The 64,220-nt window shown below is 56.3% G+C and overlaps 2 protein-coding genes across 2 annotated transcripts; one reads left to right on the top strand and one right to left on the bottom strand.

Annotated features, from left to right (window-relative positions):
* Nucleotides 1-16,713: 16,713 nt before the first annotated feature.
* GPA33 (glycoprotein A33) lies at nucleotides 16,714-36,830 on the bottom strand. The gene is made up of 7 exons (XM_079761681.1): nucleotides 36,689-36,830; nucleotides 27,849-28,003; nucleotides 27,087-27,303; nucleotides 24,946-25,098; nucleotides 19,765-19,884; nucleotides 18,811-18,934; nucleotides 16,714-18,589 (listed from the first exon to the last, which is right to left on the bottom strand). The coding sequence occupies exons 1-7, from the start codon at nucleotides 36,726-36,728 to the stop codon at nucleotides 18,478-18,480; spliced, it is 921 nt and encodes a 306-aa protein (XP_079617807.1). The 5' UTR covers nucleotides 36,729-36,830; the 3' UTR covers nucleotides 16,714-18,477.
* Nucleotides 36,831-41,500: 4,670 nt separating this feature from the next.
* STYXL2 (serine/threonine/tyrosine interacting like 2) lies at nucleotides 41,501-63,949 on the top strand (the record flags this gene model as incomplete). The annotated part of the gene is made up of 5 exons (XM_079761372.1): nucleotides 41,501-41,613; nucleotides 52,055-52,149; nucleotides 55,172-55,403; nucleotides 57,611-57,828; nucleotides 61,173-63,949. 5 exons carry the CDS (start codon nucleotides 41,501-41,503, stop codon nucleotides 63,947-63,949), a joined length of 3,435 nt encoding a protein of 1,144 aa, XP_079617498.1.
* Nucleotides 63,950-64,220: the final 271 nt, after the last annotated feature.

Genomic DNA, 64,220 nt, shown 5'->3' with positions numbered 1-64,220 from the left:
CTTAAGGAGAAATAGACAAATTATCATCAAGCTGAAAGATTTAAACTAAGTCTTTTATTGATAAGCATACTAAAAATCGGTAAATATATAGAATGCCTGAAAATTGAAATTAACAAATTTGAACCAATTAGTTCACTACAGTCATTTCAAACACACATGGAATATATATATATTTTTAAATGGTAATGTGCCAAACCATAAAACAAGATTCAATATATTTCAAGGAATTGACAAGCCATGTTCTTTCTCTACTATTCAGTTATTAATGTTATTTTAAAAATAAAATTTTAAACCCTATTTATATGGAAGTCATGATGAAATAAAAAATGAACATAACAAAGTGATAGTAAAAATTTCTGTAGGACAATTGAATAATAAATACTACATAACACTTTAGGAACATGAAGGGAAAACCACAGCTTTAAATAGTAATGTTGGACAAAAAAGAGCATCAAATATACATTTTAGGAAGTTAGAAAAAAATTGGAAACTAATATATTTCATGCCAACTACAAAAACAGTTTTTAACACATTGTGGATGGATCACGAGAATTCTTGCTTCATATCACACAATATTTTATAAAGTATCATACTTTAAAAAGATTAGCTTGTAAGAACATGTAATAACTTCAAAATGCAATGGGTATTTAATGTTAAAGCGTGCCTTTAACATTTATGTAAAACGTTTTTTGTACTCATTCAATAGAAAATTATCTGGCCACTGGGTAAAGCTAGCAATAAAACTACTGGTCTGCAATGTGTTAAGTTAGAAAAAGAACAATAAACCCATGAAAAATGGAAGGAAGGAGAAAATGAGGAGTAAACATCAAATAGAAAAAGAAAAAAAGTGGGGTTCCACAAAGCCTAAACTGTGAAGTAGATAAAAATTCCAATGAGATGAACCAAGCAGAGAGAGAAGGCACAACCATGTCTTGGGCCTGGGTGCATGTGGGAGGCAACCTATCGATGTTTCTCCTCTCCTCCTCACTCGCTTCCAGTCTCTCTAAAAATCAACGGAAAAAATAACCTCTGGTGAGGATTTTTTTAAAACAGCACAGACTAGACCTGTAGAGGTTAAAGAAATGAAATAATTCTATGAACATTCATACCAATAAACATGAAAACTGAACTGGAAACCAATTCCTACGAACATACCATATGGTAGGAGTGCCTCGAGAAGAAATAGAAAGCCTACATCTTCAGTAACAGATAAATTGGGCATTAATTTTAAAATGCGTTTGGCACTTGGTTTAACAGGTGAATTCTCAACTTTCAAGGACTATCTCATTCCAGTATATAAAAATATATAACAGGTTGTGTCCCAACTGGGTTTATTGAGGAGAGCAAGAGTGATTTAGAAAAATGTATAAATGTCATTTGTCACAATAGATTCAAGGAAGAAAAAAATGTGTTAATAGAATGGATGGAGAAAGAAGCCTTTGACAAAATTCTACACTCATTTGTGATAAAAACCAAACTAGAAATAGAATGAGCTTTTTTTTGCCTCATGAAAGGCATCTATAAAAACTCTACACAAATATTCTCCATGGGAAACTTAAAAAGTGTTTCCTTTAAAACCAGGAACAAGACAGAAAACGCCCTCTGTGGCTGCTGGCACTCAGCACTGCTGGAGTTCTAGCAAGGACAACATACGAAAGTAAAAAAGCAAATCAAAGGTTTGGGAAGGAATAAAATTGTCGCTTTTCACAGATATTGTCTGCAAAAGCTCAAAAAAATCTATAGGTAATAAGTAGAAACAAGATTTGGCTGTAAGATCAATTTAAAATCAAACGCATGTCTATATATCATCAATAAATGGTTTAGAAAACAATTTAAAAAACCCCAGCATTTACAGTAGCAAAAACTTGAGGTACCAAGGAATAAATCTGATGAAAAATTTTAAAAGACCTATATGCAGAAAATTATAAAACTTAGTGAACAAAGACCCAAATAGATTCCTATAATATTATAAAGATTTATTAAAAAATAATATTATAAAGATTTATTAAAAAGATTTTAATTCTCCCTGAATTGATCTGTAGATAAACAATTTCAATTAAAATACCAAGTTTTTGTGGTACTTGGCAAGCTAATTAGAGAAAGAATAAAGGCATCGAGAAGCCAGGACAGGCTTATGGAAGGATAATGTGGTCAGGGGGGTGGGACTTGCCCCCCAACAGCATCAGTGTATTCTAAAGCCTATAGTGATAGTGAAGATGGGAAGAATCTGAGGAAGGACAGACAAACTAACAAATGGGACAATCAAAAGACCCGTGCATTCATGGACCTGTGATGCATGGTAGGTGACATTTCAGACCAATGGGACTATTTAGAAAACTGTCCAATAACAATTTATAAATGCATAAAGGGGAAGAACTGAAATTGGAACCCTTCCCCACATTATTCACAAAAAGCCATTCCACTTTGTTTAAGGATTTAAATGTGAAAAGGAAGGTTCTTAAAATTTTTAGAAGAATTTTGGTGTCTTGTTTTCCTTAAAGCAGGGGTGGGGAATGTCCGGCCCATGGGCCATATAAGGCCTGCAACATCATTTGGTCTAGGCCTGTGAAGGCATCAGGGGTGAGTTCATTGTCTGACCAAATATAACAGGCTGCTTTTAAAGATAATTTAAATCCTGAGGTCATTGGGATTTTTTGAACACTTAACTTACTACAGAAAGAATGCACTACCAAAGAAACTTGACATGTGACTACGTTAATTTTAGAACTTGTGTTCATTAAAAAACAAAACAACAACTACAGTGAATAAATGAGCCACAACCAGGAGACTCAACCACAGAATCGGGTTCATTGCCCCTGGGAATCGGCAGTAAGCACAGAATCGATGTGCCAAGTATTATATTTAAAGGAACAGTAGAGAGCAAATGTTAATAGAGGCCTTTTGCTGAGCCGGGCAATAAATAGTGAAAGTTTCTTTAGCTCAAATTATGATATTTTAACTGTTGGGTTTCTACCAGTTGATATGGGAAGGCCAAGGTGAAGAGCTCCCTGCGACTGCTTGTATTTCAGAAAAGAAAGCAGGGTTCTGGGTGCTGTTCAGTGCATTCGATGTCTTCCCAGCTGCTGAGCTGCAATGTACCCGTACTTACCTTTAAGGAAGCGGGGTAGGGGTGGGGGTGGCTTTTTTCGGCCAGGGGCCATTTGGGTGTTTATAACATCCACAGCCGTATGAAATTATAAAGCAGCCTGTTATATTTGGTCAGACAATGAACTCACCCCTGATGCCTCGGCAGGGCCAGACCAATGATTCTGCAGGCCTTATACGGCCCTTGGGCCGGACATCCCCCACCCCTGCTTTAAGGAAAACAAGACCCCAAACTTTCAGCTCAGCCATAGCTGGACCCCCAACCACCTTCTCCCCTGCAACCCTAAGCTCTGGTTCACCTACCACCTCACAGTTTGAAGAATCTACAAAGCCCCTTTCTCCATTTGAGGTGACAGGCGAAGATGGCAATTTATTTTATTTTATCGATCTATATCTATCTATCTATCTATCTATCATCTATCTATCTATCTATCTATCTATCGATCTATATCTATCTATCTATCTATCTATCTATCTATCTATCTATCTATATCATCTATCTATCTATCTATCATCTATCTATCTGTCTATCTATCTATCTATCTATCTATCTATCTATCTATCTATATCATCTATCTATCTTCGAATGTCTGAAGTAGGAAAACAAGGCTGCCCAGCTTGTGACAGCCCCGACAATAATCCTCAAGGGTTGCTCTTGGCCTCCAGCCCTTGCTGAGGAGAAAAGAAACCCCTGCAGCCCCATGGAAAAGAGGCCCTGAGGATGGCAATGAAATGAACTTGGCTTCCCAGGAGCTGAGAGGCAAGTCCACCAGCAGGGCCCAGAGTGCATCTAGCATTGGTATCAGCACTGGCAAAAAAGCGTCACTTTTTAAAGGAAGCACAGCTACTTTACCAGGGGACAGGGCACAAAGGAGGGACAGCGCTTAGGAAGCCACGCCCTGGCACACCAGCCTTGGACCTTCACCAGGCCCGTCAGTGCTCTTCGAACTCTTCAATTTTCAGACACCTGCTTTCCAACCAGAAAAAAGAAAAAAAATAATCTGTTAGAGGCCAAAGTGCTGCTGAGCATGCCCTGAGCTGGAGGCCGGGCCCTCGTTCCAGCTCCTGGTCAGTGTATTGAGATAAAGTAGAAGCACATCCCTGCCCAGACGCCCACCAGCCCGCCTCCATGGACACCCCACTTCCATCTGCTAGTAAAACGGTGTGCGTATTTTTTTTTCTCCCAGACCTGAGGACAGAAAGATGCACTTTTTAATTATCATCACTACTTTTTGGAATAAGTACTATATTTACATGCAAATTCAAAAGATACCGAGGGCACTGGGTAGTCTCCAGCATGACACATACGGCATCCCTGTTCCCTGGGCCTCCATTCTTTTCCACAGAGGGAGCCGGTATTGCCAGTTTGTGGGGTATCCTCCCCCATGCATCCATTCCTTAGCCTCTCTGAGCCAGAGGTGTTAGCACGTGCTCTACCCTGGAGGGCGAGGGACTCCATCACGCCATTGCCCGCAGAGCTTCCTCTCGCTACTCAGCAGGTGCCGCACAGGTGGCCCGTAGGCCTGGTGGTGCACAGGCGTGGTTGTGCACAGGTACATTATGCACGGGCGTGATGGCCCACAGGTGCAGTTATGCACAGGCGTGATGGCCCACAGGTGCAGTTATGCACAGGCGTGGTTGTGCACAGGTGCATTATGCACAGGCGTGATGGCCCACAGGTGCAGTTATGCACAGGCGTGATGGCCCACAGGTGCAGTTATGCACAAGCGTGGTTGTGCACAGGTGCATTATGCACAGGCGTGATGGCCCACAGGTGCAGTTATGCACAGGCGTGATGGCCCACAGGTGCGGTTATGCACAGGCGTGATGGCCCACAGGTGCGGTTATGCACAGGCATGATGGCCCACAGGAGCGGTTATGCACAGGCGTGATGGCTCACAGGTACGTTATGCACAGGTATGATGGCTCACAGGTACGTTATGCACAGGTGTGATGGCCCACAGGTGCAGTTATGCACAGGTGTGATGGCCCACAGGTGCAGTTATGCACAGGTGTGATGGCCCACAGGTGCGGTTATGCACAGGCGTGATGGCCCACAGGTGCGGTTATGCACAGGCGTGATGGCCCACAAGTGCGGTTATGCACAGGCGTGATGGCCCACAGGTACGTTATACACAGGTGTGATGGCCCACAGGTGCAGTTATGCACAGGTGTGATGGCCCACAGGTGCGGTTATGCACAGGCGTGATGGCCCACAGGTGCAGTTATGCACAGGCGTGATGGCCCACAGGTATGTTATGCACAGGTGTGATGGCCCACAGGTGCAGTTATGCACAGGTGTGATGGCCCACAGGTGCAGTTATGCACAGGCGTGATGGCCCACAGGTACGTTATGCACAGGCGTGATGGCCCACAGGTGCGGTTATGCACAGGCGTGATGGCCCACAGGTGCTGTTATGCACAGGCGTGATGGCCCACAGGTGCAGTTATGCACAGGCGTGATGGCCCACAGGTGCGGTTATGCACAGGCGTGATGGCCCACAGGTACGTTATGCACAGGCGTGATGGCCCACAGGTGCAGTTATGCACAGGCGTGATGGCCCACAGGTGCTGTTATGCACAGGCGTGATGGCCCACAGGTGCGGTTATGCACAGTCGTTATGGCCCACAGGTGCGTTATGCACAGGCGTGATGGCCCACAGATGCAGTTATGCACAGGTGTGATGGCCCACAGGTGCGGTTATGCACAGGTGTGATGGCCCACAGATGCAGTTATGCACAGGCGTGATGGCCCACAGATGCAGTTATGCACAGGTGTGATGGCCCACAGGAGCGGTTATGCACAGGCGTGATGGCCCACAGGCTGCACCATGTGGCTTACCATGTGTTCAGACAGGGGAGATGCTGCTTCAGCTGTTGCAGACGCTGCAGTGAATATCCCTGAACGTGTGTAATTTCGCACACGTTTGAGTATGAAGCGCCTATTCCCCAGCCTCACCAGCCTGCACGTCACAGGTTGTGTTTTGTCAGGGAGCGAGGTAAGCGCAGTATTGCCGTCAGGCAGATTCCATTTTCTCTTACGAGCGAGGCCGGGGTTATACATGCTTCAGAGCAATTTACATTTCCTTCCTTGTGAACTCCGTGTCCTGTCCTTGGTCCGTTTTGCAATCAAGTTGTTTATTTTTATCTCGATCCACAGAAACTCTGTATCTTTATTACCTGTAGTTTTTGCCACACTGAGATTCTTGTTTTTAAGTTGGCCAGATTTATTAGTCTTTTATGATTGGGGGCTTTATATTCCATGTAGAAATAAATGCCTTCTCCACATGAGATGAAAAACATTCATGTTCCATGTTCACTCCCAGACTTCTGGGATTTCGTTGTCCGGTATTCTGGTTTTCGATCACCTGCTGTGTCCTGGTGACAGTGTGGGTGTGGACTCGCGCCCCCACACCACGGTTAACAAAGCATTTCCACAGGCTCTGCTGGTGCCCACGCTCCATGTGGTCAGCCCCGTGGGTTTGGGTCTAGTCCGGGCTCTCTTCTCCTCTGTCCTGGGCTCTCTGCGCCCTGCTGTACTTGGTGCGCTTTCCAGCGAGTTTTTATTACTTGCGTGACAGACTATTTCATCTCAATCCTTCCCCAAGGTCAGATGGGTTTATCTTTTTCATCTGCTTATTAATTCAACCCATGCATCATTCATCATTCCAACATTTATCAGACACCTAAATGCCTGGCATCCCGCCAGGTGCGGGAAGGGGAACGATGAACCAGTCCCAGGGAAGTGGGCGCAGAGGTGGCGCCCAGTCAACGTGGGAGAGTGTCGGCTATTGCAGCTCGTGGTCAAGAGCAGGGGCCCCAGGCAGATGCTCTCCGGCCAGATCTGGGCTCCACCACTCACTGCCTACGTGGCCTTGGGAACGTTACTTCACCTCCATGTTTCTCCTCCAAGAGTGGTGACAATAACACACAATAACACCCTGCAGTTGTTGTGAGGCGTGAAAGATGGATGTGCTTAGGCTGTTCTTGGCACCAGGTAAACAAGTTCTAGGTAACAGCCTCCCCCTGAGCCCCAGCCCCCGGGGACCCTGAATGCCCTGATGGGATGCCCTCTCCCTGCCGCCTCATCCCTGCTTTTCGGAGTGTTACTGTGGCCCAGGACCCCACGGCATCCTCACACCAACACACAGCGGCTGCCATGAGACCACGGGACCTGTTTCCATCCTTCCCCCACCCGGACACCAGGCTCATGTCCCCCCCACCTTGGAGTCCCAAACAGCTCTGCACACTTTCCTGGCCCATCTCCAGCCCTCCCACCCCAGGGAGCCCTTCCTCGGGGCCACCTGAGCCCAAGGGCTGTGGGGCACGTGCCCTGGGCCCCACCTCATGCCCTGGGTCCTCACCACTGCGGCTGCTCCTCCCCTCTCATCCTCCAGGGGGTGGGTGTGCCTGGCTCCTCAGTGCCCTTAAACACCATTGGCCTCTCTCCTCCCAAAAGCCTCCGGGTGTGAGTGTCCCGTTGATAGGCCATGTCCCCCCCTACCCGACCAGAGCACGCCACTGCGTCTGTGATGGTCATAGGTCTGGGCTCACTCCCAGTGCCACTTCTGCCATGGTTCTTGGTGACGTCAGTCTCCATGGAGATAAGCTTTTCAAATCCTGGTTCTCTGACTTCCTCCCTCAGTGAGCTGTCCTTCATCCCCTGCGACCTCCACTCTCCCAGTCAGACCCCAGGTCCTGTCATTACACCAACGCCACCCGCACCTTCCATTGCCAGCCCTGTCCTCTACTCCCCACCTCCGGGTTCCAGCTCATACCTCTGACACCCCAAGTTCAATGCTCCTATTGCACTGGGGCCCCTCTGACACCCAAGTTCAATGCTTCTATAGCACTGGGGCCCTCTGACACCCAAGTTCAATGCTTCTATAGCACTGGGGCCCCTCTGGCACCCCAAGTTCAATGCTCCTATTGCACTGGGGCCCCTCTGACACCCCAAGTTCAATGCTCCTATTGCACTGGGGCCCCTCTGACACCCCAAGTTCAATGCTTCTATAGCACTGGGCCCATCTGACACCCCAAGTTCAATGCTTCTATAGCACTGGGCCCATCTGACACCCCAAGTTCAATGCTTCTATAGCACTGGGCCCATCTGACACCCCAAGTTCAATGCTTCTATAGCACTGGGCCCATCTGACACCCCAAGTTCAATGCTTCTATAGCACTGGGCCCATCTGACACCCCAAGTTCAATGCTTCTATAGCACTGTGGCCCCTCTGACACCCCAAGTTCAATGCTCCTATAGCACTGGGGCCCCTCTGACACCCCAAGTTCAATGCTTCTATAGCACTGGGCCCATCTGACACCCCAAGTTCAATGCTTCTATAGCACTGGGCCCATCTGACACCCCAAGTTCAATGCTTCTATAGCACTGTGGCCCCTCTGACACCCCAAGTTCAATGCTCCTATAGCACTGGGGCCCCTCTGACACCCCAAGTTCAATGCTTCTATAGCACTGGGCCCCTCTGACACCCAAGTTCAATGCTCCTATAGCACTGGGGCCCCTCTGACACCCCAAGTTCAATGCTCCTATAGCTCTGGGCCCCTCTGACACCCCAAGTTCAATGCTCCTATAGCACTGGGCCCCTCTGACACCCCAAGTTCAATGCTCCTATAGCACTGGGCCCCTCTGACACCCCAAGTTCAATGCTTCTATAGCACTGGGCCCCTCTGACACTCCAAGTTCAATGCTCCTATTGCACTGGGGCCCCTCTGACACCCCAACCCTCTGCCAACATGACCACTTCTGGTCCCTCTTCTCAGTGGGGCCTCGGGCAGCACTGGCAGCGGCCACTGTTCCCGCCAGCCGCTCCCTGGCCCCGCGAGCTCTCCGGGGTCAGGAGCTGGTTCAGAGGGCCAGCAGGATGTTTGTGGTTCAGGAGGGAGACAATGAGAGCTGTCAGAGACAAGCGGGAGCAGGAAGGGAAAAGGAACAGTAGGAGAGGAGGAAGGCTGCTCTGCGCTGATAACCACGTAGTTTTCCTGAAGAGGAGGCTGAGGCTCGCGGGGCGTGGAGCTGTCCTCACACGGGGTGTGGAGCTGTCCTCACCCGGGGCGTGGAGCTGTACTTACACGGGGTGTGGAGCTGTCCTCACACGGGGTGTGGAGCTGTACTTACACGGGTGTAGAGCTGTACTTACACGGGGCGTGGAGCTGTACTTACACGGGGCGTGGAGCTGTACTTACATGGGGCGTGGAGCTGTCCTCACACGGGGCGTGGAGCTGTACTTACACGGGGCGTGGAGCTGTACTTACATGGGGTGTGGAGCTGTACTTACACGGGGTGTGGAGCTGTCCTCACACGGGGTGTGGAGCTGTACTCACACGGGGTGTGGAGCTGCCCTCACCCGGGGTGTGGAGCTGTACTTACACGGGGTGTGGAGCTGTCCTCACACGGGTGTGGAGCTGTACTTACACGGGGTGTGGAGCTGTACTTACACGGGGTGTGGAGCTGTCCTCACACGGGGTGTGGAGCTGCCCTCACCCGGGGTGTGGAGCTGTACTTACACGGGGTGTAGAGCTGTCCTCACACGGGTGTGGAGCTGTACTTACACGGGGTGTGGAGCTGTACTTACACGGGGTGTGGAGCTGTCCTCACACGGGTGTGGAGCTGTACTTACACGGGGTGTGGAGCTGTACTTACACGGGGTGTGGAGCTGTCCTTACACAGGGTGTGGAACTGTCCTCACACGGGGTGTGGAGCTGTCCTCACACGGGGTGTGGAGCTGTACTTACACGGGGTGTGGAGCTGTCCTCACACGGAGTGTGGAGCTGTCCTCACACGGGGTGTGGAGCTGTACTTACACGGGGTGTGGAGCTGTACTTACACGGGGTGTGGAGCTGTACTTACACGGGGTGTGGAGCTGTCCTCACACGGGGTGTAGAACTGTATTACATGGAATGTGGAACTGTACTTACACGGGGTGTGGAGCTGTACTTAAACGGGGCGTGGAGCTGTACTTACACGGGGTGTGGAGCTGTACTTACACGGGGTGTGGAGCTGTACTTACACGGGGCGTGGAGCTGTACTTACACGGGGTGTGGAGCTGTCCTCACACGGGGTGTGGAGCTGTACTTACACGGGGTGTGGAGCTGTACTTACACGGGGTGTGGAGCTGTACTTACACGGGGTGTGGAGCTGTCCTCACACGGGGTGTGGAGCTGTACTTACACGGGGTGTGGAGCTGTCCTCACACGGGTGTGGAGCTGTACTTACACGGGGTGTGGAGCTGTCCTCACACGGGTGTGGAGCTGTACTTACACGGGGTGTGGAGCTGTCCTCACACGGGGTGTGGAGCTGTCCTCACACGGGTGTGGAGCTGTACTCACACGGGGTGTGGAGCTGTCCTCACACGGGGTGTGGAGCTGTCCTCACACGGGGTGTGGAGCTGTCCTCACACGGGTGTGGAGCTGTACTTACACGGGGTGTGGAGCTGTACTTACACGGGGTGTGGAGCTGTCCTCACACGGGGTGTGGAGCTGTCCTCACACGGGGTGTGGAGCTGTCCTCACACGGGGTGTGGAGCTGTCCTCACACGGAGTGTGGAGCTGTCCTCACACGGGGTGTGGAGCTGTCCTCACACGGGGTGTGGAGCTGTACTTACACGGGGTGTGGAGCTGTACTTACACGGGGTGTGGAGCTGTACTTACACGGGGTGTGGAGCTGTCCTCACACGGGGTGTAGAACTGTATTACATGGAATGTGGAACTGTACTTACACGGGGTGTGGAGCTGTACTTAAACGGGGCGTGGAGCTGTACTTACACGGGGCGTGGAGCCGTACTTACACGGGGCGTGGAGCCGTACTTACATGGGGCGTGGAGCCGTACTTACACGGGGCGTGGAGCCGTACTCACACGGGGCGTGGAGCCGTCCTCACACGGGGCGTGGAGCTGTACTTACACGGGGCGTGGAGCTGTACTTACACGGGGCGTGGAGCTGTACTTACACGGGGTGTGGAGCTGTACTTACACGGGGTGTAGAACTGTATTACATGGAATGTGGAACTGTACTTACACGGGGTGTGGAGCTGTACTTACACGGGGTGTGGAGCTGTACTTACACGGGGTGTGGAGCTGTACTTACACGGGGTGTGGAGCTGTCCTCACACGGGGTGTGGAGCTGTACTTACACGGGGTGTGGAGCTGTACTTACACGGGGTGTAGAACTGTATTACATGGAATGTGGAACTGTACTTACACGGGGCGTGGAGCCGTACTTACACGGGGTGTGGAGCTGTACTTACACGGGGCGTGGAGCCGTACTTACACGGGGCGTGGAGCCGTACTTACACGGGGCGTGGAGCCGTACTTACACGGGGCGTGGAGCCGTCCTCACACGGGGTGTGGAGCTGTCCTCACACGGGGTGTGGAGCTCTCCTCACACGGGGTGTAGAGCTGTCCTCACACGGGGTGTAGAACTGTATTACATGGAATGTGGAACTGTACTTACACGGGGTGTGGAGCTGTCCTCACACGGGGTGTGGAGCTGTACTTACACGGGGCGTGGAGCTGTACTTACACGGGGCGTGGAGCTGTACTTACACGGGGCGTGGAGCTGTACTTACATGGGGCGTGGAGCTGTACTTACACGGGGCGTGGAGCTGTACTTACACGGGGCGTGGAGCCGTCCTCACACGGGGTGTGGAGCTGTACTTAAGCAACAGACACTTATTTGGGGGTCTGGGGCTCTCTCTCTCTGAAAGGAGAAGTTCTAAAATAAAGCCCAGGACTTAAGTAGTTAGACCTGACTTTTGGCTTCAGTTCTGCCACTTACCCAGCTGCCTGACCCTGAGCCTCAGTTTCTTTGTCTGTAAACTGGCTCACGTGACCACCTGGCTGGGAGTGTGGCTCTGAGGGTTACGATGGGCCGCGTCTGGAAATGCTTCCTAAAGCTCAGCACCTCCCCCTGGGCCCCTGGCGACCTCGAGCATGTGGGCACCCAGGAACCCCACTGGCTGTGATTCACGGAGGCTGATTTTTCTAGAAAGTTGCTCAATTCGTGTTTCAGCCGGTTCTTTGAAGCCTCTTCCTGGATGCGGGGGCGACGAGGCGCTGAGTGCACCTCTCAGCGCTCCTGCTCGGAGGCAGCTGCAGCGAATTCTTTCATTTTTGGAGCGAGATGAAATAATTGCCGTTGGCACAGGGAGCCCATCTCTCCCGGCAGCACACAGGGAACTCAAAGGCACCTCTGGTCCTGACTGCCCGGGGGCGGGAGGGCGGAGCCCCAGTGATGAGCCGGTGTCTCTGCAGGAGCCACTTCCGCCCGGTGCTGACGTCACCTTCTGCCGCAGGTGCCCTGAGCTCTGGCTCCGGCTCCCTGGAGGGCCGCAGGTCCCGGGTGCTCCCAGCCGGAGTCGGGCGGCTCCTTCACCTGGCGGGAGGCTAGGCGGACCGGTGCCCGTCGAGGCCCCTGGGAATGTGGGGGTGAACTTCAGGTGGAAACAGACAGGCTTGTCTCTCTTCATTCAGAAAAAGAGAGACGATTGTCACGCTGAGTAAGCCAGGCTCCCTGAAGACTTCCCACGTGGAGGCCGCGTCTGGTTTGAGAGGAAAAGGGGATGCGGGTGGGTTTGTGGGGAGTCCTGTGAAGGGAAGATTTCTGGGGCGTGGCCCTCCCCGCTCGTCCGCACCGGCCGGGCTCTGCTCACCTCTGCCCAGTTCTCCCCCGTCCCGACCGCCCGGGGCCCTCGCGCACCCGCTCCTCCCCCAGGCCCCCTTTCCCCTCCTGGGAGTGCCCGCCCGGCCCATAGCAACGGCTGTTGCTATGATTCTTATTTATTGCTAATCAGCTCATCTTGTTTTCAAAAGGATTGAGGTGGACTCCAAAAATACATAAAAGAGTAAAACTAAGTACAGCAGCCCCCCTCCCGGTCCAGTTCCACTTCCCGGGGACGGTACCCGGGGCCACGGAGGCCCAGAAATGTTAAAGGGAGGGTTCCAGAAATAAGCAATGGACACGTGCGTGGAGCAGCGCGTGAAATCTCCGAGTCCCACTCAGTCCCACGCAGGACCTGGCTCCTCCCTGGGCCACATCCCTGCTCCAGACGCCCCGCCCGCGGGCACTTTGGAGCCTCTGGGCCTCAGCTGGACGGTGCGGCCTCGCAGGCTGTGCTCACGGCACCCCGACATCACGTGACGTCACACCGGCCCCAAAGCGCCGGAGCGAGGCTGTCAGGTCAGCAGCCGCCTGACGTCACCAGCCCACGTCACTCGCCGCCCTTCTGTCGCCACCTGGGTTTAACGTCACTTGGATGCTCACCAGGATTGTTCATGTTTAAAAGTGATCTGGTCACCCAGTTCCATTGGTTTTATACGGTCTTCCTCAAATCCCCATTTTCCCGTAAGTCCCGTTATTTTTAGCTTGTTTGCAGAACGCACGTATAGTGTTACATCTGTTGGGTAATAACAGCCACATACACATTTAAAATAAGCAAACAAAAACTCCCTGACTCTGACTCCACTCCTGCCTTCTCCCCTCTCAGCGCCCTCTGCATCCACGGGCCAGGAGGGAATGTGGCCACAGCTCCAGACAGAGCGGACGCGGGGTCGCACTCTGAGACTGACCCGCTGTTGACTCGGGTGACTTCACTCCCTGAGCCTGCGCGTCCTCATCTGTGACGCAAGGAGGGAGGGAAGGCCTTTCTGGAAGCCGGCCAGAGGACAGGCGACCTCGGGGAGCGCTCAGTCCCAGCAGGGGGTGTCCCGGCGGTGGCCTTTCCCGAGGACAGCGCTTCCTCATGGGGACCAGGCATCACCTGTGCAGGTGCCCAGGGCCAACCAGAACCTCCAGGGCGGGGCCAAAGCCAAAGAACTTTCAGAATGCCCACAGGTGACGCCTGGTTCCATTGCTGAGAGATGAGGCTCCTAGCCAACCTCCCTGGTTCTGACTCACACCCAGTGAGCAGCTGGGGGCCCTGGGGTGAGAACGCCTGGGTCGGGGCCAGAAAGTTGGGCCTATTTGACAGCTGGAAATACCCAATTGAAATTCTGTGCCTATTCAATATGCTCCAGTTCACTGAGCCTCAGCTTCCTCATCTGTGAAATGGGCATAATAACAGCCCGGGTCACAGGCTTACGGCGCAGATTCTGAGATGTCCCACGGAGCATGCTCAGAGCAGCCGCTGGCGCAGAGCAGCTCTTGGAGCGATGCTGTTGGTGTTGTACATCAGGCTCTCTGAGGTTGGTTCCTGTGACTCTGCCTTGGAAAGCCAATGCTGCTCAGTGTGCACAGAAGCAACTGAAGGAAGACCCACAGAGTGGTCACCTGAGGGTTGTCTGAGTGACTGTCGGTGCCTGGCAGTGCCCAGCAGTGTTCCCTCAGCCAGCATAGCCCTAAACACCAGAGGGCTACGAGCCATGGGCGGGAAACCACGCATTGGGAAGGAGTGCCTGGCCACCCGCCAAGGAGTCTATTGCTGGACTAACTTTGATCCTAAGAGAACCTGCAACCATCTCATTCCCATTGAGCTTCTGGGTTAAATAAACGCAGCAGAAGACGGTAGTCTTACCACCTGATGATGTGGTTTGAGACCCAAGCAAGGAACAGACCCACACTGGGGCCAGGGGTGTGGGCACCAGTCCTTTCACTTGTAAAACTCCGCACTTTGCTTCAAGACGGCCCAAATGCCACCTCCTCTTTGTAGCTGTCCCAGCCCCCTCGGGCTGAGCGACTCAGCCAGCTGCCTGCCGGAGGCCACGCCCCATCTCAGAGCCAGGGCCTGCGTGTCACCTCCCTGCGATTGCAGCTCCTCCTGTGGACAGCGGGTGGCGACCTTCATGCACCCGCGGCCACAGCAGTGCTCACGGGGAAGGTGCCCACACGGTCGCCGTGGAGTTGATCAGTGGGTCCCCATTCCCCTTCCCCCCCAAGCCAGAGCTAAGGCACTTGAACGTTCAGGGTCCTTCCAGAGCAGAGATGCACTGGCCGGCCGGGACCAAGCACACGCTGGCAGAGTCTGGCCCCACGCGGGCAGAGGGCACCTCAGAGCATCAGGAGGACTGGGAGAGGGCCTTGGGCATCTGCAGAAGTGGCGCCAAACATTATTCATTCAACAAACATCCATCAAGTGTCAACATGTGCCAGGCCACAAATAAGATCCAACCGTGGTAGTGACGTACCTGTGACAGGTGCTGGGACAGGAGGGCAGAGGGACCACGGGCAGGGGCATGGAGGAGAGGACCTTGAACGTGAGGCAGGAGCTGCCTGGAGCGAGCACCAGGGAAGAGGCTCTCTGCTCTGCTCCTCTCCGACGGCTGTGGCACGAGGCGGCTTCTTCCCGCGCTCTGACTCCCAGGCCTACTTGCTCCCTACCCTGTGGTCCTATTGGCGCACACACAATGGGACCCCCAGAATCTGGCCCTCTGCTCCTCTTGCCTGGCTGTCACCAAGGAAACAGAAGAGGCCTGTGGGAGGTGGGCACAGATGCACAGACGCAAGCTCCACCCTCGTGAGAACCAAACCCACACCAAAATCCACATGGAAATCCACATCAAAATCCACACCGAAATCCACACCAAAATCCACACCAAAATTCACACCAAAATCCACACCGAAATCCACATCAAAATCCACACCGAAATCCACACCAAAATTCACACCAAAATCCACACCAAAATCCACATAAAAATCCACACCGAAATCCACACCAAAATCCACACCAAAATTCACACCAAAATCCACATCAAAATCCACACCGAAATCCACACCAAAATTCACACCAAAATCCACACCAAAATCCACATCAAAATCCACACTGAAATCTATACCATCAAAATCCACACCAAAATCCACATCAAAATCCACATTGAAATCTACACCATCAAAATCCACACCAAAATCCACACCGAAATCTATACCATCAAAATTCACAACAAAATCCACACCGAAACCCACATCAAAATCCACACTGAAATCTACACCATCAAAATCCACATCAAAATCCACACCAAAATCCACATTGAAATCTACACCAAAATCCACACCATCAAAATCCACACCAAAATCCACATCGAAATCCACACCAAAATCCACATCAAAATTCACAACAAAATCCACACCGAAACCCACATCAAAATCCACACTGAAATCTACACCATCAAAATCCACATCAAAATCCACACCAAAATCCACATCGAAATCTACACCAAAATCCACACCATCAAAATCCACATCGAAATCCACACCAAAATCCACATCGAAATCCACACCAAAATCATCAAAATCCACACCGAAATCTACACCATCAAAATCCACATCAAAATTCACAACAAAATCCACACTGAAACCCACATCAAAATCCACACTGAAATCTACACCATCAAAATCCACATCAAAATCCACACCAAAATCCACATTGAAATCTACACCAAAATCCACACCATCAAAATCCACACCAAAATCCACATTGAAATCCACACCAAAATCCACACCAAAATCCACTGACTTGATCATTATTGACAGCATTTTGAATGAAGCAAAGAACTTAACAAAATATATGAAAGGTCTATTTTTTAAATCACAAATGGACAGCGGATTTTCAAAGTTGCTTTTCTGATCAACCAGAAAAGACCATGTTTATTTCAAAGTAAACAGCATTTGGGTGAGACTGGCCACCGCCACGAGGCCGGGCCGCCACACTGCCGGGCTCTCAGGGGAAGGACAGCCACCGGGGGCGAGGCTGAGGGAGGGGTCCAAGCAGCACAGCAGAGCCTCAGGGCCGGGAACCGCTGGGCGGGGCAGGGCTTGGGGCGGGGAAGCGGGGTGGACAGGTCAGTGACTCGAGCCTTCAGAGGAGTCGCCATGACGTGTGAATCCTGCCCACTGCAAACAGGCCCCGCCGTTCACTCACATCAGCTCATCGTAATTCACCCAACGAGAGAGGGCTGGGTGCGAGTCCTCTTTGTGTCCACAGTCCCGTCAGGGAGAGCAGAGAGGGGAAGGGCCGGCTAGCAAGCAGGGCGGAGCCCAGGCCCTGCTGGGCGCACAGACCTCGCAGGGAGAGACCTGTGCGCGGGCCGGGGTGCGGGGGGACACTGGGGCAGGCTATGGAATCAGGGGTGCGAGGCAGCCTGGGCACAGCTGGGATGCTGACAGGCAGAGATGGGCACCACGTGGGCAGCCGTGCGGGTGGGGTAGGGGCTGGAGGTGGCCCTCGCGGGAGGGTCTGAGGTGCAGGGAACCTGCGGATGATGAGGCTGGAAGGGGAGCTCGCGGCCAGGCCAGGACCCTGAGGCCGGGGTGTACACTAAGCTGGATAAATAATGGGGGACCCCGAGGCTGGGGTGTACACGTAAGCTGGATAAATAATGGGGGGCCCTGAGGCCGGGGTGTACACGTAAGCTGGGTAAATAATGGGGGACCCCGAGGCTGGGGTGTACACGTAAGCTGGATAAATAATGGGGGGCCCGGAGCACTGGGTGTACAGGTAAGCTGGATAAATAATGGGGGGCCCTGAGGCCGGAGTGTACACATAAGCTGGATAAATAATGGGGGACCACGAGGCTGGGGTGTACATGTAAGCTGGATAAATAATGGGGGGCCCTGAGGCCGGGGTGTACACGTAAGCTGGGTAAATAATGGGGGACCCCGAGGCTGGGGTGTACACGTAAGCTGGATAAATAATGGGGGGCCCGGAGCACTGGGTGTACAGGTAAGCTGGATAAATAATGGGGGGCCCTGAGGCCGGAGTGTACACGTAAGCTGGATAAATAATGGGGGGCCCCGAGGCCGGGGTGTACACATAAGCTGGATAAATAATGGGGGGCCCCGAGGCCGGGGTGTACAGGTAAGCTGGATAAATAATGGGGGGCCTGGAACACGGGGTGTACATGTAAGCTGGGTAAATAATGGGGGGCCTGGAACACGGGGTGTACACAGAAGCTGGGTAAATAATGGGGGGCCTGGAACATGGGGTGTACACGGAAGCTGGGTAAAGCCTGGAACACGGGGTGTACATGGAAGCTGGGTAAATAATGGGGGGCCTGGAACACGGGGTGTACACGGAAGCTGGGTAAATAATGGGGGGCTTTGTGAGTGCACCTATTCTTTCATTCATTGAACTAACATGTACGCCTGCGAACCTCCGCCCGGCGCTGCCCGGTGCTGGTGCCGTGAGCGGCAGCTGCTGTCCCACCGGCTCGAGGAAGGTGGAGGCTGCGGCCTGGTCCCCGGGAGCGGGCGGTGGGAGGGTCACTTGGCAGGTGGCATCGGCTCATCAGGCTCAGCCAGCGCCTCTGGCTGACGTGGGAGGAGGCACATCAGTGCTGGGGCGGGGGGTGGGGGGTAGGAAAGCGGCTGGAGCAGAGGGGGGGTCGGAAGGAACCGCCGTCCCTGCCCGCCCTGCAGCAGCCCCGGTCACACGTGGGCAGCATGGTCAGGGGATTGGCGCCGGGAGTCGTCCTCCTCTTCCCGCCCTCTGGAAAGTTCCCGCAGCTGCTCTGGAGGCTCCCGGTAGATGGACCGATTCCTGCGCCGTGAGGACAGAGGGGAGGTGTGCCCCAGAGCCCGCAGTGCCCCTCAGGGCCTCCAGCCCCACCCAGCGCACCCTGGCTGAGGGCCGGTCCAGAGCGGACGGGAAGGGGCCCAGACTCGCTCCACCCGAGAGCTGAGGGACCCGCCGGGACAAAGGAGCTGGGACGCACCTTCCCAACCTGCCCAGCCCCGTGCCACCGGCGGCCCCACACTCACGGCCTGGGCTCCTGGTCCTCGCCCTTCTCCCGGCAGCAGCAGCAATAGACCAGGACGCCTATGATGATGAGGGCCGCCACCACGCCGCCCGCGATGCCCGCGTACAGGGCCACGTTCATGGAGGCTGCCAGGGACAGAGCAGCTGACTGCCCGAGCCCGGCTGGAGGGCTGAGCACACCGAGAGGCCCCACAGCCAGGACCCCAGGCCCTCCCCCCTCCCTTCCCCCTCACCCCGTCCTCCAGCCCAGGGAGCAGCCTGGGGCACCGTAAGGCCTGGCCTGGTGGGAGCGCCAGCCAGGACTGGGCATGCTCTTCTGACGGAGACGTGGCCAGGACAAGGACGGCGGCCCTGGCTCTGTGTCCCTGCCTCCCTGTGCTCCCGGGCCCGGAGAGGCCTCAGGGTCAGCCAGGCACGGAGGACTGGTTTACCTGTCCTCCTCCAGCTTTCCCTGAGCTGGGAGCGGCCCACCCCAAAGGATGGGCCCGGAGCACGGCGGCCCTGGCACCGCCCGGCCACTGGCTGGGCTCCAGGCACCAGCGTCCTGGGCGCTGCTTCCAAAGAAGCCAGGGAGCTGGACTGGCCTCCAGGCAGTGGGCTGCGCAGGGCGACTGGCTGGTCCCCCAGCCCCCCGGCCCCCCGGCTCCCCGGCCCCCTGGCCACCTGGGCACCCGGCCCCCCGGCCCCCCGGCCCCCCGGCCCCCCGGCCCCCCGGCCCCCCGGCTCCCCGGCCCCCTGGCCACCTGGGCACCCGGCCCCCCAGCCTCCCGGCCCCCCGGCCCCCCGGCCACCTAGCCACCCGGCCCCCTGGCCACCCGGCCACCCGGCCCCCTGGCCACCCGGCCACCCGGCCCCCCGGCCCCCCGGCCCCCCGGCCACCTGGCCCCCTGGCCACCCGGCCACCCGGCCTGCGGCACCTCTCCTCCCCGCCCCGCCCCACACGTGGCGGCTCTTACGAGGCCTGACGGTCAGGGTGATGTTGCAGGACTCGGTCCCCACCTCGTTGCTGGAGGTGCAGATGTAGTAGCCGGACATGTCTGTGGAGATGTTCTTCAGAGTCAGGGTGTGCCCCGCGCCTGGGAGAGAAGACCGTGGGGTGAGGAGGGCGCCCAGGTGGAGGGGAAAGCGGGCGCGCAGCTGCTGGGCCGGCCTCACCTGGGGTCTGGAGACGCTCCGCACGGCAGGACGGGGCCAGGCTCCCTGCGCAGTCCGGGCTACGGGAAGTGAGCTGCTTACTCACCGTGTGACTTTGGGCAAGTAACAGCGTCACTGCGCCCGGTCTCTTTATTTCTGACCAGAAATCGCGCTGGTGCCTGCCTCCCGGGACACTGGGCATCAGACGAGGCGCTGGTCCCTCAGGCCCACAACAGAAGGCCCGACTGGCGGGTGCTCAGGACACACCCTATGCACACGCCGCACACGAAAATTCTGATTAGGGGTCACTATGACCCCCTCCATGACCTTCAGAAACTGAAACCCGTAGCTGGGACTCATGTGGAGGAAGCTTTAGAAATCAGTGTGTGAGCACATGTGAGTGTGTGTATATGCGTGTATATGTGATTGTGTATATGTGAGTGTGTTTGGTATGTGAGTGTATGCGGTGTGTTAGTGTGTATGTGTATATGTGAGTGGTGTGTGAGTATGTGTGTGTGCAGTGTGTATGTATATGAGTGTGTGTGTATGTATATGTGAGTGTGTGTGGTATGTGAGTATATGCAGTGTGTTACTGTGTATGTGTATATGTGAGTGTGTATATGTGAGTGTGTATATGTGAGTGTGTGTGGTATGTGAGTATATGTGGTGTGTTAGTGTGTATGTGTATATGTGAGTGTGTATATGTGAGAGTGTATATGTGAGTGTGTATATGTGAGTGTGTGTATCTGGGAGGAGGGTGGGGAGGCAGCTGTCTGTCTCGACTCCTCACTGTCCACCACTCCCGTGGCCATTTACCTGTGGGAGCCGCAGCTCCGTGTCAGGGGGCAGTGCTAGCCCGGCCCTCCTGAACTCAGGGGATGGCCCGAATGTCCTCATGAGCGACCTTCCTGTGAGTCCCCGGCCCTGTGGTGTGTGCACCGTGGAAGGAGAGGGGGTGCCCACGTATTTGCATGTCCTGTCCTCTGAGACACTCTGCTGTGACCGCAGTTTTGAGAGGAGGGTTCAGAGGCCTTTGTCCTCTCACCTGTGGCAGAACAAGCCCCTTGTGGCCCTGCGGCCACCAGGAGGCGCACTCCGTCCTGAGGGGACGGCCTACATGCAAATAGCACCGGCCGCCGCCCGCCAGACATTCCAGGGGCGCCGTGGTCTCCAGTGAGGAGTCCAGACTCCTCAGTGTGGTCCCCGGGCCGGGTCTGGTCCTGCCACCCCTGCAGCGCTGCCTCCTGCCCCCGCCCCTGGTGTCAGCCTCCCCGCCCACCCCGCTCTCGCAAGACGGCATCCCCGGTCTGGACGAGCCACTCGATGCGCTTCCTCGGCACGAGGTCCCTGCTGCTTCCCACAACGCGCCCGCCCGAGGTCACAAACTAAGAAAGGGCGAGGCGATAACACATCCTGTTTAGGCCCACGCGAGGCGCGAGGCCCCGGTTCCCAGGAGACAGCCCGGCGCAGCGGGGCGGCGGGCCGGAGCTCCAGAGGGGGCTGTGGAGTTTAGGAAGGGAACGTGATCCCGCCGCCGCAGCGTCCGGAGCTCCGAGAGGAACAGAGAACCCTATGAAAGCCACCCTGCTCCCACCAGCCAGCACAGCAGCTCGTGTTCCTGGTGCTCCTCCCCCCTAAAGCCCTGGGACCCACAGCTCGGGGTGCTCTCTGGAAAGCTGCCCACAAGCGATGCTCATATACCGAAGAGTCCATGACCAGAACGGGTTTAGAAACCAGAGTTAAGGGTTAATGACATTTTTTAACGACAGAACTCTCAGAGCTTCTGATATGCTAATGAGCAGTGGGTGGTGAGGGTGTAATGGTCTCATTTTCTAAACTAATGGGATTTTTAAAAAGAGGCAACTTGAAGGAACCCACTTTGGGAAATGCTCTCGGACCTGGACATACTTCCAGGTGAATCGGGTTCCCTGCCTGAGCCGCCGAAGCTGGGACTGCGCTCAGGTGCACCGCACGGTGATGGAGGGAAGGCTTGTTTAGGGCACGGACCTGGGCTTCCGACTGGAGTCAGCACCATCCTCCCCGGCTCCTCAAGCAAACAGTGGGCATTGGCGGCTGCCCAGTGCATATCCGGGGCCCAAGACCTGCTCTGATCCCAGTCGGGGCTCCCAAACCCCCTTTTTTGGAAAGGACCTGATAGTTCTGAAGCTGTTTCTGCTGCAATGGTGACACCTTGTGGTCAAGATGGGAAACGCACAGGACAGCCGCTCCCACCTTCCCTCTGCTCCGCTGAGCAGCCTGGTCTCCAGGGCACTGAAGTCAGTTGACAAGAGTTAACTTTCCTCGTCCGCAGCTTGGCTGCTGCCTCTGGCCTTCATGATCTTCCCTGGCTGCTGGGAGCAGGGTCCATGCCCACCCCTCCGAACCTCCTCCCTGTGTGCTCCAGCCCCCAGAACCGCCCGCCCTCCCTCCCTCCCTCCCTCCCTCCCTCCCGGATATCAAATTCCCGCTCCTTTCGTGCGTGGCACCTGGTTCACAGAGGATGTTCAGAGGTATCCCACACGGGATCTCCTCTTACCCTCCTCACAGCCTTCGGCGGGGGGGGTGGGGGGGACGATAGAACAAGGCCGTGCGGGACTTACAGCAGGTGGAGAGCCAGGATCCCGTCCCTGTGTGCTGATCCCAGATTCCCCGCTCCCCCTGCCGGCTGGCTCCCGCCGATGCTAAGCCAAAGGAAGCAGTCTCTAACGTGGGGACCTCTGTCTTCCGGGGTAGGGGAGCCCTGCTCTGTTGTCCACTGTGGACTGAGATGCTTATGTGAGAAACGGGTTTCGTCTGGCCCCGCAGGAAGCAGCCGGACAGGCTCTCCGCGCTCTGAGGCAGGAACGCCACCACCACGCCCGGCCCCAGGGGCGCTCCTGCGGGCATTCCCGCTAGCCCACTCTTTCCTGTCACCCCAGGTCCCCAGTCTGACGCAGGACGAGCTTGTCAAAAGCAGGCAAGTGAATTCCCCTGAACCTCCTCCGTGTCCCCGGGTCCTCCCCTTGGGGTCACTGAAGAATGAAGCGTCGGCTTCTGACAACCAGAGGGATCTTTTCTGTTGGCGGCAGGAGAACTGTGAATGGGGTGCCCGTTTGGGGCGCGCCTCGGAAGGAGCAGGTGGCCTCCAAGGCCCAGGCAGCTCCGCTCCCGGTGCACGGGCTCCCGGTGCCCGGCATCCTCCCGAGCACGCTCCCTGCTCCTCGCCACGCCCCTCAGCAGCGCCGAGTGCTCACTATCTGCCAGGCTCGGGGCCGCTGGCGCTTTTATGTAACCTTCACAGCAGCCCCGTGCAGTGAACACCAGCAGAACGCCCATGTGTGGTGCGGACACTGCAGCACAGAGAGGCTGAGCCACTGCCAAGGTCACACAGCGTGCCGTGCTGTCAGCCACGCTGTGCTGCCCGCTCATGCCCTCCTCGGGACGCCGCTTTGACCCCTCTGCGCCCGGTCCCAGCGCCTCTGCTGTCAGGCTCGCAGCACTGGGCCCGCCGCGCACACTGCTGCCGGACGGGCAGACCGAGCGGTGGCCATGGCGGACCGTGGAGACCGCTGTGGAGTCACGTTCCCAGCCAGAGAGGGGAGGCCACCGGCCAGGGCGGCTGCCCACAGTGCCAGCAGGAACTCCACACGCCCAGAGCAGATCTGCCAACAGAAACATGGGACCCCAACTGGCAGCTTGCTGACCCACACCACAGCTTCCACTTCACATGAGACCGACCGCGGGGGTTCCCGCAGTTCTTTCCTTTTAAGAAGGTCTTGGTTTGCCCCAAACGAGTGAAGGGTGGAGTGGCAAGTTCATCCGGTTAAATGGGAGCCCCAGCCAGCATTCATGCGGCTCACCGGCCGGCGGCTGCTGCCCTCCCATCAGACTTCTCCAGACACCGCCTACCCTGCACGTGCCTACCCCACGCACATGCCTACCCACACATATGCCTACCCCGTGCACGTACCCCACGCACATGCCTACCCACACACATGCCTACCTCGCGCACCTACCCCACGCATATGCCTACCCCACTCATACGCCTACCCCACACACATGCCTACCCCACACACATGCCTACCCTACGCACATGCCTACCCACACACATGCCTACCCTACTCACATGCCTACCCCACACACATGCCTACCCCCCACACATGCCTACCCCATGCACATGCCTACCCCACACACACACCTACCCCATGCACATGCCTACCCCATGCACATGCCTACCCCACGCACTCGCCTACCCCACACACACGCCTACCCCACGCACACGCCTACCCCACACACACGCCTACCCCACGCACACGCCTACCCCACGCGGTACTTCTCCCTTCCTTGTTCCCAGCCCACTGAGCTGGAAGACCCCCTGAGACCAAGGGCACCTCTGGCCTTGTCTTATCTGCGAGAGCTCGGGGTGCAGCTGGCCAGGCAGCGGGGCCGGGCCCCAGCGGGAGCTCCCACGCCGTGGGCTCCGTAGTGAGGACGGAGAATATTTATCCAGTTTTTGGATTTTCCCTCCCTGTTTGTTTCCTGACCAAGAGGTCAAACACCAAGCTACCCAGGACGAAAGTGGTCTCCTGGCAATGGAACGGGCCCTCACCCAGCCCTGGTCTGGGGGGGGTGCAGCCATAACGGGGTGCCTTTGTGGACGTAGGATTCAGGGAGTCTGAGACGGACCGGCCTAGGAGGGCATGGGGACAGGAAGTTCCCACCTTGCGTGGAGCCACAGTGCGGACGTGGGGCCTCAAACGCGAACGTGAGGACATAATCGTGCTCAGAGCTGCGGCAGGGCTTTCGCCAGTGACTGCTGTGCCCTGGGCCCGAGGGAGCCGTCACGCGCCCCCACCACAGGCTTCTCACGAAGCCGCTGCTGCTGCTCTCAGCAACCTGGCGGGGGAGGCGTGGTGCTGAGAAACCAGGGAAACAGCCCAGGACACAGCGGTGTCCGCTGCGGAGCGGGACAGCCTCCAGGGGTCCCCTGCAGCCTGCCGATCAGCTGCGGCGGGTGGGGTTACCTGGCGGGCCCCTCCGCTCCTGGTTCAGCAGGTCGAAGCTCCGCCAGTGGTACTGCGGGGCCGGGGAGCCCTCCCTCGACTGGCAGGTCAGCTGGATGTCGTTCCCAATCACGGTCTCGCCCAGGATGCTGCAGTCGGGTTTGGAGGGCGGCACTGTAGGGAGGGGCCACGAGAAGGCATGAGTAGGTGGGGCGTGGGGACAGCCACCTCCCTCGCACCCACGCGCACACGCCTGCCGCCGCGTTTGCTCACAGGCGGAGAATTCACAGCCCAGAGCTGAGATGCAGGCGCTCGAGGTCCGTCCAGCACAGCACCGCCCCAGCGGCCTGCCCCCATCGCAGAGCAGCACGCACAGTGCGAAGCGTCCCGACGGCCAGTCCCCCGTCCCCTCTATCCCAGCGGCCCTGACACCCGCTGTGGGGACCCCCGGGATCTCAGGTCTCAGTTGGCTGGTGTCCGCACTCAGGCAGGACGTAGGTGCCACCTGAATACTTATTGCCGGCAGAGTGATGGGAAGTGGAGCAGGGGACACGGTGGGCTGGAGGCCGCTGCAGGGCCTGCGCCTCCCACTGAGGACACTAGGGGGCGCCAGAGGCCGGGAGGCGGCGATCCCATGGGCACGGGGCAGGTGTCCCAGGCAAGGTGGCCTCCTTGGGTGACCAGGGCCTCGTGTCTCGTCCAGCCTGGGTGGGTGGCGCCTCATAATTAGTGCCCTTGTGGGTCAAAACTAGCCCCGCGGGAGAGCCATTTGGAAAGAAAACTTCATTTTTCAAGAGAAACTGCTGAATTCCTTGACATATAGTATAATATGATCTCTCCCACTCTTTTTTTTTTTTTAAAGCAAAACATGGGTTTCACCGAGTTCCATAACCTCAGATTAAGGGTGTCCCCTCGCCCTTCAGGTTCACTAAAATGCAGCGGCCCTGGTGGGGTGCGGCCCGCTGCCTCCCAGCCAGCACCAGCAGGAAGGCCCGAGGTGTTTAAAGGGCCAGAGGAGACAGAACTAGGCAAAGGCCAGGTGGGAAGAGAGGGATTCAGCCGGGGAACCTGGGCAATGGAGCGGGGGAGGTGGGGAGCAGAAGAGAAACTGGGTAAAAACGCTCATTTTCTTGGCTTGGTAATCTCTCTCGAAGGAGCTCTCGTGTGTGTGTGTGTGTGTGTGTGTGTGTGTGTGTGTGTGCAATCTCTCTCGAAGGAGCTCTCGTGTGTGTGTGTGTGTGTGCAATCTCTCTCGAAGGAGCTCTCGTGTGTGTGTGTGTGTGTGTGTGTGTGTGCAATCTCTCTCGAAGGAGCTCTCGTGTGTGTGTGTGTGTGCAATCTCTCTCGAAGGAGCTCTCGTGTGTGTGTGTGTGTGTGTGTGTGTGTGTGTGCAATCTCTCGAAGGAGCTCTCATGTGTGTGTGTGTGTGTGTGTGTGTGTGTGTGTGTGTGCGTTGAGAGGACATGTGGAGAAGTGTGGAGGGTCTGTCAGCGCCCCATTTGCTGCTGTTGGGGCGTGTGGGAGGGGAGACGGCTCTCCATCCAGGGCTGTGCTGTTGGACTCACTACAAGGCTTCAGAAAGCCAGGCAGCACCTCCAGGCACCCCCTCCAGGCACCTGTCCTCCTGGCACCTGTCCTCCAGGCACCTGTCCTCCAGGCACCTGTCCTCCAGGCACCTGTCCTCCAGGCACCCCCTTCAGGCACCTGTCCTCCAGGCACCTGTCCTCCAGGCACCCCCTTCAGGCACCTGTCCTCCAGGCACCTGTCCTCCAGGCACCTGTCCTCCAGGCACCCCCTTCAGGCACCTGTCCTCCAGGCACCCCCTCCAGGCACCTGTCCTCCAGGCACCCACTCCAGGGACCCCCTCCAGGCACCCACTCCAGGGATCCCCTCCAGGTACCTGTCCTCCAGGCACCCCCTCCAGGCACCTGTCCTCCAGGCACCCCCTCCAGGCACCTGTCCTCCAGGCACCCACTCCAGGGACCCCCTCCAGGCACCCACTCCAGGCACCTCCTCCAGGCACCTGTCCTCCAGGCACCCCCTCCAGGCACCTGTCCTCCAGGCACCCCCTCCAGGCACCCCCTCCAGGCACCTGTCCTCCAGGCACCCCCTCCAGGCACCCCTGCCGCACCTGCTGCCCACCACAGGAAGTGGGCACTCACCCAGGACCAGGAGGCGGACGCGGGCCTTGGAGGTGCCGCCCAGGTCTTTGAGCAGCGAGACCGAGCACTCGTAGGTGCCGTTGTCGTCCATGGTCAGCTGGCTGATGGTGATGGAGGCGTCGGACTGCTCGGCGTTGCCCGACAGGTTGACACGGTTCTCATAAAGGTCACCGTAGGTGTATTCTTTAGTGGAGAAAGTCCAGACGAGCACCCTTTCCTGGAGGAAGGAGAGATGCCGCCTGGTCTTCACCTAAGGTTTCGGCGCGGCCTTCCTCCAGCGGCACTGCCGACCCCGAGGCCCCGCCCGCCCAGAGCCCCGACGCCAAGCCTTGGAGCAAGCAGCTCTCCTGTGGCACCAGCTCGCAGCGTTGTCCTAAGCTTAGTGACAACATTGAAGGGGTGGGCAGGGGGCGGCTCCCACCGCGGAGCACGTGCGGATAATTGGAATTTCCTCGGATCCCGGCTCCTTGCTCTTGTGACCCCCGGCCTCTCTCTCACCCCGCGGGGTCAGCCCACTGTCTGTCCCGCGCCCCCTCAGCCAGCGTTTACTGAGCGCCTGCCACAGGCCGGGCACCGTGCGGGCAGCGCCCTTGGCTCCGGCCACTTCCTTTACTTGGTTCTTGCCTTTGGAGTTCACTTATTCACCTGTTTAGCCATCGCTTATCAAACGGAACCTGGAACTGACTGAGATCGGTTCTGCCTCCACGGGAAGCCACTGCTGCCACGTCCCACCTGGCCCACCCGTGCCGCCCGTGACCTCACCGAGTGGCTCCACAGCAGCTTGTCCCACTGGATGAACCCCTTCCGCTCGGCGACGGAGGTGCGGTACGTGCACGGGAGGGTGACGCTCCTTCCTCGGGCGGCCCGCAGGACTTCCCGCGGGGTTTCCACGGAGATGGCAGTGACGGTCACCCAGACTGGAGGACAGTGGGGTGGGGGCGGGGTGAGGGCACGGGCATGGCCAGGGCCGTCCTTCCCCGGCGGCCGCAGCCCGCACACTGCAGCGGGCCCTCCCTGCAGCACACAGGCCAGCCTGCCTGCAGCCTCGGCCCTCCCCTCCTGCCCATCCTCTCCCGCCCAGGCCAGAAGCGTTGATTCCCGCATCTGCAGCTCCACTTCTCACACACAGCTTCCCCGGGGCCGTGGGAGGAAGTCGCCTGGCACAGAGTTAATGAGTTCAAGCGGAGTTCCCTCATTCACTAAAGCATGACCCCCAGCGGTCCCTCCAGCTCCCGGGCCTGCGTTCTCGCTGGGAACGGGCCGTGTGGCGAATGCCTGGCTGGAACGTGCACTTGGCTTGGAAAGGGGGCTAGCCCGCAATCTGCGCCCATCACTGCTCGCTATCCTGCGTGTGCTCTGGCCTGCTGACCGCGTCCACCGTCCTGTCCCGGGGTCTGCTCGTGAGCACCTCCTTGTTACAAAGGAGTGAGTCACACGGAGAACCACCCCAGCACCCGGGGTGAGCGCTCGGGAAGGAAGAGTGATTGCTAAGGGTTTAGGGATCGTTGCGACAGGGAGTTAAAAATCATTTCATGTTGGTAGACTGTGAGGGAAGAGGTGGAAATGAAGGAAGGGAAAGAGCTCATAAAGCAAAGCGGAGTTAGAGCCGAGTTAGATGCTGTTTGTAAGCCTGGAGGACCTCTGTGGGTGGGTCATGGCCCCAGCACGCTTCCATGTTCCATAACCCCACTGGGAATGAACCCCGGGTTTAAGGACGGCACGCCCACAGCGCCCCACACAGCCGGACCCCTGGCTCTCACACCGCGGGCATCACGGGCTGGGGCTCCGGTGGCTGTCCCCAGTCCCCTCCCACCTCCTGGAACAAGCCAGGTCCTCCCACTCTGGGCTCAGTGTTGTAGCTCTGGGGCCCCGGTTTCCTTTTCTGTGGGATCTTTGTATCCCTGCTCAGTGGAGGAGCCCCAGGTGGGACATCTAGCCTGTGATTAGAAAACTAAAAACTGGAGGAATTCTAGAAATTTCTAGAGCCTTCCAATCACCTTCTTTCCACTTCCTTGCACAGGTCTGTTGGGCACCTTCCTCCCAGTTGCCCCGGATTGCCTCCCGCCCCCTCCCCTCCTGCCACCCGCCCAGTAGTTGCCTCCCTAGAGCTGTGTCCTTCACGCTCCAGAATATTCCTCCCTCCTCCTCACTCCTCTTGCTCCTCAAGTGTGAGCTCCCCACGCACCCACCACCCACCGATGTGCTGTCTCACCCCGGGGCTAAGCACTAATAGTTCAGTGACGGGCTAACCTTCCCTGAGGGGGGGGGGGGTGGGGGTACACGTTGGGAGAGCAGGTGCTGCACCTGCCAGGAGGGCGGCGCACTCTCCGCGCTGAGGCCCTGGGCGGAGAGGAAACGCCTACACGCTCCCAGGCAGGGCTGTGCACCGCGACCCTGAGCTCCTGCTCCGAGAACCGCTGGCAGGAGGGTCATCACGCCCACGGGAGGGCGGCCCAGAGCACAGACCTCACCCTGACTCACCAGCTGTGCAACCAGGGCAGCTTAACGAACCTCTCTGTGCCTCCGTTTCCTCAGCTATAAGACGAGGAGCCCTGGCCAGGTAGCTCAGTGGGTTAGAGTCACCCCGATACGCCAAGGTTGGGGGCTCAATCCCCAGTCAGGACACACATGAGAAGCAGCCAATGAATGCATTAATATGCGGAAGAAAAAAAAATCAATGTTTCTCTCTATATATATCAAAATCAATAAATAAGCACATTTACAGTGAGGACGGTGCTATCTAACTCCAGGTTGCTGTGAGGGTGGAATGACTGCATTTAGCGTGCACACCCTTTCCCCAGCACATAAGCAGGTACCAGCGATGTTATTGGGTCTTCTCCTCTGTTAGGCTGTTTGCTTCATCGTCATATCCCCGGGGCGCAACCAAGTGCCCCCACATCGGACCTGCTCTAGCAAATGAATGAGGTGCAGAGCAGTCAAGCTTTCCACATGAGTAGGATTCACAGCCCAGACACTTGGTTGAAGACCCTTCCCACAGATCACTGGAAAATGCAAAAAAAATCAAGTAGGGTAGCCCCTCCCCGGGGGAGGCCAAGTCTGCAAAGCGCCCCAGACGGATGCCGGGCGGTCGGTTAGCCTCCCTAAGGGGTGGGCCGGAGACCAGCCGCAGCCGAAGTCTGGTGATGCTTGTAAATAATCAGCGTTTGTTAAGGAGATGAACTGTCTCTTGAGAGCTGCAGGAAGCAACACACCCGAGGAGGGTAATGAAGTGCTTGATGGACTGGCTGCTGGAGGCCACACAGTGATCGTGGGGACCCCGGGGCACTGGCAGTACGGCCTCCACTTAGGAAACCCATCTGCTCCCACCCGCCTCCTCGGGAGGAGGAGCTGGTGCTGGAGGCCAGAGGCCACCGCCTGCCCCGGACTGGGCGCAGGCTCTGGTGCTGAGGAAGTGCTGGTCGTGGGAGGGGGCCCTCCTGCTCGCAGGTGGGTTTTTCCTGCCCCCCATACGAATGGCCTCTTGGGGGAGATGGGGGGTTAGAAATCGATGAATGTTTGTTGAACTTTTTGTTCAACATGGATCTTAGAATCTGCAAATGCCGATCAATTCACTCATTCTCCCATTGGCCCCAGTTCAGTGCAAGGAGCTGGGCATTGCCGCAGGCATGCTCACGGCCGCCTCCTCGGGGGACCCACTGGGAACACCCAGCCCGTGCTGCGCTGGCTTCTGTGTAATTTGTTTCTTTAAGTAGAGTTGGCGTACGGTATCCATTAGTCTCAGGTGCACAGCATAGTGATTCGAACTGTATGTACCTTACCGTGTGCTCACCACCCCAAGTCACCCTCCGCCACCGGCAAAGCTACGACAGTGTCGTTACTGCGATCCCTTCACCTTTTTCTCCAGCTCCCCGCGCCCTCCCGGCCGGCAACCGTCAGTTTAATCTCTGATTCTATGCGTGTCTTTGTTTTGTTTTGTTTGTTTGGGTTTTTTGTTTGTGTTTATTAGATTTCACATGGAAGTGAAATCATGCATATGTGTCTCCCTCTGTCTGACTTATTTCACTTAGTGTCATGCCCTCGAGGTCATCCAGGCTGCCACCCATGGCAGTTCCTTCCTTCCCGTGGCTGCGTGTATGACCACGTCTCCTTCAGCCATTCGTCGCTCTGTGGGCTCGTGTGCGGCTCCTGCGTCTTGGCCGCTGGGAATGTGCTGCAGCGAGCGTAGGGTGCGGGTGGCTTTCGAGTTAGTGTTTTCGTTTTCTTTGCTGGCTCTCAGGGCCACCTCAGGCAGCTGTCTATCCTGAGGACACTCTTCCCGCGTCGATGAGGGTGGGTGGGTGCAGGCCTCCCCCCCTCACCAGACAGGGCTCCTTCCCACCCCGACGCGTCCACGCGGAGCTGAGGGCTAAGACGACCTCGCTGATTGAGTGGTTCGTGGCACAGTCCCTGCCCAGACCGGTCCGAGGCCTCTGCCAGCCAGCATCCTACTGGAGCCTCATGATGCGTTCAACCCTGTGTGAAGGCAGGGGTGGGGCCCTTTTATCTGCCAGGGGCCATTTGGATATTTATAACACCATTCACGGGCCACACAAAATTATCAACTTAAAAACTAGCCTGCTGTATTTGGTCAAACGTCTAATTAATTCACCACTAAGGCCCTGGCAGGGCGAGACCAAATGATTTCTCGGGCCTTATACGGCCCATGGGCCGGACGCTCCCCACCCCCGTGTGAAGGAGTGAGGAGGGCAGAGGGCAGGGCTGTGGGGCCAGGACGGGACAGGAAAGGCTGCCGAGGGGCTGGGCCTTGAAACGGCCCCAAGGGACTTGGTTCCAAGGAGGGCCGTGTGCACGAGGGACTGAGTCAGGCGAGAGCCTGTCTGCGCAACGCACCACTTCCCACCGCCGCAGAGGGAGCAGGTTCTAGGAGAACACAGACCCGCCGCAGGATGGTGACAGCTGACTGGGGTCAGGGGTCACGGGGCCATTTGGGGGGTTTGTGCATTTTTAGTTTCCAAACGTCCCACAACAGGCACGCGCGCTCCTGGAACCATATCGGCGGCTCCGGTTTGTAAGTCAAGCAGGCAGCGCGGCCCCGGGAGGACCTGGCCTGGCGCAGGGCACAGCCAGCTAGAGCCAGGCCCCCCCTCCCTCCCCACACACACACACCCCGTGCCTCTCGTGCCTCTCGCGGGGTCTCTCTGGTCCCCTCTGGGGCAGAGGTGAAGAGACCTGAGCGGGCTGCGGGTCCAGGGAGGAGCTCCCAGAGGGAGGCTGAGGACAGAGGAGAAGCAGACGGAAAGCCCCGCCGGGAGGGGAGGGCGGTGAGCTGGCAGCCGGCCCCGCCCGCTTGTCCCAGTGAACTTTGGAGCAGCCCCCGGGGGAGCGTCTGCCTGCTGCCAGGTCCCGCGGGTGTTTATGGCCGCCTGACTCACAGGCAGAGACAACGCAGCTGGGGTCACTGGGTGGCCGAGGGCAGGGAGGACGGCAGGAGGAGGCGGGTTCTGGGGTGACAGTTGGTGCCCTGGGCAGGCAGAAGGAGATAAACCCGAGTGCGGCCACGGCCAGGGGCAGCCTCACTCTGCGCCCTGGGGGGCTCACCACCACTGAGTCCAAACAGCACCCTGTTCCCCCCGGGCCCCTGGAGACGATCCTGCCACCCGCTCCCCTGGCCGCTGCAGTCACCCCGCTGCCGTGTGGCCAGCTGGGGGCCCCGCCCTGCCCCCACTTGTTTTCTGTCCGGTGCCCCAGGTACGGTCCCCACGGCACTCTGACTCCAGGAACACAGGTGGACGGGTGCAGACTGAGCTGCAGCCGCTGCAGAGGGTCAGGCCCGGGAACAGGCGTTAAACCTCCTGCTCCTGAGTTCCAAACGCAGCCCTAACCCGGTGGCCCAGCAGAATCGCCTGGATGACTTTTCCGGAATCACAGGGGGTCTAGGTTCCGCCCCTCAGGGTTCCGATTCGGAAAGTCTGGGGCAGCCTGGACGTTCGCTCCCGGGTGACTCTCTGGGCAGCAGGGTTGCTGGCCACTGCCCTCACCGCCGCTGTGCCCTCTGCACACCCCCTCCCTCAGGCTGCCCGTGGCTGGCATCCTTCTTCCCGCTGCACCAGGCCGGGCCTTGCAGTCCTGGTCACACGCTGCAGGCAGGGTATCTCCCGGCTCCTGAGCCTCCCTGCGAGCACTCAGGCTCCGGCAGGGGTCGCCCTGGCGCCAGGTGGGGGCCCGGCCCTGGGGAATGGAGTGGCTTTGGGGCTGACCACCTCCGAGCAGAGGGCGGTGCACCGGTCACTGGCACCAGCCGGGCTCTGGGCAGGGGCCGCTCTCATACGTGATTCTCTGACATCAGGCGTGCAAGGCTGAGGCTGAGCCCTGGAGACCTCGCCCCCCGGGCCAGGCCCGCGCGGAGCTAAGGCACAGGGCGCAGATACGCGACCCTCCTGAGCCGGTGACCAACGGGAACCCGGCACTCAGAGTGGCCAAGTGGGAGGCATTTAGGGGCAGCTCCCCGCTGCGGGGAGGGGGAGGGTTAGGGTTAGGATCTTAGAAAGCTGGTTTCTGCCAGAACCCACTGTGGATCAGCACCCACTGGTTCAGTGCATTTGTTTAGATCAGGGGAGGGGGGTGGGAGGGGAGAGGGGTGGGAGGGGAGGAGGGGAGAGAAAAAACATATTTTCTCATCTGGAGTATTTGAGGGTGATGGATTCCTTTACTTCTCTGTGTAAAGCAGTATTTTCCCAAGTTTTTCTCATTTCCGCTTCTAGGAGGGTTCCTCTAGTTCGTGTGTGCGTGTACGTGTGTGTGTGTGTGTGTGTGTGTGTGTGTGTGTGTGTGTGTATTATCATGTCTTCAAAGACTTCAGGGCCTTGGGCACCACAGTCCAGGGACGCTTTTCCTGGCGGGTTCCTCTCTCTGAATCTCTTTTCCTGCCGCGGGGACTGTCACCACGCCCGGTCCTCATGGGGTCTGATGACCGAAAAGTCCCTGGAGTTCTGGGCTCAGGTTGGAGCGTTTCCTCTAGCAGCCTCTGGGGGGCGACAACTCCGGGCTCCTCCCCAGGCATCCTGACTCCGGGCACAGGGCTGCCAGGTGAGCGCCCTCTGGCGATGAGGAACCAAAGTCAGTTATTTTCTGTAAGGCACACCTGCCGGCGAGGACAGTAAGAGGCATTGATTGAATGCCCCTGGGGGCCAGGCCCTCTTCCTCGATCTCTACACCTATGGACGGACGCTGCATGTCCGTCAGCGCCTCCGGGAGGAACACTGCATCTGCACCTCCGAGGTCGTCCTGCCCATTTCACAGGTTAGGAAGCGGAGGTGGATGGGGTGAACTTGCCCACTGAAGGGAGTGAAGGAAGGGGGTGGCTGGGCCCCGTGGGAGGCCTGGGAGGAAGAAGTGTTTGTCACTGACGTGGGAACTGTCAGGCCCACGGCTAGTCACTGTTAAATTCTCTAGACGCACTGCTTCTGCTTCACCCCCACGCTCTCTTGTGTGGTAGCTCCTCCCGCCCGCAGTCTGAGGGGCTAGGCCTGTTATCAGCTTGAGTTGCCCTGCCCGGGACACCAGCAAGATCTAAGCTACGACGGGGCAAGCTCAGATGCAGAAAGGCAGAAGGGCAGGGCCTTCCCGCCACTCCACTCCGCCCCCTCCGGGAGCACTCCCCAGCCTCCCGGCTCCTTCCCCGGGGTCCCTCATGAGGATGGAGGAGGGCCACCTGGTTGCTTTTAGGTTTGACCTTTGAAGGCCTTCGCTGTTCATATGCACGTGGCAATGGCTATTTCTCCCCCAAATGTTTTCACTCAGCGAACTGTCCTAGGACCCGAGCTGGCCATCCAGCCTGGGTCCTCTGCCCAGGGCTCCCGCCCATCCTCTGGTAAGGAAGGCAAGGTGGTGGGCACGGGCTCTGGCCTGGGAGGGGGGGGGGGCAGAAACACACTTTATCTGAACACAAGCCCAAGAACGGGCTCCTCCTCACAGGGGGAGACAAACGGACCCTCCAGGCAGCGCAGAGCTAGGGCCGCTTTGCATTCTACGCTGGGAGAGCATTTTGTTTTGAGTTTATTCCCTAAGCAAATCAACTTTCTTTTCATTCAGGCGTGGGTTGCATGGACGGGGGAGGGGAAGGCGGGCATCACAGCCCAGCCAGCAGGAGGGTCACTGCTTTTCAGCCCCCTCCCATTCCCACCTGGTCTGCCAGCTGAGCCTCACCCCTTCGGTGCCCGCACAACTATGTGTCCGGTAAAGAGCTGTCTGCGTGAAGGAGTGGACCCAGGCCCTGTAACCCGGTGACCAGGCCCCTCAGGCCCCAGTCAGATGGACCACCTGGCGTCCCGGGCTTGAGCGAATCGGTCTTTTCTAGATCTATTTCCAAGCTCGACCCAGCCCTTCCCCAGAACCAGGCCGCCCTCCACCCAAGGGCCCCGCAGCCAGGAGTGGAGAGATGAGGAAGGTGGGAGCCTGGGGGCCTGGGAGGGTGGTCTGGGCGTGGCTGGCGGGTTCTGGGGCTTGCCTGTACAAGCTGATTATTTTTTGTTGTTGGCTTTTAGAGAGAGTGAAAAGAAGGGGGAGATACAGAGAGAGAAACATCGACGTGAGAGAGACACATCAATTGATTGCCTCCTGCATTTTCTCTGAATATCAAGCTGGCAGTTGAGGTATGTGCCCTTAACTGGAATCAAACTCGGGACCCTTCAGTCCGAGCCAAACCAGCCAGGCACTCAGCTGAAAGCTGAGCTCTCCCTCATGGAGCCTCCTTGGCTCCAGGCCCTGGGGCTTGGGACTCTGTGCTTCCTGCTATGACCCTTCGCCTCCCTCCTTCCTTCCCAGCTCCCTGGAGCCTGCAGTAGCTTCTACATTGCAGGCTGATGGGGTTCTCAGTGTTGCCAAATACACCGAGTGAAATCTACTCCTAAAATTCCCAGCCCTCATCTCATCTCTTCCTTCCCATTCCCATGCCCGCCATGCCCAGGACCCTAATGCCAAGCCTTCCATCCATCCTAACTCTAGGGACTCCACGGTCTCCCACAGTGACGTGGCTTGGATTCAGCTGCGTGTCCACAGCTGTCTGGTTTCGATTTTGGGGCCCCGTCTTCTGGATTCTCGGTGAGCAGAGAATCAGAGGCCGGGGAGCTGGGCCTTGGGAAGGGCCTGTCTAGCTTTGGTTTGTTCCTGTTGGAAGGCTGAGTCTTCTGCTCTGGGAATGATATTGGGTCAGGTGAATTGTCTTTCTGCCTCAGTTTCCCTATATGTGGTGCAGATGTTAACGTTCTTCACATTGACTTTGTCTCTGGTTTTAAGGCAAAGGTTAAAATCTCAAGTAGTGAACATGTCTAAACCCACAGATCCTGGGTTTTCCAGGAAAAACTCAATTTCAAACACTTTGTCCCAAGGGTCAGGTCCTGTGACCCTCTATTCTGATTTGGGATCAGAAAATACGAATTTGTGAATTCCTCGTTTCAGAAAAGGGCTGGGCTCCTATTTACTAATATGTGAACGAGAAACCATTCTGATTGTGGGTTCTGGACCGGAACCCGCCACCTGGACGATAGAGCGTGTCATTCTGCGCAGCAGGACATAGCTGTGGCCCGGGGGCCTCCCGGGAGACTCGCCCACCCTGGGCACTGGGCGGGGAAGGGCGTACTCACCCGCACAGAGCACCCACAGCACCCGCGTCGTCCCCGCCATGGTCCTGCTGCCTCGTCGCCTCAGCCCCGCTGGGAACCGGCAGCACCCAGACAGGTGTGGGCTGACTCCTGAGCGCGGGCCCCGAGGTGTACGAGGGCTCCTCTTCCTGGTCCCCCAGCTCAGCCTGGCCGCCCGCCCCGCCCCTCGCCTGGACTGGCAGGTGGACTCACCTGTGGGGTTGGACTTGCGCTCCACCTCCTCCTCCAAAGGCCCCAGCGGGAACCTGCCCGCCTTCTCCTTGAACTCTCTGTTCCTGCCTTTTCACCTCTTGGCAGGTGTACAAAGTCCTGGGCTTCTCCTATGATGGACAGGAAATTGCCGCCTCGTAATAAAAAGGGAAATGACCTCAGAGAAGAGTCTGAAGGCAGTTAAAGAAGGGCGTTGCCCACAATCTGCACCACCCCAAGGCACAGTATGGCCCTCTAACCCCTCCCCATCCACAAGCCCAGCCCACGCTAGACCTGTCATAAGGAGACGGGAAATCTGTCCCCTCAGAGAGCTGACCCCCTGGTGGAGGAGGTAGACAGGACACAAGTAATCAAGAACACACCTTAGAGAACCATGGCCACCTGGTCTCAGGGTGCTGGGAGCTGTCCCGGGTCCCATGGCCCTGGAACCCCTCAGTCCCAAGCAAGCTGGGATGGCTGGTCATCGACTGAAAGAGTAAGAGTCCTGCAGGGGCATGGCCTGGGGGTGGCACAGAACATGCAATGGGCAGGGGAGGGGCTCCTATTTAGACGGGTGGTCAGAGCCAAACGGGGAGGCGGGCCTTGTGATTCTCTGTGTTACAAACACTGAGCGTCTCAGAGAAGTTAAAGGGGTCTCCGCGGGCAGGAGCTGGTGTGTGGTTTCCTGGTTTCTGGTCCACTTCAGTGGCCCAGTGTCACCCTCTGCAGGTTCAGGTGGCGACCAAGGGCACAGAGAAGACAACGGCCCTCCGTCCTCTCCTCCTGAGTGGCCCCCTCTTTGTCCGGTGCCTCTCATTGTGTTAGCTTCTGTCTTCCCTCCCCCACGGCCCTCTACACCCCTCCCCCCGCCGTTGTCACTGTGAGCCTGGCCCACCTGATGCCACCCTGCAGTCCCTCCCTGCCCCTTCCTGCCCTGTTCCCGCTGTTAATAAAACAATATCAGCGGAACCACTTGAAATGGCCCTGAAGCTGCCGTCCCCGAGGAACCGCTGTGCACAGCTGATGCCTCAAATTTTAGAATATTAAAAGAGGGCGAAATAACCCGTGGCCTGGGCCTAGGGCGACCTGTGTCCCAAAGAACTGTTTGCAAAGATAACAAGGAAGCGGCTGTTATGACTACGGGACTGAAATTTCAACCATGTTTAGGATTAGCATCACCATGTCATGTTACCTGCACCCTTAACAACGCCTTCTCCTACCGATGTCACGGTCAACCTGCCCTTTCTCATAACACCCGTGCTTCCCGGGTCGATAGCCGTGTTGATCTCAAATAAATGCTTGTTGCCTCTCACGTTGAAATGTCTTTTTATTTTTGAGTTAACATACCCATGCTTCACTTAGTGATTCATCTTAGGAGGATCCCCTAGGTCCGTGGTCGGCAAACTGCGGCTCGCGAGCCACATGCGGCTCTTTGGCCTCTTGAGTGTGTGGCTCTTCCACAAAATACCACGGCCTGGGCAAGTCTATTTTGAAGAAGTGGCGTTAGAAGAAGTTTAAGTTTAAAAAATTTGGCTCTCAAAAGAAATTTCAATCGTTGTACTGTTGATATTTGGCTCTGTTGACTAATGAGTTTGCCGACCACTGCCCTAGGCCCTAGGGAATCCATTCATTTAAAAAGATAATTATTTAAAACTACCATGTGCCAGGTGTGGTGAGGTTCTAGGCAGGGGGTGGCACAAGGGAATGTCCTCAATGACAAAGAACTCGGGGCTCTCCCTCTGCCCGGTGCCAGCGCCAGCAGACATTTTATTTCACATTGATCCATCTGAACACGCACACAATTCAGCCACGCAAAGGGAAATAGTGTGGAAACTAAGTCTGCTCTCAATCCTGTCTCCCGGCCACCTGGCTCCACTTCGTAGGGCAGCCTCGGTCATCGGGTTCTCCCAGCTCTTTGGTGTATATTTTCTAGTATTTGTTCTCCAACGCAGCCTACCGCCCAAGGAGTCTCCTCCGTAATGTGTAACTTGTGCTCTGACCAAGTTAGACGTCTCTTCACACCCAGAAGTCATAGTTTCCTACCCCAGGTCTTTGTTCACACCGTCCCCTCTGGAGTTCCTTTCCCACCGTCTCTGCTGTTACAATTCAACTTGTCCTTTAAAGGCCAGATCAGGTAAAGCCTCTTCTTCTGTGAAGGCTTCCCTGATTTCTTCAGCCGAAGGCCTGTCTCCCTTCTTAGAACTCACCCGCTCTCTGGAGCTCTCTTAGGACACTCTGCCTTATGCCCGAGTTATTTTTGACCCGGGTCTCATTCCTCCTAATAAACTGTGAGCTCATTTGTGTCTTCAGCCAATTTTTCATGATAGTGCGTGTTAGGCATTCTTCCACCGAGCCAGGAAGAAAGACCATTTTAAGCATGTAATTGTGTAATTGCTAACTTTGGTCAAGTACAGTATCTGAGACATAATGGGTAATCAGTAGATACCTATGAATAGGTAGACGGATGGGTGGATAGGTGCGGATGGGTGGGTGGGTGGATGGGTGGGTGAGTGGATGGGTAAATGGGTGGGTGGGTGGATGGGTGGATGGGTACATGGGTGGGTGGATGGGTACATGGGTGGATGGATGGGTGGATGGGTACATGGGTGGATGGATGGGTGGATTGGCAGTCATGGAATATGTGGGATCAGGAGGTGAATTATTGGGTTATTGTGATTTGCTTTGATCATAGTGGTGGTGGGGGGTGATGTCATGATGCAGGCTGGCTTTATGGGCTTGACTTGAAGTTTATGAAGCCGTGGGATTTTTCTGTCGCCCAGGTGGCCAGCTGACCATTACCGAGGGGTGTGAGTGTGGAGGAGGGATTGTGGAAGGGGAGCACAGATGCCCAGATTGCTATCCGGAGCCACCTGTGTTGTAAGGAATTTGACCGGCTCAGAAGCACAGACTTCCCTTTGGTCACACCATGCTGCTCTCCAGAAACTAAGGAGCGGTCCCACCCCACCCTACACAGCGGGTAGTTTCCATGGCCCCTCTAAGCTGACATGGGGCTGAGGTACAGTTTGTCTCAATCTGCAAAATGCTTGGCTTCAGACTGTCTTCTGGAAGACTTGGCACAGGCAACCCCAGGTGGGAGGGTAGGTATAGAGGGAGCCCAGGTGGGAGGGTATATATAGAGGGAGCCCAGGTGGGAGGGGATAGATAGAGGGAGCCCAGGTGGGAGGGTGTATATAGAGGGAGCCCAGGTGGGAGGGTGTATATAGAGGGAGCCCAGGTGGGAGGGTGTATATAGAGGAAGCCCAGGTGGGAGGGTAGATATAGAGGGATCCCCAGGAGGGAGGGTATGTATAGAGGGAGCCCAGGTGGGAGGGGATATATAGAGGGAGCCCAGGTGGGAGGGTAGGTATAGAGGGAGCCCAGGTGGGAGGGTAGGTATAGAGGGAGCCCAGGTGGGAGGGTGTATATAGAGGGAGCCCAGGTGGGAGGGTAGATATAGAGGGATCCCCAGGAGGGAGGGTATGTATAGAGGGAGCCCAGGTGGGAGGGTAGGTATAGAGGGATCCCCAGGAGGGAGGGTATCTATAGAGGGAGCCCAGGTGGGAGGGTAGGTATAGAGGGATCCCCAGGAGGGAGGGTATGTATAGAGGGAGCCCAGGTGGGAGGGTAGGTATAGAGGGAGCCCAGGTGGGAGGGTATGGAGAGAGAGCCCCCAAAACTTTTCTTCAGGTTCTCCACCTACAAAGTGTGAACATCCCCCACCTTGGCTCTGGTGGGCTGGGGAATGGCCCAGAGGGAAAGAGTTAAGTGGGGCCAGCATTCCTTCTCCCAGAGATACGCCTGCTGTGGGGCCAGAGCCTAAATTTAGAAGGGAGCTCAGGTTTCCTGCTGACAGCTGTCCTGCCCCTCAGAGAGAGGCCTTAGGAGACAGAGTGGGGCCTCTCACTGGTCAGGCTGTGGCGTTTCCTCTGGGTCCCCCAGTCCTGGGAGACCACCCGTGGTGTGGAGACCACAGATCCGCGGTGAGTGCGCTCCTTTCTCCTCTGTCCCGTGGGCCCAGGACGCTCTGCCAAGGGAGCCGCTCTGGCCTAGGTGTGGGGCCCAGCCCCACCTGGGACCAGCTCCAGGGAGTCCTCCTTCCTGAACGGGCTGGGGGACTGTGTCTGGGCCAGAGACCCTGGAGGGCAGCTGCCCCTCCCCCAGCAGAGGCAGAAAGTGTGTGTGTGTGTGTGTGTGTGTGTGTGTGCGCGCGCGCGCGCGCGCAGGTGGGTGTCCACATTTCAACAGAAAGACCTTTCTGGTCTGGGGAATTCACTGTCTTCAGTTTCCGGCCCCCCACCTCCCCTGCTTCCTTGCTGGCATCTGTGGATGCAGCCAAGTTGCCACTTAAGTCTTGTGACTCCGCGGCTGGCTCCTTCCTGGGCCAGGGCGTGAGTCTCAGTGTCCTGGTGACAGTGGCTGGGCCCAGTGTGACTTGGTTTCCCCCGTGCGCCTTCTCACCAGGAGGGGACTAGCACATGGTGATCCCCCATTCCTAGGTCCAATGAGGTGACATCGCCAACACACCCCTCCCCCCCCACAAGCCCCCCAAACCCAGATTCCTCAACTGCCTTTTTCACACCAAACGTACAGAGGCTGGCAGGTGCCATGGCGACCCGTGGGGACCCCGAGGAGGAGCAGGTCGTCCCAAGTGAAGAGGACGAAGCAGACGTGAGGGCCGTGCAGGCCCGGTACCTCCTGCGGAGCCCCTCGCCCAGCCAGTAAGCGCCCGGGGGGGGGGGGGGGTGAGGGAGCATGCTGACAAATAGGCCCCCAGGACAGCCACCCCTAAGTCCACTCATCAACAATGTCGCTGAGTTCTCTCTATGTGCCGTCTCTTCTGGAGGCAGCGGACACAGCGACCACGCGGCAGGGTTCCCAGCGTGTTAGGATCCTGCCTGGGCCCAGTGTGCCGTGGGCTGAGGGCAGGAACCACTGCACCTGGAAGGGGATCGGAGGTTCCTGGAGGAGGGATGCTGGTCCCGACCTTGACGGGTGCGCAGGATCTGACCGTGTAGCTGAGGGTGGTGCCTGGATCGCTAGCAGGATGGGGAGAGGCCCTGCGGCCAGCCTGGCACTAAGGTAATTGGTCTGTGTCTCTCCCACGGACACATGTGCGCGCCCGGGGGCAAGGGCGTGTGCCGAGCGCAAATCCCTCGATGCGCTCCCTGGAGAGTCCCCTTTATTTTATGACAATTTAACACCTTCTCTTACATCAACTCACTGAGAATACATTATGATGTAAGTGAAACATTTTCATGATGTTTTAAGGAAAACCATGAGGCAGCAAAGAAATGCTTCATTGCCCGCTGTGGCGATAGTGTATGTGCCCAACTGCATTGTCTGCCACAGATCACAGTAGGGGCCTGACTTCTCATTTCAGCTCTGCCACCACATTTATGGGAGGAGTCACTCTGGCTCTTGAGCCTGTCTTCTTATCTGTAAAACAGGAAGGAAAACCCCAACTAGACTATCTCAAGGTCACCTGACCTTGGAGTACCCACGAATCCGCTTCACTTTCCCTCAGTCCTCTGGGGTCCTGCGGGCTCCTGCTTCTCAGGGCTCAGAGGCTTCCCCAGGGGAGGGAGGGGGGATATAGGTGGGCGCTCGTCACTCAGGGCTTTAGCAGACTGTGTCCTACTTATGGGCACTGGAGGGCCCATGGGCTGTTCTAAGGCTTGTAACACCCAAAGGCTTTTTAAGGTTCATGGTTTCTTTAAACATATGATCCCTTAATAGGCTTCTGATCTGCATAGACCAGACAACTCCCTGAGTCAGAAACCACACCCGAAGTTCTTCCTCACATAGAAGTTTCCATCCCGATTTATTGCTTTGCTCTCTGGGGCCTCATCTCTCAGCTGCGCGACGCTCGCTTGAGAGGTTTTCTGAAACACTGCGTCTGAGGGGAAGTCCAGGATGTATGTGGTAATCTCTAGTGTAACTGTTGAAAGTTTTATAACAGAATGTGTAACTAACAATCTAATGAGGGAAAGCTACAGTAATAAAATATAATCAATGCAAAATGAGGCAAGAAAGAAGAGGAAAATATAGAAAATAACAAAAATAATAAGAAAATAATAAGAAAAAGCATCCTATCTAATAAAAGAGTAATATACAAATTGACCATCACGCCAAGACACAAGATGGCCACCCCCATGTGGACACTAGATGGCCACCACAAGATGGTCTGCAGGGGAGGGCAGTTGTGGGCAGTTAGGGTTGACCAGACCAGCAGAGGAGGGCAGTTGGGGGTGACCAAGCCAGCAGAGGAGGGCAGTTGGGGGAAACCAGGCCAGCAAGGGAGGGCAGTTGGGGGGGACCCAGGCCTACAGGGGAGGGCAGTTGGGAGGGGCCAGGCCTGCAGGGGAGGGCAGTTGGGGGGGACCAGGTCAGCAGGAGAGGGCAGTCAGGCAAACAGGGAGGGCAGTTAGGGGTAACCAGGCCAGCAGGGGAGGGCAGTTGAGGGGGGACCAGGCCTGCAAGGGAGGACAGTTGAGGGGGGACACAGGCCTGCAGGGGAGGGCAGTTAGGGGCAAACAGGCTGGCAGGGGAGCAGTTAGGCATCAATCTGGCTGGCAGGGGAGCAGTTAGGCATCAATCTGGCTGGCAGGGGAGTGGTTAGGGGGTGATCAGGCTGGCAGGCAGAAGCGGTTAGGGGCTATCAGGCAGAGGCAGGAGAGCAGTTGGGAGCCAGCAGTCCTGGATTGTGAGAGGGATGTCCGACCACCCATTTAGGCCCGATCCCGGTGGGATGGGCCTAAATGGGTGGTCAGACATCCCCCAAGGGGTCCCAGATTGGATAGGGTGCTGGCTGGGCTGAGGGACCCCACCCCCACCCCCGTGCACAAATTTTGTGCATCGGGCCTCTAGTAAGAAATAAGTAAACGGTAGACTTAAACCCCAATATATAGATAATTACATTAAACACAAATAAACTAAATACTACAATTAAAAGATAAAAATGGTGAGACTCGATGTTTGAAAAGCCTATATACTGCTTACAAGAGACACGCCATAGAAGTAAAGCTACACAAAGGTTAACTAGGGGGAGAAAGTTTACACTACGCTGTTCCAGCTACTATCGCTCATGACTTCCAGACTTAGTGACACAAAGCAGCCATCTTATTGCGTTCGCCCCGGGAACCTGGACAAGGGACAGTGTGTGTCCGGCCTTTGCTGCAGGTGTTGGGGGCCTCAGCTGGAGAGATGTGAGGATTGGGGGTGACCTGCAGGCTGGGGGTGACTCTGCAGCTGGGCCTGGGATCGTACAGGCATCTTCACAGGTTTGGCGCCTCCTGTGGGTCAGACACCTCACATGGTCTTTTCATATGATTGCACCGAGTGAGCCAGTTTGGGCTTTCTCATAGCCTAGTCACTCACTTCCAAGAGTTAGCACCCAAGGGAACAAGACAAGGGTGAATCAGTTTTTAAATGTAGCCTCACTGGGCCGAATGGCAGTTCCACAGTGAACTTTCTGAGGAAACTCCACACTGTTTTCACAGAGGCTGCACCAGTCTGCATTCCCACCAGCAGTGCACAGGGCTCCCTTTTCTCCGCATCCTTGGGACACTTGCCGTTTGTTAATTTGTTGATGATAGCCATTCTGACAGGTGTGAGGTGATATCTCATTGTCATTTTACTTTGCATCACTCTGATGATTAGTAACTTTGAACATATTTTCATATGTCTCTTGGCCATTTGTATGTCCACTTTGGAGAAGTGTCTATTTAGGTCCATTTGACTCAGTGATCCCACTTCTAAGAAGCCTGAAACACCAATCAGAGAGAATGTATGCACCCCTATGCTCATAGTGGCACAATTTACAATAGCTGAGATCTGGAATCAGCCCAAGTGCACATCAGTAGACGAGTGGATAAAAAGCTGTGGTACATTTACACCATGGAATACTACTCAGCTGTTAAAAAGAAGGATCTCTTACCCTTTGAACAGCCTGGAAGGGCCTGGAGGAAGACAAGTATCACATGATCTCTCTCAGATGTAGAATCTAAAGAACAAAATAAACTGGTGAACAAAATAGATTCAGAGACATAGAAGCATGGAGCAGACTGTGGAATCGCAGAGAGAGGGTGGGGAAGAGATTAACCAAAGAATGTACATGCATGACTGCACAACCCCTAGACTCAGACAATAGAGTGGTGAAGGCCAGGAGTTGGGGGCAGGTGTCGGCTAGAAGAGGTCAATGAGGGGAAAAAGGGAACATCTGCAATACGTTCAACAATAAAGATACATTTTTTAAAAAAGAGGCAGGCTCAGAAGTCACATAAAGGACCGCAGGGTTCGAAAGGCGGGACATGGACGCCACCCCTGCACTGGAGGAGTGTCCAGGTTCCGCTGTACGGAGAGCACGAGGGTGGGACTCCGCGGAGCCATCCCTGGAAAAGACCGCGACAGGACCGGAGAGCAGGCCAGGGCGCTATGTATTGACATCAGACCGAGGACAGTTGCTGGAGACAAAGAGGGAAGTTTCATGATGATCCAAGGTCCGGTTCCCCGGGACATATAATTATTTACAACTTCTATGAGCTAATAACATAGCCTCAGAATATAGAAAGTAAAAAAAAATGGACAGAACTGAATACAGAATTAAAATCCACAATTTTAGTCAAATGTATATTTTTTACAAAACTAGCTCAGCAACTGATAGAATGAGACAAAAAAACATTAAGGATAGGGGAAGTTTTATAGCTGGCGATGAACAGCCACAGGATGCATGGCGCAGTGTAGGGAGCATAGTCAGTATTGTGGTAACTATGTCTGGTGCCACTTTGTAAGGCATATGAATGTCTAGTCTCTATGCTGTACACCTGAAATTAATATAATAGTGCGTGTCAGCTGTAATTTAAATAAATTAAAAAATATTTCTATAGGAAGTCTGAACAAAACAGTAAACATAATTAATCTAGCTGGCATTTCTACACCATGTATCCAACAGTCCCAGAATACACATTCTTATCACGCACACAGGGCACCTTTACCGAAACAAATTGCATCCTGGGCATTGCTTCATTTATCGACACATTTTTAATGCTTAAAATTATACAAAACATGTTTTCTTACCAGTCGAGACTTAAGCTAGAAATCGATAAAAACAAAAATATATCATAGAAATTCAAATGAAAACTACAACTCAATACTATGACATACTCACCAGACCATCTAAAAGTAAGGCCCAGCAATAGCAAATATTAATGAGGATGTGAAATCGCTGGTGAGCGTGTAAATTAGTACCATGAGCTGGAAAACTATTTCATAGTATCTACTAAGACCAAGCCTACGCCTGTCCTGTGACCCCGCAGGCTCGCTGCTGATCCGTGCTTCACAGAACTAAGTCCCACTGTGCCAGAAGAACGTTTGAGCAGCTATAGTGCCTGAGGATATAGGATGTTTGAACAACGTGGCGAAGTGTCTAATTAACAGTAGGCCAGCTAAGTAACGTCTGCACATACATCGTATTGCCCTGGGGGACGGGCATGGTATGAAGAGCCTATGCCCTGGGTGTGGTGAGCGTCTCAGGTTATTGGCTGGGAAGGGAAGCCGTGAGACCTGGGAGTAAAGGAGGAGGGTCAGTCTCCTTTTTCTGTTTCCTTGATCGGAATCGAACCCAGGACTCTTTAGTCCTTGGACGGATGCTCTATCCACTGAGCAAACCGGTGAGGCCTCTGTTTCCTGTTATTTCTTGCCGAGTCGAAGTCCATTTCTTGCTTTGGCTTTCTGGCTCTGAGCTTTCAAGCGTTGCAGCTTTTTGGAATTCCTTGGTGGTCGTCAGGCCGTCTTTCCATCCACCGGCAGTGACGCTTCTTAGCTGGGCTCTGCCGCTGTCCCCACGCTGCGGTCCGCGTGCGGGAGTGGCGGGTGGGCGGCTGGCCGTGGAGCGCCAGGTCTGAGCATCCTCGGGAAATGGCTCCTCCTGGCTACCCTTTCTCTTTAACGTTTCTTTTCCCGTGACGATCGCTCCGCCTCCGCTCTTTCTCGGGCCTGCGTGTCACTCACTCTCCCTGAGTGACGAACATTCAGAGGCAGCTCCGAAACCTGTTCCTTTTCTGCAAAAGCCACATCGGAAAGACCCCCCTCCTGGGCCTCTGCCTCCGTTTCATTCTAGGGCCTCCTTAAAAGGAAGTGACCAGCTGTCGGGGTCTGGGTTGAAGGACCAAGTCCACTTGATTCTGTGTCCTGACAGCCTGTCGAGTGGCTTATACTGGTAGCTGCGGCTTTCAAACGTGGCCGACTATAAACCGCAGTGGGCCATACCATTTGCATCTCAGCTGCTCGGGGCGTGGGTACAGGTGTGCACACGTTTACAAAGAGGTTTCACAACCTGATGCTGGTCCTTGCCGTGGCCGGTGCGGTCCTGTTTTTCCCAGATGCTGGGCACGAACAAGCGAATTGATTTTAGGTTCCATGATTGGGCCACGGTCTGCAGTTTTGAAAAGCACGCTGTGAGGAAAGCGGCACCGTCTTTTGCTCTTGGTTAGCACGCCCGTCAACCTGCTCGCTATATGGCTGCTTTCTCCCTTCACCCTCAAGGCTTTTAGCTGCTTCTTCCCGATCCTACGACGAGGCGGCTATCGATCCTAGATCCGCTGTCCCTGCCGGACTTGTGAACAGCCAGCCCTTGCCGCTTCTCATCCCGGTGTGAGTGCCGTCTCATCTCATCTCAGGGATGCGGGCGATGCGGGTTAGCGGCCCAGAAGTGGTCGTAAATCAAAACCGCCAGGGCCGCCGTCTCCCTGACCTTGGAATAGACACAGGCTGTGCTCAGGTCTCCCCTCCCTCCTCCTTTCTGGGCACTTCTGTCTGCTCCTCGGCGCCCACCCCCACCCCGGGCTTTCCGTTCCTCCCCCCACACCTTCCTCACAGACTCCTAACCCGCGTTGGTGGCAAAACAGTTTCATGGCCACCAGGTTCCGGGTCCTCCGCTCCCGGCAGTCGCCGCATAGAGCCTGTGACCCACCCCCGCCCGGGCGCACTCCTGACCGAGCAGCCGACACACGTGTGGGGCGGGAGGGGATCTTCGCTGGTGTCCTGGGTCACGTCTTCACGGCCATTCCCCAGATTTGCTGAGGAGTTCGCTGCACCAGCCGCCACAAGGCAGGGCTTTTCTCCATCATTTCCGGTTCCAAATGCTCCTCATCAAGCCGCAGCCTCCGAGTGTAGGCAGGTGTGGGAGCGACGCTCAGCTCCCCGTGTTTGGCACTTAAACCCAGTCCACACCGTCGGAAGTCAACACTGTTAAGGGAAAATGGCCTGGTCGAGGGCTCGCAGGTGGACAGTCCCAGGCTAGGGTCCCGCTGACGCCATCTGCTGAGTCCTCCCAAGGCCTCTGCACACCTGCCAGGTCGGGGCTCTTCCTGTCTCTTTCCCTTTCTGCCCCAGCCTGGAGGGCTGATCACAGACACTAGAAAGCCTCCTCAGAACGCAGAGCCCTGGCGGCCGGCAGAGGAAAAAATAGCACCTGGTGGGAGCAAGGGGGGCTGCCTGGAGGAAGCGGCTGGTCATCCCATAGGAAGAAGAATTCCCAGCTCATTAATAGTAGTATAAATTATATTAGTTATTATAAATAATATTATTTAATAATATTAACTTTTATTACTAAAAATATTGCTGAAATGGAGATGGGACTCACATTTATATAAAATCTGAGGCTCTGACTGTAGTTCTATGAGATGTTGATACTTGAGAACCACCAGAATGCCCTGAGCCATGTGCACAGAGGGACCAGACTGTCCCCAGAGTGGGGTCACTTGTTTTTCTCCTCAGCTGCAGACAGGTGGTGCTGCTGGCATTTACGAGGTTCTGTATCGCGATGAGGAGAAGAGTGCCTGGTGTTTGCTCAAATTTCACTTCCTAGTCTTATAATCACTGGTTCCCGCTGTTTGTTGCTGCTTAACAAGTTACCAAAACACATAATGACTGAAGACCGTGATTTTGCTCTCTTTTCTGAGAGTCAGAAATCTGGGCAGGACTCCACTGGTCAGCTTGTCTGTGTTCCTCGTGGTGTCGCTGTGGGGAGGAGGGGCAATGGGTGCAGGTTGCATCTCTAAGAGGCTCGTCCACGTGGCTGGCTCTCGGCTGGGAGCCCAGCAGGGACTGCTGACAAAGAGCCTTCCTGGCAAGGTGGTCGTGGGTAGTCAGACCTCTATAGGCAGCTCTGGGCTTCCAGAGAGAGCATCGAGCCAGGAGGAGACACAGGCCCAGTGTCGCCTCCAGAATATTCTATGGGTGAAAGCAGTCAGAAGACCACCCAGATGCAAGGGAAGTGGATTCATCTCTCTACCTGAGGAGGGTCCCAGGGCTGGGCCCCTGTAATTCACCATAAGAAAGCGTGCTGATTGTGACACGCCTCCCAGCGCATGCACATTTTGGCCTCAGGAGGGCAGAGTGAGCATGACAGACGGAGCCAGGGCCCTGGTCTTGCTCCTGGCAGCCCAGTGAAATGATGAGCCAGCGGCCACCATGTGGTCAATACTTGTCCTAATGGCTGGAACTGCCCTGTCCCCTTAAATGTGATGCTATTGAGGACAAGTCCAGTCAGAGGATCAGAAACTATCAATGAAGCTTTTACTCTGTGCAAGATATTGTGTGGGTGCATCAAAACACCCAACCATGTTCTAGCTGGTTTGCTCAGTGGTTAGAGTGTCGGCAGACTGAGGTTTCCATTCCGGTCAAGGGCACATACCTCGGTTGCAGGCTCAATCCCTGGCCCCTGTCAGGGCGCATGCAGGAGGCAGCCAGTCGATGTGTCTCTCTCACATCAATGTTTCTCTCTTTGTCTCTCCCCGTCCCTTCCAATCTGTCTAAAAATCAATGGAAAAAATATCCTCCGGTGAGGATTAAGAAAACAAAACAAAAAACCACCCAGCCATGGTCGCGCCTCCTAGAGGGCGTGGCCTAGTATAGGATGTAGGCACTTACCCGATGATTTCACAGGTAAATGTCAAAGTGCCCCTGATGAAGCGGGCAGCGTGAGGCGGGGGCCAGGGAAGGCTTTTCGAAAGAAGTGATGGCTGACCTAAGATGAGAGATGGGTGAAGAGGGGAGGACGGAGCACCCAGCAGCAGAGATGGGCTTCAGCACAGTCCCTGGGCAGAAGGAACTCGGTGAGGACGTACAGCCGGAGCCCAGGTCCTGGGAGGAGCGAGGCCGGGATCCTTCAGGGACTGCCCTGGTGGTGTCACGTCCTGCTGTCCCCTGTGCGGCACGGGCAGGCCTAGCTGCATCTTGGGGAGAGTCCCAGGCTACTGCTGTCTTCCGGCAAAGACACTGCTTTCTTCATAGCCTGGCTGGCCCTGGGCACACCGTTCTGCCAGAGCTGGACTCTATGGGGGTGTCAACCACGAGATAATTACTCTGCTGATCCACCAACTCAATTCAACTAACCTTGTCCTAGCTCACGTTCGCTCTGTCCAGTTCACCTGGACTCAGCTCAGTTCAACCCAATCCATCCATCCTTCCACCCAGCCACCATTTCAACATGTCTCTTTCAGGCACTTTCCTGTGTCAAGGTCTGTTGGGCCTGGGGATCCAGCCGGGGTCGCTTCGACCAGCTGCCTCCCGCTTCCAGTCTAAGTGGCGGCGTATTGTGGTGGCGAGGAGATCGGATTTAGAGCAAGGTGCCCAGCGTTTGCAGCTCAGCCCTGCCACTCACTGCCTTGAGTAATTTTGGTAACCCCTCTGAGCTACGGTTTTCTCATCTTAAAGCAGGAATAATAAGACCTAGTTTGTGGGAGTTTTGTCAGAATTAAATTCATAGAAGGCACTCAAAAAATGGTATCCATTCTCAACACAATGGGAGAAAGCAGACTGGGGAACATCACTGGGGAATTTCTAAACGCGGAGGACTAGAACAAGATCCCACCAGCTCCTATAAATAAAGATAGCTCAATTACAGAGAGCAGGAAACACATTCACTTTAGACTTTTAAAAGCAAAAGGACAACGGGCAGAGGCTCTGGTTCCAGGTAATTCGGCGAAGGGGCCCTCCACCTGGACCGGCTCACAGAGGGCCCTTTAACAGCGGGGTGGGCTGGCAGCAGCTGCCGAGGGCTTGTGGAGTGGACAGTGCCAGGCAGGTTGGGGAAGATCAGAATCCAGCAAACCAGAGGCAGGTGTGCTTTCCTCCCCTGGTGCTCAGCCTCACCCCAGGCCGCGTAGCCTGCGGTGCCTACGTAATGGAGCGTTACTAGGCAATAAAGACACCAGTCACTGATTCATGCACTGGAATGGATTACTCTTAGGTTCACTTTGCTAAGTGAAATAAGTCAGCTCCAGAAGATCCCAGTTATATACGATTCCTTTACAGAGCATTCTGGAGAAGTCCCAGTATCAGGACAGAAACAGATCTGTGATGGCCAGGGGTGGAGGGGCAGGGAGGGTGGGTTATACAGGGGCAGAATGGGGGAAGTTTTGTGATAGAAAAAGAAATGGTGTCCATTAAACCCTCTTACATTTTTGTGAGGTTTTTTTTTAGCCTCTCTAGACCTAGGAACGACTAGGCAGAAAGAGACCCAAAGCTCACCCAACACTGGAAAAGGGGATCCCATGGGGAGGAGGACCCGCCACTAGAGGGTGGTCCTAACGGCCTTGACATTGACCTCAATTGCTTTATTGCATCTCTGGGCTCAGGCTGACCCTTGAGTTCTTGTGTCAGAATGAGGCTGGGCGTAGGAGCACGTCTTCCTGCCCCCCCCCCCCATTTGTGCCAGCCTCCATCCTCAGCCCATCAGCCCCCTCCCTCCCAAGCAGGGATAAGGAAGGGCTGAGAGGAAATGGTGGCACCTCCCGCGCCCAGTCCAGCAGGCCTGGCAGAGCTCAGTTAGGCATGTCCTCTGTATTGACAACAGGGGACGGGGACCAGGAGACCAGGAGCAGCAGGACGCACAAGGTGGGAACAACAGAAAGTCAAGCCGCCTCAGGTGGCCCCAGCCACGGCCTGGCCGACCCTGTCGCTCCGCATCAGCTCGCCTGGCGCCGCCTGGTCCGAGAGCAGAGGACGCTGAGCACGGCACCCACCCCCGCAACCTCAGGCCCCGAAACAGGAGGCACCGCTTCCTCTCATCGCCGCCCACTTGTGGCTAAAACCCGGCTTTCTCCTGAGGAAGGAGCCTGCCAGCAGCGCCATCTAACGGGCTCCCTCTTCCCCCAGGTCCTCGGTGGTCTCGGAGGCGGAAACGGAGAGCATTTTCATGGAGCCCATTCACCTCTCCTCAGCCGTGGCTGCCAAGCGGATCATCAGGGAAGGTAAGGCCGGAGAGGCCCGTGGGGGCTGGGAGAGTCCCCGGGTCACCAGGACGGGGCCAGGGTGCTTCTCGGGCGCTTCCATGGCGTAAGCGGAGCAGATCCAAAGCAGCCGCCCCTCCTCCTCGCCTCGCAGGTCAGAGGCGGGAATCACCCGTGCCGTGTCGTGGCCTGTCATGTGAACAGGGCTCTGGTGGCACAGGGAGGCGGCCCCCCCCTGCCCTTACGCCCCACTCAGGTGATCAGCTGCCTCAGGGTCCTGGGGGGCTCGAGTTAGAGACACAGACCGGGAGCCGGGAAGCGGCTGGAGCACGCTGAGCCCTGGAGGGCCGTCTAGGAGGGGCCGGCCTGGCCGCTGGGCCTGAGACGGTTCCGGACGGAAGAATGTCTGGGGAGGAGGTGGGACAGGGGCGGGAGAGGCGTTACCATTTACACAGTAAATCCAGGAGAGAAAACATGCCATGTTTCATTCACCCTGATTGGATGGAGTCACCCTTCCTCCCATCAGTTTGGGGGAAACAATCTTTCAGAATTTCTTTCCTCCTCTTTCTCCTCGCTTTGGCCTGAGGGTCTCTCCCACTTCGGGGGGCTTTGGCTTCCGTTGGGATCCACCGCTGGGGGCCAGGACCCCATCCCTGGCCTTTCATCATGAGACCCACACACGTTGCTCCTGTACGTGGAACCCGGGTCTCTCAGTCCCCTGGCCCTGGGGGTCCCCCAGGATCCACGGGGACATCTGGGTCTCCTGTATCCTCAGGAGGAGCCAGAGATTCTATCTGCTGTTGCTTGCTACCTGGGCCCCGGGAGGCCCGGTCTCGTGACCTCTCCACTGTTCTCCTGTTGGCTTTGAGCAGCCTGCCTGGGCTCTGGTACCCGCTCAACCAGACCTGGTGTCCTCGCCCGCTCTGGGTTTCTCTCGACGGCGCCCAGCACCACGCTGGCTCCGGAAGCTTCCTTTCGCTCTCGTGCGGCTGGGAATGCCCTGGCCTTCCACCTCCATCTCTTCTTGCTCCACGCTCTGGCCCACTCTCCAGGCTCCGGTCTTGTGAAGTAGAAAGCCCGCTCTCAGAGTTGGGAGAAAACCACGGCGCCTCTTGAAGCGTCACTTGCACGTCCATAGGACACTGCGGACTTAGATTGGGACCGAAGCGGGGCCACGCCTGGCTTTGTGCGGTACCTCATCTTCTCTCCCCTTCTCTGGCACATGGGCCTGAGCTTCATTAGTCTTAGTGGCTGAAAGGTGGCCAGAGGATAAGAAAATTCCAGAGAAAGGAAAGCGTGTCAGGTGATATTTCTAAAGATGGCCCTGCTCATGAGGTCAGGGGTGAAACAGACTTTGAAGAGCCTCTGTTTTCATGGAAGCCAGCGTGTGCAGAGCGAGGAGGGCATGGGCTCCGCTTTCCCGTGAAGAAACCTCAAGCAGTAGCAATGCAGGGGAGGAGGGGGCATGGGGAGGGCGGCTGGGAACCGCCGGGGGTGGGCCTGAGGCCAGGGAAGGGAAGAGATCAGAAAATAGAAGAGGAAGACAATGCATGTATTTGAATGAGGTGCTGGAAGTTTAATTTTTAAATAAAAGGAGTAAAGGAGGCTCTCTAAGCAGGGGAGGGAAGGAGAGGGGCTTTCATGTGCTAGGTAAGACTCCTCTAGTTTTCAACAGCACAGAGCCCGGGACCACAGAGTTTTCCTCTTTCTGCCTGGCATTGGAGATGAGAGACTATTAGAGCTGAGACCTGCTGCAGGGATGTGGGCCGGTCGGATGGTTTAGAGGAGAGAAGGGAAGAGGGGCTTTGGGGGACGGGTCCTCCTCGGGAGAACGTAGGGCTCCGCCCACAGCCCGCAGGACTGACAGCATCTTGGTGGCGAGTGGACTCAGACCTAGAGCAGCGAACGGCTCGCAGACGCCTGCTCCCTCCGCGGGGCTGGGCCAAGTCTGCCGGCCAGTGGGACCCGCCTTCTTCCCTCGGAGCGAGGTGGTGCGGGCAGGTGGTGGCCAACACGGAGAACGCCCTTTCCCACTTAACTCCTCCCTCCTCTCTCATTCAGTGTTTTGGCTGCTAAGTGGGGGTAGAAACACATCAATGATGAGAGAGAATCATTGATCAGCTGCCTCCTGCACGCCCCCTACTGGGGATCAAGCCTGCAACCCGGGCATTGCCCTTGACAGGAATCAAACCCGGAACCCTTCAGTCCGCAGGCCGAAGCTCTATCCACTGAGCCAAACCAGCTAGGGCTCCTGTTACCTTCTCACAAAAGGAAGTATCTGCCTGCCCTCCCCCCCCCCCCCCCCGTCCCGATTTGATAAATTGGGAGCAAATGGTTTAGGAGGAGGAGACCAAGGTTCACTAGAGATGGGGGTGAATAGGATTTGATTTTATTTGGAATCTGAGCCTCTCTGGCCAGAAAGGCCTGGGTGCTGCCCTGACTGGCATCGGAGCCCTGGCCAACCCGCCAAGGGCCGGAGAGTGGGGGCTGGGAGACAGGTGCCTCCGCGCCAGGGCGGGAAGCAGACAATACCCGGCATAGACACGCCCACTGAATGTGAGGGAGCAAAACCGACCGTGGAAGGTGTTGCTTTCCCAGGGTGTCTGCATTGCATGTGCAGAGGAGTCAAACCAACCACAGGCTTACACGTGAAATGCAGATACATGCACATGCATGTATTCAGTTAGTCAGGGCTTCTGCTTTGTATGGCGCACTGCGGGGTGTAAGTATGCACCGGATGTATACCAGGCACTAAGGACCTCGGACTAAGGTGTCAGCCAGCTTTTGGGAAATGAGGGGGAGTAAGGGAAGCTGGTGTCCCATTTCGTACACGGCCCTGGCCCTGGTCCCGGTCCCCGTCCCGGCCACAGTGTCCAGGCCAATGCAGGGCCCCTGGGCCCCCTTAAGTCCTTCCCGGCAGACTCTGCAGGCGTTTCAGCCCATGCCCAGAGGCCTGGCAGCAAACTGGGCAAGAGTGGGCTCTCCCCAGGAGCAGGGAGCCGTGCTGACCCAGCTCTGATGAGAACGCTGCCTGTCCCCCTAGAACTCGGGCCGCGGGGCGTCAGGGCCGAGGCGGAGTGTCTGGGCATGCTGGAGTCCGCCGAGCAGCTGCTGATGGAGGACCTGTACCACCGCGTCCGGGAGAAGATGGACGACACCAGCCTGTACAACACCCCCTGCGTCCTGGACCTGCAGCGGGCCCTGGTCCAGGACCGCCAGGAGGCCCCCTGGAACGAGGTGGATGAGGTCTGGCCCAACGTCTTCATAGCAGAGAAGTGAGTCTGACTGCTGGGCACAGGCCCTGTCCTGCCCCTCTGGGTAGTGCCCGAGAGAGATGAAACGCCTGCCCCCAACTTTCACCAAAGGCCCCAATAGCTCCATCCAGAACTTGGTGCTGCTGACCACCCACCCAGCCCCCGCCTTGGAGAAAGGCCCCACCCACCTATCTGCACGCAGGGACCCCCTCACCTCTATAGGTCAGCAGGGCAAAGTGCTGGCCCAACGACCCTGTGCCCCTGCCAGGGCTCTCGGCACAGCCTCGCCCCTCCAGGTGCCTTCTGGGGGCCTCCCTGCCTGCCTGGAGCAGTGCCAGCACAACCCCCCTCACCATTGTCCCCCAACATCCGTACAACCATAGAAGGGGACAGTCGGAGCCATTGATGTCGTGATTTTTACGTGTATTACCAACATACAGAAATGTTCACAACGTGGTAAGAAGATAATTAGGTTATGTGATAATATAGATTCTGTGTGATGCTACTTGAAGAATATATAAATAGATGTGTGTGTATAGCTTTTGCATAGACAACAAATTAGAGCCAAACATGATCAAATGTTAACAGTACTTCTCTCTAGGAGGTAGTTCTACAAGTGATTTTTATTTTCTTCTTTAGGGTCTTTTGAGTTGAGCAGATTTCCTAGAGTAAACATTTATAGTTGTTATAATCAGAAACGAAATGCTGTTTTTCAAAGCGTATCAGCGGTTTCCAGAACAAACCTCAAAACAACTCCCTCGTGTCCCATTCCCTCAGCGTCTTGCCTGGGCCTCAGTGGAGCCACAGCTAGTCTGGGGACCGAAGGCTGGCCAATCCGTTGGCTACTGACTGAGATGTTCCCCTGATGTAGTTACCTTCTGTCCAAAAGCACAGGGTCACCTGGGCCCCAGGAGAACAGTAAGAAAATGGCTTTGGGTGGTGGGTCTTATTCCCCACCCTGGACTCTGCCCAGAACCCGATTCCCAGAGCCGGGCACCGCGTCCCGAGCCATCTCTAAGTAGCTCTGTAGACCCAGAAGCACCGCCACCGGGTCACCAGGGAGGGGCGCAGGGCGTCTGCCGAGGGCCCGCTGACGGCCTCTGCTCCTCCTTGGACAGCCCCGTCCTCCGGCTCCTCAGACCCCTCCACCGCAGCAAAGAGCTCTGGGCTGGACGCTCAAGCCACCGGGCCCGGCGCCGTCTTTCTCCAGTCAGTCTCGGGAAGTCATACAGCTCTCGGTTCATTTTTACAATCTTCAAATGGGAATAAAAGTAGTTTCTCTGTCTACCACTGAAGTGCATTATTAGGACAAAATAATGTGCGTGAAAGAACTTTGGAGAACACAGCATTCCAGATCAGCGGGCGGCACACTCAGGTGATGGTTATTTTTGTCTGCCTTTTCTGTGTCTTGGTGAGTGTTTATTCCCAAGGCCTAGGATTTTAGTTATTATTATTTTTGTTAATCCTCACCTAGGATATTTTTTCCATTGATTTTTTAGAGAGAGTAGAAGGAAGGGAGGGAGAGAGGAGCAGAGAGAGAGAAACATCAATGTGAGAGAGACACATCAATTGGTTGCCTTCCACACGTGCCCTGACTGGGGCCGGGGGTTGAACCTGCAACTCAGGTACATGCCCTTGACCCGAAATTGAACCTGTGACCCTTTGGTGCACAAGCTCACACTCTGACCACTGAGCACACGGACCAGGACTTAATGCCTGATTTTTAAAAAATATATAATTTTATTGATTTCAGAGAGAGGAATGGAGAGAGAGAGGAATATAGAAACATCAATGATGAGAGAGAATAGAATCATTAATTGGCTGCCTCTTGCACGCCCCCTTCTGGGGATGGAGCCTGCAACCCAGACATGTGCCCGGACTGGGAATGGAGCCACGACTTCCTGGTTCATGGGCCGACACTCAACCACTGAGCCACACCGGACGGGCAAGATTTTAAGCTAGAGATCTCTGGACCATTCAAAGCCCCGCCCCCCCTGGTTCTCTTCTCCATCCTGCCCTCCCCTGCCTGCCCCGTATCTTCTCTCCTCTGCGGGGACTAAGTCCCTGGCCCCTTTTTATGACAGTATTGCAGTGAGCCTGACCTGTGGGGGAGCGAGGAGGAGGCACTCGCCGGCTGGCCCTCCTGACCGGCCGGCGGACTCCCCTCTCCGTGGGGACGTGCCTGTCCAGCTCCCTGGCACAAACCCGTCCTGCCTCTCCGTCCTCAGGAGTGTGGCTGTGAACAAGGGCAGGCTGAAGAGGCTGGGCATTACCCACATCCTGAACGCCGCCCACGGCACCGGCGTCTACACGGGGCCCGAGTTCTACACCGGCCTGGACATCCAGTACCTGGGGGTGGAGGTGGACGACTTTCCCGAGGTGGACATCTCCCAGCACTTCCGGAAGGCCGCCGAGTTCCTGGACGAGGCCCTGCTTACCTGTCGAGGTGAGGGGGTCTGCCTGGCCTGGGAGGAGAAAACGGGGACGTACGGAAACCTCCAGTTACCTGCCGTGTTTGGTTCTCTGTCGTAAGAAGGTTGTTGTGTCATTATAAGAAGAGGGGAAGGAAAAGGCCGATACTTGTCCAGTAAGTCATGATTGCGGGCTGACCGGTGCCTGGGGTGAGAGCCGCACCCGAGCTCTGGCCTTTGCATCTTCCGTGTGAAGGCAGGAATGAAACAGAAGAGAGAGGAATGTGAGACACTGGGGGGCGGGGGGGGGGGGGGGGAGGCCTGGGACGGTGTGTTGGAGCGACAGGCCAGCCTTGGAGAGGGAGGTTGACAAGGGCGCCCATGAGCTGAGTGACAAGGAGGAACTAGCCATCGGAGCATTGAGAGAGGCGCTACCGGGCGGAGGAAAGTGCCAGAGCGAAGGCCCGAGGGGAATAGGCTTGTCCAGGAGTTGCGGGCTGGTGTGGAGGGGCCCTTAGGGGAGGAGGGGGTGCAGGGCCCGTCCTGCAGGAAGGTCAAGGACAAGGCAGGCCCTGAGAAGGCACCTTGACAACACTCACCCCTCCGCTTTGGAGACCCCCCCGGGCGGGAGGGGAGTGCTGCTGTGGCCCAGGGAGAGCCCACGGGAGCCTGCAGAGCTGCAGGAGGGGGGTGGGCACTGGGGCGGAGAGCTCAGGGCCCCGCGCCTGGGGAGTCAGACTCGCTGCACCTCTCCATTCCGTGGCACTGCGGGCCAGGTCCTAGGCCAGGGCCTCCAGCTTCCTGATCTAGACACCAGCGATAAAGAGGTCGAGTCCTCCTAAAATTTCTGTGAGGATTAAAATGTGAAAAATGCGTAAGAGAACATAAAAAGATGTTTGAATACTGACCAAAAGACACCGAATAGCCAGGAAAATAGAAATAAAATTTAGCAAAGAATGTGATAGTGATGTTCTGAAAAGATCTTGTATGAAAGGCCTGGTTCATGCAGATGTGTTCATTATTGACCCCAGGTCGTCCCAGGGGGAGCCCTGAGTGTCTGCTATAGAGAGTGGTGCTCTGCCCTAACACGTGAAGGGATGCCCCCAAATTAGATGTAAGTGTGGAGCGAGGTGAGTGTGCATGTACGTGTGTGTGTGGTATATGGTGTGTGTGGTGTGTTTATAGTGTGTGTGGTGTGTGTGGTGTGTGTGCGCTGTGTGTGATGCACATGTGTGGTGTGTGAGTGTGTGTGGTGTGTATGGTGTGTGTGGTATGTGTGTGGTGTGCGTGGTGTGTATGTGTGGTGTGTGAGTGTATGGTGTGTGTGCGCTGTGTGTATGAGTGTGTGTGGTGTGTATGTGTGGTGTGTATGTGTGTGAGTGTGGTGTGTATGTGTGTGAATGTGAGTGTGGTATGATGTGTGTGAATTTGTGTGTGGTATGTATGTGTGTGAGTGTAAGTGTGTGTGGTGTGTGGATGGTGCGTGAGGTACTAAGCTCCCTGTCACAGGAAGCATCCAGCAGTGTGTGTATACGTCTGTGTGTGGTATGCATATGTAGTTGTGTGTATGTGTGAGTGTGTGATGTGTGCGAGTGTGGTGTGTGTGATATGTGTGTGCGGTGTGTGTGGTGTGTATATGCGTGTGTGGTATGTGTGTGGTGTGTATGTGTGTGTGGTATATATGTGTGTGTGAGTGTGTATATGTGTGTGTGGTTTGTGAGTGTAAGTGTGTGTTGTATGTGTGTGGTGTGTGAGGAACTGAGCTCCCTGTCATAGGAAGCATCCATCAGTGTGTGTGTATGTGTGTGTATGTGTGTATATGTGTGTGAGTGTGTGTGGTATGCATGTGTGGTTGTGTGTATGTGTGTAGTGTGTATGTGTGAGTGTGGTGTGTATGTGTGTGTGGTGTGTGTAGTGTGTATGTGTGTGGTGTGTATGTGTGAGTGTGGTGTGTATGTCTGTGTGGTATGTGAGATGTGTTTGTGTGGTATGTGTGAGTGTGGTGTGTATGTGTGTGTGGAATGTGTGGTATTTTGAAAGTTGTGTGTGTGAGATGTGTGTGTGTGGTATGTGTGAGTGTGGTGTGTGTGTGTGTGTGGTATGTGTGAGTGTAGTGTGTGTGTGTGGTATGTGTGTGGTATGTATGTGTGTGGTGTGTATGTGTGAGTGTGGTGTGTATGTCTGTGTGGTATGTGTGGTGTGTGAGATGTGTTTGTGTGGTATGTGTGAGTGTGGTGTGTGTGTGTGGTATGTGTGAGTGTGGTGTGTGTGTGGTATGTGTGAGTGTGGTGTGTGTGTGTGGTATGTGTGTGATGTGTATGTGTGTGGTGTATATGTGTGAGTGTGGTGTGTATGTCTGGGTGGTATGTGTGGTGTGTGAGATATGTGTGTGTGGTATGTGTGAGTGTGGTGTGTGTGTATAGTATGTGTGGTGTGTGAGAAGTATGTGAGATGTGTGTGTGGTATGTGTGAGTGTAGCGTGTGTGTGTGGTATGTGTGGTGTGTGAGAAGTGTGTGTGTGAGGTATGTGTGAGTGTGGGGTGTGTGTGAATGTGTGTGAATGTGTGTGTGTGAATGTGGGGTGTGTGTGAATGTGTGTGAATGTGTGTGAATGTGTGAGTGTGGAGTGTGTGAGTGTGGGTGTGTGTGTGAATGTGTGTGTGAATGTGTGAGTGTGGAGTGTGTGAGTGCGGGGGGTGTGTGTGTGAATGTGTGTCTGTGAATGTGTGTGTGTGTGAATGTGTGTGTGTGAATGTGTGAGTGTGGGGGGTGTGTGTGAGTGTGGGGTGTGTGTGTGTGAATGTGTGTGTGTGTGAATGTGTGTGTGTGTGTGGTATGTGTGGTGTGTGAGATGTGTGTGTGGTATGTGTGAGTGTGGGGGGTGTGTGTGTGTGTGAATGTGTGTGAGTGTGTGAGGTACTGAGCTCCCTGTCACTGGAAGCACCAGCAGAGCCTGATGATGAACGATGCAGCTCCAAGGGTGCTACGAAGGGAATTCTTACGTTCCGGCTGTGCCTGTGGATGCTTTCCAACGCCAAGACTCCCCGCCTCTGTGACTTCCTCCTCTTAGCCTGTCCCCTCTTCTTTTATTTCCCGCCCTCTGATTCCCGGTTTGGCAGGAGAAATGAGAACAGTGGGGACAGGAGTTAGTCCCTTTCCCCCACTCTGTCCCCACTTCCTGCCCAGGTCAGACAGTGCAGTGTGCCTGGGCTCAGGGCAGCCCCACTGCTCTGTCTGACACTAACGCGGGACAGACGGACTTGAGCATGGACAGAGACCAGAGGCCATGTACACATATGACACCAGCATATCAAAACGGGGCTAAAGCCAGCCCACACGTGCTGCGGGCACAGCTTCCTGACCCGTGTCTTCCTCACAGGGAAAGTGCTGGTCAGCAGCGAGATGGGCGTCAGCCGGTCGGCGGTGCTGGTGGTGGCCTACCTGATGATCTTCCACCACATGGCCGTCCTGGAGGCCCTGATGACCGTGCGGAGGAAGCGGCCCATCTGCCCCAACGACGGCTTCCTCAGGCAGCTCCGGGAGCTCAACGAGAAGCTGATGGAGGAGAGAGACGAGGACGACAGCGGGGAGGGGGGCGCCCAGGGGGCCGAGGAGGGTGAGGACACGGGGAGCACCATCGGGGCCAGGGTGCAGGACCTCACGGTGGAGGAGCAGGACGACACCACCAGCCGCCTGAGTGGCTCCTCCTTGGCGGCGGCCAGCCAGGCCTCCAAGCCCCTCACCCTCATCGACGAAGAGGAGGAGCAGAAACTCTATGAGCAGTGGAAGAAGGAGCAGGGCCTCCCCACCGGCAAGGCCCCGCAGGGTGGGGATGGCAGGGGCTCCGCCCCCTCTACCCAGGGCGGGGACGAGCCCGAGGATGAGGATGTGGAGGGGATCATCCGGGAGTGGCAGCGCCGCAATGAGAGGTACCAGGCAGAAGGGCACCGGAAGTGGGAGGAGGAGGAGGAGGAGGAGGGTGGTGTCAGCTCCTTCAAGGGGAGAAGGCGCCGGTACACCCTGAGTGAGACCAGCACCTCGGAGAGCGTGAGCAGCCATGACATTCGGGTCCTGAAGCAGCAGCTGGAGATGAGCAGCCAGAGCCGGGGAGGGAGGCAGCGCTCCGACTCCGCGTCCACGGAGAGCTCCTGGGACATGTGGAACCAGAGGCTGCTGGAGATTGAGAGGGAAGCTTCCCGGAGGTACCGGTCCAGGAGCGAGAGAGAGGAGGTGGGCGCAAGCTCAGAGGCGGGGAGCAGGGTCCGGGAGGAAGACGAGGAGAGTGTGCTGTCCGAGGCCAGCTCCTTCTACAACTTCTGCAGCAGGAACAAGGACAAGCTCACTGCCCTCGAAAGGTGGAGGATCAAGAGAATCCAATTTGGGTTTCACAAGAGGGACTCGGAGGCAGGAGACAGCAGCAGCGAGCCAGGCGCAGAGGAGGCCGAGCGGGAGAAGCAAGGCGCCTCGGACGTCAACCTGACAGCCTACCAGGCCTGGAAGCTGAAACACCAGCAGAAGGTGGGCAGTGAGAACAAGGAGGAGGTGGTGGAGCTCAGCAAGGGCGAGGCCTCAGCCTCGGCCAAGAAGAGGCAGCGGCGGCTGGAGCTGCTGGAGAGAAGCAGGCAGACACTGGAGGAGAGCCAGTCCCTGGGCAGCTGGGAGGCCAACGGCTCGGCAGCCGGCAGGAGCATCCCCCTGTCTGCCTTCTGGTCTGCAGCCCCCTCGGTCAGTACTGATGGGGACACAGCATCAGTACTCAGCACCCTGAGCCTCAGCTCCCACCCATCTCAGGCCGTAAGCAACACAGGGGGGTGCTTGGCCTCCGCCCCCTCCACGCCACTGCCTAACCTACCCGTGGGGCCTGGCGACACCGTTTCCATCGCCAGTATCCAGAACTGGATCGCCAACGTAGTCAGCGAAACTCTCGCCCAGAAGCAAAATGAAATGCTGCTTCTGTCGTGCTCCCCATCCACGGCGAGCACGAAGGAGGCGCCAGCGGCTGGCTGCCTGGGGGATGACCAGGTCTCCATGCTCAGCGCACAGAGCGCCTCCTCCCTGGGCCTTCCGCCTCGAAGCCAGACAAGACCCAGTTCCGACACGCAGTCCCTGCTGTCCTGCCGCAGCACGCCGAGCGCCAGGGCCGAAGGCACGGGGAGCGCAGCGAGGGGGACCAGCAAGCCCATCTACAGCCTCTTTGCTGACCATGTCAACCTGAAGGAGCTCGGCCAGAAGGAGAAGGAGATGCAGATGGAGCTGAGGGAGAAGATGTCTGAGTACCAGATGGAGAAGCTGGCCTCTGACCACAAACGCAGCACCCTTTTCAAGAAGAAGAAGGTCAGGGAAGATGAGGACGGGGACATGGGCGAGAGAGACGAGGACGCCGACAGCGCCTTCGGCAGCTTCCAGTATTCTTCCCGCGGGGGCTCCCAGAAGCCAGAAACGGACACCAGCTCCTCCCTGGATGTCTCCGATCGCAATGGCAGTGGCCGCGGGGCCGGCCGTGAGGCGGACAGCAGCGTCAGCAAGTGGCTCAGCGGCCTCGGGGCGGGGGAAAGATCTCCTCCCCAAAGCAACTGGTCTGGAAGCTCCAGGGGCAGGTCCACCAGGTCCTCCCTGCTCCGGGAGACGGGGTGCAAGTCCTCCAGCTACAAGTTCTCCAAGTCGGAGGAGCGGGACACCTCCTCCTACTGCGCGGCCGACGGCTCGGTGAGGAGCTCCTCACGCTTCTCTTCCTCCTCCACCAGGGAGGGCAGGGAGACACACACGTTCTCCAGGGCCCTGTTCAGCGAGACCTCGAGCTCCCGCGAGGCCAGCCCGGAGCCCTCGGCCGGGGAGGAGTCCCCGGAGCCCCGGCGCACGGCCTGGGCCCGGCCCAGGGACTGGGAGGACGTGGAAGAGTCGTGCCGGGCAGACTTCTCTGAGTTTGGCGCCAAGAGGAAATTCACACAGAGCTTCATGAGGTCTGAAGAGGAGGGAGAGAAGGCGAGGACGGAGAGCAGAGAGGAAGGGAGGTTTGCCTCAGGGCAGCGGGCGCGGTACCGGCGAAGCACTGACGGGGAGGACGAGGAGGCCGTGGACGATGAGGCCGTCATCGCGGCCTGGAGGCGCCGGCAGGAGGAGACCAGGACCAAGCTGCAGAGGAGGAGGGAGGATTAGCGGGCCGGTGGGCCTGGGGCGAGGCCAGGGGGCTTAGCCCAGGACTCGGGCACACATTGCCACCGCCCATCAAGGGTGTGCACAGGCTCACTGCAGGGGCAGAGCTGGAATGAGAGGTGCCAGGCAGAAGGGCACGGGAGGAGGAGAGCCGTCGATGGACGGGCCTACGCTGGACCAGCCGACACCATCACCTGTTGCCCAACGTCCTCTAAGCCTTGGAGCTTCACATCTGTGTTTCCTGGTGTTAATCACAGACGAAGTGGGAGGCTGC

The sequence above is a fragment of the Cnephaeus nilssonii genome (assembly GCF_951640355.1).
Source record: "Cnephaeus nilssonii genome assembly, chromosome: 21".
NCBI lineage: Eukaryota > Metazoa > Chordata > Mammalia > Chiroptera > Vespertilionidae > Cnephaeus > Cnephaeus nilssonii.
The sequence above is the reverse complement of the archived record's forward strand: the minus strand, read 5'-3'. Positions and strand labels throughout refer to the sequence as shown.

Excerpts from the sequence above, each read along its gene's own strand:
- GPA33 (XM_079761681.1), bottom strand. The coding sequence starts at position 36,728 with ATGGCGGGGACGACGCGGGTGCTGTGGGTGCTCTGTGCGG. Across the intron at positions 18,935-19,764 it reads CACCCTGACCGTCAGGCCTC|CCTCCATGAACGTGGCCCTG; the intron begins GTAAGAGCCGCC and ends TGTCCCTGGCAG. Across the intron at positions 18,590-18,810 it reads GAGGACCAGGAGCCCAGGCC|GAATCGGTCCATCTACCGGG; the intron begins GTGAGTGTGGGG and ends CTCACGGCGCAG.